Source organism: Crocodylus siamensis, chromosome 5 (genome assembly GCF_052110815.1).
Source record: "Crocodylus siamensis isolate JL-2025a chromosome 5, ASM5211081v1, whole genome shotgun sequence".
Classification (NCBI taxonomy): domain Eukaryota; kingdom Metazoa; phylum Chordata; order Crocodylia; family Crocodylidae; genus Crocodylus; species Crocodylus siamensis.
Window position 1 is genome coordinate 4,500,289 of NC_143399.1, and position 62,735 is coordinate 4,563,023.

Consider the following 62,735-nt stretch of genomic DNA (forward strand, 5'->3'; position numbering starts at 1 on the left):
CCCCTAGCCATGAGGTCACTTGATGTTTTGAACTTCAACATTCACAGCTGCAGGCAGGGGCCCCGAAGGAGCCAGGTGCTCTCCGTCCTTCAAGTGGGGGGGGGACTCGCTGGTTTTTCTCCAGGAGACCTGGACAACTCCAGCTGATGAAGCCAGCTGGTGGCTGGAGTAGGGAATTGGGGATTTCTTTAGCCACCTGATGGCCACCTCTTGCAGGGTGGCCACCCTGTTCTCCCTGGGCCTTCAGCCAGTGCTCCTTAAGGATGCTGAGGTGGTGCCAGGCTCCCTGCTGTACATGCAGGTCCAGGTAGAGGGACTGGCACTCAACCTGTCGAACATCTTTGCCCCCATGCAGGACTCAGACCCAGTGGAGTTTTTCCACCAGGCAACTGCTTATCTTGGCACCCTCAGCCCTTGTGAGTGCCTGGTCCTCAGCGAGGACTTCAATGTGACCCTCGAGGAGCAGGGCCACTCGTAGTGAGTGGAGCCAGGCCACCACAGATGTCTTTTGGGAGATCCTGTGGGATCACACCCTGGTGGATGTTTGGCACAGCTGTCACCCTGATAGCCCCTCTGTCTTCACCCTTGTGAGGGTAGAGAAGGAGTGGGTGTGCTACTCCCAGTGGACTGTATTTACATGTTCCTGCTCCACTGTGCCCAGGCCAAGTCCTCCGGCATGAGGCTGGCCCCCTTTAGCAATCACCATCTGGTATTCACCCAGGTCATGCCAGGGTCGGCCTACTGGCACTTCAACAACAGCCTGCTGGAGGAGACAGGTTTCAGAGTGGCTTTCTGGGAGTTCTGGCTGGCCTGGCATGAGCAGCAGCATGCTTGCTCCTTGGCTCAGAGATTGTGGGATATGGGAAAGGTGTATATCCAGTTCTTCTGCCACAGTTATAGCCGGGGGCAGAGCCAACAGAGGGAGGCTGCCAGGGAGCCGCTTCAGTGGGAAGCGCTGGAGCTGAAGAGACACCTGGCTACTGACCTGCAGAACCTTTCCTTCTGCAGGGAGAGGTGGGAGAAGCCAAGAGGCCTGGAGGATTACTGCGCTTACAGAGAGTTTGTCTGCTTGCGCATCCAGCTCCTGTGGGTGATAGACTGCACCTCCCACTTCTTCTATGCCCTGGAGAAGCAGAGAGGGGCCAAGAAGTATACCACCTGCCTCTTGGCAGGCGATGGCACCCTCCTCACAGGCCTGGGAGAGCTGTGAGACCATGCAAGAGCCCTTTACAGGGGGAAAGGGGCTCTTCTTCTGGGACCTGACCAATGCCACAGCCTGTCACATCCTGTGGGAGGGACTGCCACAGGTGAGCATGGGTGACTGAGACCAGCTGGAGGGTCCTCTCACTCTGGCCAAGTTCTTGGCCACCCTCTGTCTACTGCCCAGCAACAAAGCACTGGGCCCAGATTGGATGACCATGGAGTTCTACCCAGCCTTCTGGGACATAGTCATCCCGGACTTTGCTGCTGTGACCCTCCTGCTAAAGAAGGGAGACCTCCATGACTTGAGGAACTGGAGTCCCATGTCCCTAACATCCATGTACTACACGGTGGCAGTGAAGGCCATCTCACTGTGCCTGCAGTCCATGCTGGCAGACATGGTCCATCCCGTCCACTCATACATGGTGCTGGGGAGATCCGTCTTCAACAACCTGTACCTGGTTCAGGAGCTGGCATGCCAGGAGTGCCTGATATTTCGGCCTCCTGTCTCTGGACTAGAAGAAGGTGTTTGACAGGGTGGATCATGGGTACTTCACAGGCACTCTGGGGGCATTTAGCTTTAGTCCTCATTTTGTGCAGGCCCTTCAGGTGCTGCACACCTCCGCAGAGTGTTTGGTCAATCTGAGCCAGACCCTGACAGAGCCCATCCCATTCAGGCGAGGGGTGCATCAAGGCTGCCTGATGTCGGACCACTGTATGCCCTGACTTCAGGAGACCGTCCTGTGCCTCCTACAGTGGTGGGGTTAGTGCTCTGGGAGATGGCACTGCAGCTGGTCCAGTTGGCGTATGCCAATGATGTGCTCCTCACAGTCCAGAACCCAGGCAACCTTGTGTGGGTGGTGGCCTGCCCAGGTCAACAGGGTCAAGAGCTCTGGCCTAACTATGGGTGCCGGGTGGCAGGTGGGTTCACTCCCACCCCCCCCCCCATGTTCCACAGGATCCATTGGAGTGTGGGCTCGCTGCTCTACCTGGGGGTGTACCTGTCCCCTATGGACCTCCCCCATTGGAGAATTGGACCCAGCTCAAGACATGGACAGGCTTGCAGCAATGCCTGTGGGGGTGGGCACTGGTGTTGAACTAGCTGGTCTTGTCCATGTTCTGGCACTGCTTCAACACCCTGCCTATGCCCCTGGAGGCCCTGGCCAGGCGCTGGAGATTTTCTGGCCAAGACAGCGCTGGGTCTCTGCGAGGGCCATGAGCATCCCCTTGAGGGATGGGGGGCAGGGACTGGTGTGCCTCCACAGCCAGGTCCTGACCTTTCACCTTCAGGCCCTGCAGAGACTTCTGTACAGTGCTGGTAGCCACATGGCATGGAGCCAGTTGGGGTGTGCCTTCCTTCGTCACTGCCAAGGGCTCTGATATGACCAGCAGCTCTTCTAGTTGCATGGGCTGGACATCATACAGGGCTTATGGGAGCTGCCGGTCTTTTGCTAAGACCTCCTTAGGGCCTAGGAGCTGCTCTCCAACTCCAGGTCCCTATTGCAGGTGGCCTGGGGTGATGACCTGCTCTCCAAGCTGCTGCTATGGAACCCCCCAGCTAGCGGTCCTGGCAGCAGCGTTGCCCCAGGCATGCCAGAGGATGGTTCAGGGTGGGGCTTACCTGGATCAGAGACCTCCTGGGCTGAACCAAGCAGAGGTGGCTGAGCCCCACTGCGCTGACCCAGTGCATAGGTTTGGCAATGGAGCGGGCACCCTACTTGCACCTAGTCCAGGAGGTGAAAGCTGCTCTGCCTGTTGACACACTTACTCACCTGAAGCGTGTTCTGCAAGAAGGCGGCCCCCCACCCCTTCTGACTCAGCGGAGCTGCTGGTGGGGCCTGCATCAGACTGGCGGGCCCTGCGACACTCCCTGCTCCACCACTTGAGCCTGCTAGGGGACATGCGCCCAGTCTGCTTTTCTACAGCCCACCGGTGCCAGCTCTATGCACTTGTCCACCATACAGTCCACCACGCCGTCCTCGCGTCCCACCCAGACACCAAGTGGTGGGACATCCTGGGCGATTGCAAGGCCAATGGACCCTGGTGGCATAGTCTGTATTCCACCCTGATCTCCCTTCGCTACCAGGGACCTAGGCTGGCAGCTCCTTCAGAGAGCCATTGTGAAGGGCACGTACCTGGTGCACTTCAGTGTGCCCCCAACTCATGCCCATTTCATGGGCAGAGGGAGACCCTGGCACACCTAGTACTGGAGTGCACCAGGTTGCAGCCCCTGCACCTTCTCCTCCAGAGCCTTCTGCTGCAGTTCTGGCTGTACTTCTCCCTGCACCTTTTTATTTATGCATCTCCCATCCATGGTCCCACCAAGGCCCAGGACCACCTGGTCAACCACCTCCTGGCCCTGGCCAAGCTGGCCATCTTATCATTGATTGGTAGGGTCGGCTGACCAGGAAGGAGGCTCTGGCTAGGAGGGTCCCCAGGGACTGTGGGGCCTTTTTCCTGGGTCTCCTCCATTCCTGCATCTGGAAAGAGTACCATTGGGCAGTAGCTGTCTGGTTGTTTTTGAGAGCCAGTGGGTACTGCCCAGGTTCCTCTGCTTGGTGTCTCCCCAAGGTGCACTTCTTTTGTCCCTGTGACTCCACGAGCATGCCCTGTTTTCTCATTTGTTGTCCCAAGCATTTAGTTGGTGACCTTAGTTCCATTGCTGCCCACAGGCAGCAGCCACAAGTTATGTAGTGGGCTAGGCCCACAGCTGTGGTCACCACATGGACCCAAGGAATCAATTGGCAACTTCAGCTCCATCGCTATCCACCAGTGGCAGCAAAAGTAAAATAGTGGGCTAAGCCCATGCCTGTTGTTATCAAATAGGTCAAGACGACCCTGGCATACATGTTCCTGGAGTGCACCAGGTTGCAGCCCCCATACTTCCTCCTCCAGAATCTCCTGCTGAGATTCTGCCTGCACTTTTCCCCAGACTATTTTTTTTTTTCATTCCACATGCATGGCTCCACCAAGGCCTGGGACCTCCAGGTCAATCTCCTCCTTGCCTTGGCCAAGCTGGCAATTTGCGTCACCAGAAGGGAGGCACTGGCCAGGAGGATCCCCAGGAAATGTGGGGCCATATTCTTGGATATGGTCTGGTCCCGTCTGAGCAGAGTACCACTGGGCAGTAGCCACCAGCTCTCTGGCTGCATTTGTAGGGTGGCTGTCACTGTCTGGGGCGCTCTGCTCGGTGTCCCCCAAGGGTGTGCTTGTTTTAATCCTCTGACCCCACTGTCACTTCCCTTTTGTCATTTGTTGTCCTCAGTAATTAGTTGGGAACATTAGCTCCATTCTCCATTCTTTAGTGGTGACCTTGCATAACTTGGGGGGGCCTAGCTCACATGCAAGCATCTCAAATAGGCTTATGGGACATTTTTTGGACAACAGGTAACCACAATCCAGGAGGGGGAACTTAAGACTAGTGCCTAGCCAAGCATACCATGGGGAGTATGTGGAGGGAAACTTCAGGTGGCTAGAATGTGGGGCACCAGGTTGACCCTGTTGAGGCCCAGAGGTGGCTTTTCAGACACTAGGTCAACCCCACTGCTGTCAAGGAGACCCAGCCACCTGCCAGCTCTCACAAAGTCAGAGGGAAGCTCACTCTGACTCTTGCCCAGAGCAACTCTGTCTACCTGGACACCAGAGCCCCATGCTGGGCTTCCCTGGCCAAGGAAGGGGAGAAGTGCTAGACCCTCCCCACCTGCCGGCTACCCTCCCCAGGGCCCTCCACAAGGCCAAGTCACATGCCGGGAGCCAGGTCAACCTGGGCCATGGCAAAAAGGAAAGGGGAGAACAGCCAGATGCTCCCCACATGAGGGTCACCCTGCCCAGCTCCCCTCTCTCCTGCCAGGTGAGAGGGGGAAGGTGGACACTTTGGGGTGGGAGATTCCAGTCTGGTGCTGGTTTTCTTGCCTGATCTTGCTTTCCCTGCATCTTCCTGCTTCCTTCTTCCCCTTGAGTCCAGGGACATTTCTGAGCTGCCTAGGGGACTGACCTGCGTGCGGCCCCAACCCCTTAGGGAGGGTAGGGTGGGCACTTGGCAATGGGAGACTCCACTCTGGGGCCCATTCTCCCATCCAGCCTGACCATCCTGGTGTTCACTTCTGTGTTCCCAGGCCATGTCTTGAACCCTTTACACTTTGCTACATCAGTCGGAGGAGATCTCTTTTCAGGGATGCCCCTTTGCAGGCTGGCAGTCCCCCTGCTGGTGTTCAGGTAAAGCAGGTACCTCCCCTTTCATTCTCTTCCTCCAATCAATGTGGCAATTCTGGTCAGGTTGGGGAGGACCTTTTGTGGGCCAGTGGTCCCCTGACTGTGTTCAGGCAAAGCAGCTCCCTCCCCTTCCTGTGTCACCCCACCATTCCAGAAAAGGCTTTCCCCTTGCTGGTTGAGGGACTTAGGGGCAGTGGCCTTCCTATTCTCAGAGTTTTGGCTGAACCCCACCAAGCAAGAGCTCTGATCATGCCCAGAGATGCCAGTGAGAGTTGGCAGGCCCAGTGGGGAGCCCCATGAAGTTCCCCTCCCCTCCACCCTCCTTGTCTCATGGATGCCATCTTCTTCAACAGCCACTGTGATGGCGGGTGTTGCTGAGGTCCACCTCATCACCCTGCCAGGTTGCTCAAGGGGGCCTGCCAGAGAAAGCAGGTAGGAAGAGGGTGCTCAGGCTCTGACTTATTGCCTGCCTTCCCTCCCCACTGCCCTTCCCTGTGCATAGTCCCTGGACCAGCCCCGGGGGACTGCTACCCCCAGCGGTCCACCCTGCCACTGCAGTCCCCGTGCCTTCCCTGCCCTGAGAGAGCAAGGATGAAGGGGCAGCAGGAGGAGCCAGCCCTCAGGGAACATTAAGACCCTGATAGACTTTGTCTTCCTCTGCAAGGAGTGGAAGGGAAGGGAAGCCTGATCCATTTCCATCTGTTGCTCAGGCCACTGCCTTCTCATAATGCAGGCTGAAATGGGAGGACAGCTGTGTTACTGAAGAGGGTGTACTCAGTAATGTAGCTGGCTGCAATTCCAATTAGGCAGGGCTGCCTCATTGGGAACCAGGCCCAGCTGATTCTTATAAGAGTTGGACCCTGAACAGCAAATGCAGCAGTTTGCTGCCACTAGCTGAAGACGCACTGCCAACTGAGCTGCTGCTCAGAACACCTTGGAGGTAGAGGAAGAACAATGGGCAAGTGTAGCAGGGTATGAGGGTGCCTGCTACTGGATGGCAGTGAATGGGCTAAGCTGACACTCAGCAGGGCAGCAGGTGAGAGTTACCATGGTAACAGGGTGGGTCAGCTGACCACCAGGGGGCAGGACCTGCCTTTATAAACAGAGAAGGCCAAGGACAGACCCAGTTCCCCTCTGGTAGCTGCAGGAGCAGGAGCTCTGCGGGAGAGCTAAGCAGCACAGGCTGATAGCTACAGCCTGACCACTCAGACTGGCTGCAATGATGCGGGGAAGAGCAAACCCTAAGGGAGGTAGGGTTAAGAGCCAGGGTAGTTTGGAGGGTATGTTATGAGCCAGGAGGCTCCTTGTTGTTTTGTTATAGCCGTTGGGCTCGATGATTTATTTATCCTTAAACCGGAGGACCGGGTGAGGCTGTAGGGGTGAGGAGGCCTCACAGGAGCTCCCCAATAATCCGGGGGTTCCTGGTGCCCATTAGGGGCACAGCGAGCGGTGTCAGGGTAGCACAGCGTTTTGTGCCACAGTGGGCACGACGAGAGAGCGCCGGAGAAGCGCTCGGCGTGTGGGGTTGGGACCCCAGCCCGCAAGGGCGGTTACCCAGTGGGGCACACGACCTGGGGGAAGGGTCAGAGGGCCAGGCACAGCTGCGGGCCACCTAAGCCCTGAGCGTGAGAGGCATGGCGCAGCGTGGGAAGCATGGCATAAGCCCCGAGAGGGCGAGAGAGCGCGAGAGGCGTGGTATAGGCCCGAGAGGGCAAGGAAACACGGGAAGCACGGCACAAGTGCGAAAAGCACGACACAGGCCTCAGAGGGGGCGAGAAGTGTGGGAAGCACGGTACAGGCCCAGAGAGGGCAGGAAGCCCAGAGGGGACAGAGCCCCAGAGCCAGGGGGCAGCGAGGAGCCCCGGAGCCAGGGGGCAGTGAGGGGCCCCGAGAGGGAGAAGAGGTGGCAAAGGACCCTGAAGGCAGACAACAGGCTGTGGCATAATAACATGGCCCAGGGCCGATTACACTAGCACCATCGGCGAGGCTTGGGCTGCGGTGCAGGGGAGGAAAAGGAGTTGCAGACAGTGTCCCCCGTCATCGGGGCGCATACGAGTGGGCAGCCTCCCACTAATTCCAATTATCCAGTGTTTATAAATAAGATCAAGGCATGGCAGGCGAGAGTAGGCGGGCAGTCGGCTCATTACAGGAGGTGGAGCCACGTGTCCGGAGAGGCTCCGAAAGTGGCACCCCTATCACACTGGTGCATTGACCAGGAATCATTTATATGGCAGTAAGCTGTGTAAGACGCTGGGTCACCGGCTTGAAAAAGAGGACCCTTGGGCCCGTGTGGAGAAGGAAAAGAGGACAAATGTTGACCCCGGACCAGAGTCAAGGAAACAAGATTTGGAGAGGCCACACCAAGTGATACAAGGCCCGCAGCATCCAGCAGCAGGACAACCAACCCTGTGAGCCAGTGGGAGGAGAAATCGTCAACCCGGCCCACCAGAGCAGGTAGGAGTGTGCGGCTACGCAGCCCAAGCTGGCTGCAAGGCGACAGATGTACTGACTGCACCGGTGGTGGAAGTAACCATAGAGGGGAAAAGAGTAGCGGCTATGATAGACTCAGGCTCAGCACAGACCATGGTACGGAGTGATGTGCTATCAGTGGGGGGGATGAGGAGAGTGGATCGGGTGGAGGAGCCGTGTTGGTGCGGGAACCCCCCTCGATTTTGATAGAGTGAGGGTCACCCCACGAGTAGGCAATAAGACCCGCCAGCTGGTCGTGCGGGTCATAGACCATCTACCCTACCTCATGGTACTGGGCTGTGACTGGCCCGAGTGGTTAGAAGAAATAGCGGGTATGAGGCACAAGGTGACCGCGGAAGGGCTCATGGGTGAAGCTCAGCAACCCTCCCCTGGAGAGGAAGCAGGACAGAGGGTGGGCCTTGCCCAACTGAGGGAAGATGAACACTTTCAGTTGGAACAAAGCTGAGAGATGGATTTTAAGTGGACACTACAGGAACACCTCGCTCGGAGAAACAATGAGGTATTGAGGCCGGAGCTGATGAGAACAACCCCGAGGTTCGAGGTGAGGAATGGCCTCCTATACCGGGTTGAACAAGGGAAGTCAGGAGAAGAAGTGGCCCAGCTGTTGATCCCACGGCGGTATCGACGGGCCTTTTTGAAGGTGGCCCATGAGCTTCCCATGGGCGGGCACCTAGGCCAGGACAAGACACAAGCACGCATTCGAGCAAGGTTTTATTGGCCAGGTGTGATGGAGGAGGTTGCGAGATACTGCGCTTCGTGTCCTGTCTGCCAAAAAACAAGCCCAAGGCAGCCCGCAAGAGCCCCTTTAGTCCCGATGCCTCTGGTAGAGGTGCCCTTTGAGAGAGTGGCAGTGGATATAGTCGGGCCTCTCCCTCGGAGTAGCGCAGGAAACCAGTACATATTGGTCGTGCTGGATTATGTGACACGATACCCGGAAGCTGTGCCAGTGCGGACGGTGTCTGCGCCAAAGATGGCCAATGAGCTCCTGAGAATATTCTCCCTAGTAGGACTCCCTAGAGAACTTCTGACTGATCAGGGAACAAATTTTATGTCACGGGTGTTTGAGGCAGTGAGTAAAGCCTTGGGGATGAAGCATCTGAAGACGGTGGTGTATCACCCCCAGACAGATGGGCTGGTGGAACAGTTTAATCAGACATTGAAACAGATGCTGAGGAAGTTTGTGGGAGAAAGCCCTCAAAATTGGGACAGGATGATACCCCCTCTTCTGTTTGCAGTACGAGAGGCACCCCAGACATCCACCGGGTTTTTGCCTTTTGAATTACTATATGGTCGGCAGCCCAGAGGAATCCTGGATTTGATCAAGGAGAAGTGGGAAAAACAACAGAGTAGTGACCAAAACGTCATTCAATGTGATCCAATTGTGAGAACGCCTTGAAGGGGCTCAAGACATGGTCTTAGGAAACCTCAGGGAAGCCCAACAGCGTCAAGCAAAGCATTAAAACAGAGGCACCCGAAAAAGGGAGTTTGACGTGGGGAACTGCGTGTTGGTCCTACTTCCTGACAGCGAAAGTAAGTTGCTCGCCCAGTGGCAGGGACCCTATGAAATCACACGCCGAGTGGGGCCAGTGGACTATGAGGTTCACCAGATAGATAAGAAAAAAAAAGCAGCAAGTGTACCCATCAACATGTTAAAAAAGTGGGAAGTGTATGTACCTTGCCTCTCACCCGGAGGAATTAGAGTTGGGACCCATGTTAAGGGAGGAAAGCGGGCCAGAGGACATAGAGCTAGCCCCGCGCCTGTCACAAGAACAGAGGAGACAGGCGGCTGAGCTAGTCAAGGAATTCAAAGATATATTCCAGGGAACCCCGGGGGAAGCCCGGGGGGTGGTGCACCGGATAAAAACTCCTCTGGGCCAGGTGATACGTGAGAGTTGGAGACGGATCCCCCAGCGGCTCCAGGGCCAGATAAGAGCCGAACTGGCAACAATGCTGGAACAAGGTATAATATGCGAATCACACAGTGACTGGCGAAGCCCCATTGTAGTGGTGCCTAAGCCTGATGGAAAGATCCGCCTCTGCATCGATTATAGAAAGGTAAATGCAGTGGCCAAGTTTGACGCCTACCCAATGCCCCAAGTGGACGAGCTGGTGGAAAACATTGGGCAGGCATGCTACATTTCCACATTAGATCTGACAAAGTGTTACTGGCAGATCCCAGTGGCGCCCGAGGATCAAGAGAAAATGGCTTTTGCCCCCCCGTGGGGGCTTTTCCCGTTCCGACGCATGCCATTTGGGTTGCATGGAGCTGTGGCTACGTTCCAGCGGCTAATGGACAAGGTATTGTCTCCCCATAGGGGTTATGCTGCAGTGTATATTGATGACATCGTTATATATACGGAGGGCTGGAATGAACATCTTGCCGCGCTAACGGCTGTGGTACAAGACCTAAGGAGAACAGGGCTGACGGCCAGGAAATGCACAATAGGAAGGGAGGAAATGCAATACCTGGGGTTCCTAGTTGGAAGTGGGAAGGTGAGACCGTTGCTCGGAAAAGTGGAGGCTATACAGAGGTATCGGGCACCTCATACCAAGAGACAAGTTAGGGCCTTCTTCGGGCTGGCCAGTTATTATATAGGAAATTTGTACCACATTTTGCAGATGTAGTCGTGCCATTAACAGAAATGATAAAAGAGGGGGCCCCAACTAAAGTAAGGTGGACACCAGAGGCAGAGAAGGCATTCCAAACGGTAAAGGACACACTATGCCAAAAACCACTTCTGTATACACCCGATTTCAACAAACCGTTCATGCTGCAAACTGATGCGTCAGATGTGGCCATGGGTGCAGTATTAGTGCAGAGGGAGGGAGAAGATGAACATCCTATCGCCTATATAAGTAGGAAACTACACCCACCGGAACGGAATTATGCCACACTTGAGAAGGAATGTCTCGCCATTAAATGGACCATCGAAATATTACGGTACTACTTACTGGGACGGAAGTTCACGTTGGTTACCGATCACGCACCCCTGCGCTGGTTGCAAAGTATGAAAACCGATAATGCGAGACTCATGAGGTGGGCCCTCAGCCTCCAACCGTATTATTTTAAAGTGGAACACCGCCCAGGAACACAGAATAGTAATGCCGACTTCCTTTTGAGACAGTACGAGGAAGAAGAAGGACCAGAAGGGACAAGGGGACCCCAGATAAGGGAAAGGAGGGGGGGGGCATACATTTCGAGGCCCTACCCTTGCTGCTGGGAGACTGAGTGACCCCTCCAATTCGGGGATCTCCCAGAAGGGTGCCTGTCAGGACGGCCAACTGGAGGAGAAAAGCCAAGCCGAAGAAGGGCAACTAGGGCGAGGTAGGGGTAGGCAGGGTCTCGACCGGCAGAGGAAGAGATTTTCCAAAGTCTGCTAAAAGTGGGGGGACTGCCTGTGGCAGGGCAAATCCCAAGAAATCCCACAGGTTGCACCTTGGGTAAAAGGTAGGCAGGAGGTGCCTTAAAACCTCCGCCACCATAGGTCGAGGCGACCTAAAAATGAGAACCCAGGCCTGGAAGCTCTGCGACGGAAGGCACTATGGACCAGAATGAAGACTCGACTCAGTGAGTCAGAGTTAGAGCGGGGGGAGGTGTGTAGCAGGGCACGAGGGTGCCTGCTACTGGATGGTAGTGAATGGACTAAGCTGACACTCAGCAGGGCAGCAGATGAGAGTTACCATGGTACAAGGGTGGGTCAGCTGACCACCAGGGGGCAGGGCCTATAAACAGAGAAGGCCAAGGCCAGACCCAGTTCCCTTCTGGCAGCTGCAGGAGCAGGAGCTCTGCAGGAGAGCTTAGCAGCACAGGCTGATGGCTGCAGCCTGACCACTCAGACCGGTTGCAATGATGCGGGGAAGAGCAAACCCTAAGGGAGGTAGGGTTAAGAGCCAGGGTAGTTTGGAGGGTATGTTATGAGCCAGGAGGCTCCTTGTTGTTTTGTTATAGCCGTTGGGCTTGATGATTTAGTTATCCTTAGACCGGAGGACCGGGTGAGGCTGTAGGGGTGTGAGGAGGCCTCACAGGAGCTCCCCAATAATCTGGGGGTTCCTGGTGCCCACTAGGGGCACAGCGAGCGGTGTCAGGGTGGCACAGCATTTTGTGCCACAGTAGGCATGGCGAGAGAGCGCCGGAGAAGCGCTCGGCGTGTGGGGTTGGGACCCCAGCCCGCAAGGGCGGTTGCCCAGTGGGGCACACGACCCCGGGGAAGGGTCAGAGGGCCAGGCACAGCTGCGGGCCACCTAAGCCCTGAGCGTGAGAGGCATGGCGCAGCGTGGGAAGCATGGCATAAGCCCTGAGAGGGCGAGGGAGCGCAAGAGGCGTGGTATAGGCCCGAGAGGGCAAGGAAACGCGGGAAGCACGGCACAAGTGCGAAAAGCATGACACAGGCCTCAGAGGGGGCGAGAAGTGTGGGAAGCACGGTACAGGCCCAGAGAGGGCAGGAAGCCCAGAGGGGACAGAGCCCCAGAGCCAGGGGGCAGCGAGGAGCCCCGGAGCCAGGGGGCAGTGAGGGGCCCCGAGAGGGAGAAGAGGTGGCAAAGGGCCCCGAAGGCAGACAACAGGCTGTGGCATAATAACATGGCCCAGGGCCGATTACACTAGCACCATCGGCGAGGCTTGGGCTGCGGTGCAGGGGAGGAAAAGGAGGTGCAGACAGTGTCCCCCGTCATCGGGGCGCATACGAGTGGGCAGCCTCCCGCTAATTCCAATTATCTATTGTTTATAAATAAGATCAAGGCATGGCAGGCGAGAGTAGGCGGGCAGTCAGCCCATTACAGGGGCACGGAGCCACGTGTCCGGAGAGGCTCCGAAAGTGGCACCCCTATCACAGCATGGCAGGAGGTTCCTGGTCCTGGTTATGACAAAACTATACCCTGCTGAGGAAGGATGGTCTGGTGGGGCTGCCCATGGTGGGGTAGTCCCTGCAACTGCCAGGCCAGTTGCCTCTCCAGTGAAAGGTGAGTATGGGGTGCCTTCTAACCCCAGCCCCACATCCCTGGTGGGTAGTAACACCAAGCAGGGGGAGCCCAGGTTCACTGTGAGTGCCAAGGCAGGGCCCAGGTCAGGTGGAGGTAGCCAAGGCAGCGCCCAGACTCACAGTTAAGACCACTGGAGCCAGGAGCAAGGCTCCAGGAGGGTGGGGCTGTGAGCCTTTGGGGACCTATTACTGAAGTTCCTGTGCAAAGAGATAAGGGACTATAGCCCAGGGAGAACAGGCAATGGGGGTTGGAGCCCTGGTCCTGGTACTGAAGACTTGGAGCCCGGTGATAGGGCCTGGCACCCAGAGTTGAGAGGGGGTTGGAGCCCTGGGATTGGATGGAGCTTGGAGCCCTGAATTGGTAGGGGCTTCAACCCCCTCTCAACTCTGGGTGCCAGCCCTGAGGGAGAGCCAGGCTGGGTGCCCAAGTGAGTGAGTGGTTCGGTGATAGATCATATAAGTAGGCCAAGTGTCAGGCCTTGGAATGTCTGCAAAGCACTGGGACTATAAGCTCCAGAGAGGAGTGAGTGCCATGGGAGACTCTGGGGCTTGGGTTCCAGTGCGAGGCACTGGAGGATCATCAGTGAGACATGGGACACAATAAGGGGTGGTCAGAGCCATGTACATAGGCCCTTGTCACCAGGGCAAGTCCTCCCATTTGATTAACATCGTATAATCATTAACATCAAGGTGTGGCAGGAAAAGAAGGTGGGCAGTTAGCCCTAAGACAAGTTGGTGGGTTAACTATCGGATTGGCCCCAGGGCACCCACCTGTTACAAGCTAGCAAGAGGCAGAGGGGTGTGGAAGGCTAAATACCAGCCTGTCAGAAGATGAAAAAGACCTGGAGCAGTTTCAGAGAGCACTATGCAGACTGGAGGACCCTCAGAGACCTGTACCCAAACCAGACAGTGGTGGGCCAGCATCAAAGAGAGGACAAAAAATCTTCTTTCAGCAGGTTGGCAAGTGACGAGCCTTCTTCCAAAAGCGGCAGCATGAGCACCTGACCCATAAGTTGCAGGCCCTGCACAGGCAAGCAGCAGCAGGCTAGGATGTGAGGGATGAAGTGAAGGCCCAGATGGGTGCCTGGTACCAGGAGGAGGCCTGGAGAAAGATCTGCCAGGCCATGGCCCCCTGGGTGGAGGAGAGGGAGGAAGAGTGGTTTGCTTGCTTTGGGAAGTTAAAGAAGAGAAAAGAAGCTCATGCCATGTCTGAGAGACAGAGCAGGAGCCGAGCACCGGTTGAAAAAGGGCATGCTGGAAATAGTGGAAAGACAGCCAGAGGCAGTTTTTTTTTTTTTAATAGGTGCTAAAGGCCTGGAGCTTCTGCTTGGGGCCACTAGTTTCAACCCTGGCCAATATCCATCTCTGAGCACTGCTGACAGGCCAGCTGCAAGCCTGCAACATTCCTACAGGGATAGATTATTAACACCAGGGAGATTTGAAACTATGTTAAGTACCATTCATTAACCACAAACCAACAAGCCAGCTGAGTGAAATGCACCTCTGCCTTGTACCCACCAAGTTTTTCCTGATCATTCATTATCTCAAAGGCCTTGAGTCTGGTGTGATGTTTCACGTGGTTTCCACATGCTACAATTTCATAAATGTGAAGGTATTAAGTGCTGCAGTGTCACCAGCTTCTACAACAGGACTGTCCCATTTTATACCAGCTGAGGATCCTCATATCCGCAGAGCTATACAAAGGCTTTTTGGAAGGAACAAAGGAGTGTTGTTTAAGCCAATGAACAGCTTTGGTAGTAAATAAGAGGGACCTAAAAGTGCAAATATGCAAAGCTAACTAAAAGTTTAAAGGAGGTTTCTTCTATTTCTCAGCATTAAAAGACACTAGAAGCAGCCCTGGCATAAAGCCTATGTCATTTTGAGATGCATCTTAATTATCCAATGGAAAGGATTCAATGTGCAGTGAACATCTGCATAGCAGGACTCTGAATTCAGTGAAGGTGAGAAAATGATTCCCACTCAGTCCTGTGCCCCATGGAAGTGCCCATGCCTCATAGCATTTTACTATTACCAGTAAAGCTAAGAAGAAAATGAGAAACTGTTCAAGACCGCATAGCTCCCTGCACCCTAGGCCAAAGCAGCCCTCGTACAAATAGGATGCCGATGCCGAAATGGGCCTTTTCCAATTGCTAAATCTCTTGTGTGCACATGCCTCACTGAGGATATGATGCAAGGGGGAAAAAGGGCAGCAGATTTCTAATAAAATGTATTAAAATTACTGTATGGGACAAATATACCTTAATAACCCATTAGTGCACTGTGGGTACGCAGAATTTCTCTCTTGCCCCACAATCTTACCACGGTTGCATGCGTTTGGCAGGGTATTGCACTCAGAGGCATCCCTGTAAAACTTCTTTGGACTTTAATACGAATATTCTACCCTTGGATTAAGGTTTCACAATATATCATGCTGACTAACTGAAAAGCAACAACGGGCAAGCCAACTTGGTGAAATGCTACCATGCTCAGCAATGGTTAGGTCTGTTTTCTGGATTCATTGGAATCTCCAACGTTTGGCATTTGGCATGAGTTTTTACATAGCCTCCATAGTCTCCGGTTCATTAGAAGATATAAACCAGTATAAGCCTCCACCCACTACTATACCATGGCTGTGCCATTTTTTACCAGCTAAGGAACGTATTTTATCACTACCCCCACACAAGCCCAGCTTAATGAGCATTTGTAAGCACCAGGAAACCCAAGTCTTACTTGGGCTCAAGGACAATGTTAGCACAAGAATAAATGGGTGAGCACTGGCTATGAGTGCATTGATGGTGGAGATGAAAGGAAGGTTTTCCTCACCATCAGAAAAGTGACATTTTGGAAGTCTCTCCCAATCAGAGCAGTGAGAGCAAAAAAATCATTTTAAAGATGGGGCTTGACAAGCCAGCGTTAGGAATCAGATCGCACGAGTGCTTGCAGGAACAGAGGTCTGGACGCAGGGACACAGGATCTCCCCCAGTCCAGTGTCCTTACCATGAATGGTACAACAAGAAGAGAAGGCAGAACACCATCCAAGTTTTAACAGCTCCCTGCACTGGGGCTGAATTTGGCTCAACTAGGTGTCAGACTGCACTGTGCCTTGTAGGTTTGCAGAATTTCTGCTGAGCAAATCCGTCCCTGCTGAGGTGATGCAGAAGGAAAGAGAAGCAACAGATTTCTAATGAAATGCACTTGGGAGCCTTTTACTCCGGTGAGCCATTATTAGCACTTTGAGTGATCATGTCTTGCTTGGATAGGGGTGAACATAAGTTTGCTTTCACTGTATTGGATACAACATATTGAGTTCGGTATTGTCCACTTCCTTTGTAAGAAATGAGTCATTTTATCCTTGGCAGAACCCAAGGGAAAAATTAGCCTATTCTCTTACATATAGCACACCCCAGAATAAAATGTACACCTTGCTTTTGTAAGGGAAAATTAAGAGGGGAAAAAATGTCATCCCACCCCACAACGAGAGCCTCTGCCAGGGGAGTAAAGTGAAAGTATCCACAGCCAGCAGCTGGGGAGCCCTGCATGCAGCAAATAAAGCTTCCCTGGCTGAAGAGGCTTTATAGGCAGAAACTGGTCTTACCATATTTCCCCAATTATAATGTGCACCCAAATTTCCAGCTGTTGAATTGGGGGGGGTGGGGGGGAACAGGTTGCATATGAAAAAAATGCGGTATTATAACATGGGTAAAAAATGATGGGGGAGTAAGTGAGCAGAACAACATCTTCTGGCCTCAAAATCTATGAACTGAATAAAACACATATTTCACTGTTTGCTACCAAAGAGGAGAGTGGGTGTTTCCTTCTTTCTGTTGCTCAAGGACCTTCTTAGTGAAGTTTCAAGCTAAATTGTTAAATAGCGCTAACCAGGTACACTTGCAAGTGAGCAATTCAGCAAGAATTTAGGTCAAGAAAGAATAGAAAAAATCCCATAGTGGACCTGCTTTTTGTACTCCACTGCTTAGTGTCTACTATGCTATATAGAATATAACACTATACACCATTCACTATACATTACTACACAAGGCAAAAAAATATTTTTAAAAGGTGTTCCTTGTAAGTGTTGCTCTGGATTAATAGTCATAAAGGTTATTCTTGTTCCCTATATAAACTTGACTTTTTCCAAATTTCATAGATTTCATAGACATTAGGCCTGGAAGGGACCTCGGGAGATCATTGAGTCCAGCCCCTCACCTAAAGGGCAGGAAGTCAGCTGGGGTCCCAGCAAGATAAGCATACAATTTACACTTGAAGGTGTTCAGAGTAGGTGCTTGAACCACCTCCGCTGGCAGGCTGTTCCAGACCTCAGGGGCTCGGACAGGAAAGAAATTCTTCCTTATGTCCAGCCTGAAACGGTCTTGCAGGAGTTTGTGACCGTTCGACCTCGTCATCCCTCAGGGCGCTCTGGTGAACAGACGTTCCCCCAGATCCTGGTGGTCACCCCTGATAAACTTATAGGTGGCCATCAGATCACCCCTGAGCCTGCGCTTTTCCAGGCTAAAGAGCCCCATGGCTCTCAGCCTGTCATCGTAAGATCTGTTTTCCTGACCTCTGATCATGCGCGTGGCTCTCCTCTGGACTCTCTCAAGCTTCTCCACATCCTTTTTGAATTGTGGAGCCCAAAACTGGACGCAGTACTCCAGCTGCGGCCTCACCAAGGCCGAGTATGAGGGGAGAATGACGTCCCGGGATTTGCTCGAGAAGCATCTATGGATGCACGCCAGCATTTTGGTCGCTTTACTAGCCGCAGCATCACATTGCAGGCTCATGTTCATCTTGTGGTCAATGATGACCCCCAAGTCTCTTTCTTCTGTAGTGCTAACCAACATAGCACTGCCGAGCCTATAAGAGTGCTGCAGGTTTTTCCTCCCAAGGTGGAGAACCTTGCATTTTTTGGTGTTAAACACCATCAGGTTCTTGTCCGCCCATTTGCTGAGCTTGTCCAGGTCAGCCTGGATCACCTGCCTGTCCTCTGGTGTGGATCCTTTGCCCCAAAGTTTGGTGTCATCAGCGAACTTGGCCAGTCTGCTCCTGACTCCAATGTCCACATCATTAATGAAGATGTTGAACAGTATGGGTCCCAGGACAGAGCCTTGGGGGGCCCCACTGGTCATAGGGCACCACGATGAGTGACTGCCATCTATTCCTACCCTCTGGATCTGACCACGGAGCCAATTTCCCAGCCAGTGGATCATGGTGGAGCCAAGGCCACAATTGGCCAGTTTTGCCAAGAGGTGATCATGGGATACCAGATCAAAGGCTTTTTTGAAATCAAGATATATGACATCAATCTCTTCTCCCTTGTCCAGGTGATAGGTCACCTCATCATAGAAGTAAACGAGATTGGTCAAGCAAGACCTACCCACAACAAACCCATGCTGGCTGTCCCTTAGGATGTTGGCCTCAGCCAGTCCATTAAGGATGGCCTCTTTAATAAACTTTTCTAAGATCTTCCCCGGGAAAGAAGTCAGGCTGATGGACCCATAGTTAGCCGGATCCACTTTCCTCCCTTTCTTGAAGATCGGCACCACATTGGCCTTCTTCCAGTCTTTGGGCACTTCACCAGAGCACCAGGAGTTTTCAAAGATCCCTGTCAGGGGCTGGGCTATGATGCTCACCAGCTCCTTGAGTGCCCTGGGGTGCAGGTTGCCAGGGCCGGCTGCCTTGAAGCTTCTCAAAGATGTTCCTCCATGAGGTCAGCATTAATGGAGGGCAGGGGATCTCTCTCACCCAGACCTCCCTGTCCTGTAGCAGGCATGGGCATCCCATGGGACTGATGAAAGGCCAACGCAAAGTACCCATTTAATAGGTTGTCTTTTTCCTGGGCGTCAGTTGTCAGTTGCCCCATCTGCTTCAGCAGGGGTCCAATGTTGCCCTTGCTTTTCCTCCAGCTCCCCACATATCTGAAAAAGGACTTTTTATTCTTGTAGCAGGGCACTAAGGTGCCTGCTACTGACAATAGTAGTATGAGCTCAGCTGCCAGTCACCAGGGCAGCACAGGTGCGGGTTGCCGGGGCAACCAGTCTGGTCAGCTGACCGGAAGGGGGCAGGGCCTGGCCTTTGTAAACAGCCAGGCTGAGGCCGGAAGGTCAGTTCCCCTTTGGCAGCCAAAGAACTTGGAGCTCTACTGGAGCAAGCAGGGCAGGCATGGTAGAGAAAGCTGATGGCCTGAGCAGTGTCGACATAAGGATACTGGGTGGAGGAAACCCTAGCAGGGACACATATAAAGGATAGCCAGGTTGGCTTGGGATTTATGTTATAGCCAAGGGGCTTTGTGTGTTCGGTTTTGTTGTTGTAACACCGGAGGACCAGGTGAGGCTGTAGGGGTTGGAGGAGGCCTCATAGGAGCTCCCCAGTAGTGAGGGGGGGGGTTCCTGGTGCTGGAGAGGGCACTGCATTTTGGGGTGTCCTGACCCCAGTCCCAGTGTGGGCAGCATTGGGAGGAGCCCAGTGTGGGCGCAGGCAAGAAGCTCCAGTGGGGGCGTAGGACCCAGGAAGAGGGTCTGGGGGCCAGGTAAGGCCGAGGCCGCCTGAGCCCCAATTGTGGGAAGCCCCAGTGGGGCGTAAGACCCGGGAAAGGGGGTCCAAGCATGAGGCAAGGCCCCAGTGCGGGCTGCGGGAGCCGCGAGGTGAGACAGGCCCCGGTGCGGCAAGAGCCGTGAGGGAAGTAAGGGGGCGCCCGTGAGGGCGCAGGCAGGCAACGGAGGTGAGCCCAGGGAGCCATGAGAGCACGGGTGACTGTAGGGCCCACACATAACCCTGAGGCTGAAGTGTACCAGGACAATTAGGCAGAGCATTAGCCTAGATACATCAGGGCACCCTGCCAAAGAGGAAAGAAGGTAGCCTCCCTTTAACAATATTTTACCAGCAAGACGTGGCGGGCAAGATAATGAGGGTGCATCTGAGACCGATTTGGCACAGTAGCAGGGCACCAGGGGAGTTCACGGCCGCTCCTAGGTCGTGTCCTGCCACAATTGTCCTTGATGCTCAAAGCTAGTTGGAGTTCAGTTGCAGCCTTGGCTTTCCTGGTTTGCTCCCTGTAGGGCCGGACCAGTGCAGAATAATCCTCCTTGGAGGTGTATCCCATCCTCCATCCTTTGTAGGCCTTTCTTTTCAGCCTCAGGAGGTCTGCTAGGTCCCTGGAGAGCCAGGGGGGCTGCTGTGCCCTCTTGCTGCCTTTCCTCCGACATGGAATAGACTTAGCTTGTGCATTGAGGATCGCTCGCTTGAGGAGCAACCGCTCTTCTTGAACTCCCCTCTCCCTGGGGTCCTGGTCCTTTAGGGCCTGACTGACAAGCTTCCTGAGCTTGTCGAAATCTGCTTTCCTAAAGTCAAGGACTTCGGTGTTGCTGACTGACTTGCCAGCTTTACGGCGGATGGTGAAGGTGATCAGCTCGTGGTCACTGTCACCCAGCTTCCCGTCAATCACTAGGTCTCCGATTAGGACATCCCCAGTAGTCAGTACCGGTCGAGCAGCGCTTTGCCTCTTGTTGGCCCATAGACTTCTTGAGTCATGTAGAGGTCATCCTCACATGAGAGGAAGCTTTGCAACCACTCTGATTTTGCTGAGTGATCCTCCCACAAGATGTCTAGGTAATTGAAGTCACCCATGACAACCATGGTTCTGGAGCATGCAGCCTCAGCCAGTTCCCAGGCAAACCCCTGGTCAAGCTCAGGACTTTGGGTGGGAGGTCTGTAGTAGACTCCCACGATTATGTCTCCTGTGCCATGTTCCCCATGGATTTTAACCCAGAGGGTTTCCAGTTGTCCATCCTGGGTGCCAATATCAGCTTGCAGGCACATGTAGCTTTCCTTAACATAGAGAGCTACACCCCCACCCCTTTTTATCTACTCGATGCCTCTTGTACAGGGTATAGCCATCTATACCCGAGGTCCAGTCATAGGTGGAGTCCCACCAGGTCCCTGTTATCCCTATGACGTCATAATTATTTGCATTGAGCAGGAGGACAAGCTCCTCCTGCTTATTCCCCAAGCTCCTGGCATTTGTGTACAGGCAAGCAAGTGTCCCCTTGGGGGCTCTTGCCTTGCCCACAGAGTGTACCAGGGCTGGGGCAGGGGTGGGCTCCCTTAAGTGCCTTGGACCACTGGCTTTGCAAGGGTTGCTCAGTGGGCCATGAGTGGCGGTAGTTCCCCCATCCCCCAATGGGCTTAATTTAAAGCCCGGTGGAGCAGGTCAGCCAGCCTGGCTGAGAAGAGCCTCCTCCCCAAGGGAGAGAGGTGGAGGCCATCTCTTCTCAGCAGCTCTCTGCCTCTCTCGCCAAAGAGTGGACTGTGGTCATGGAAGCCAAAGCCATCCTGATGACACCAGTGCCACAGTCTTTGTTTGACTACGTGGATCCTCCTCAGCCCATAGCCTGAGACTGGGAGGACTGATGAGAATACCACCTGTGCCCCAAGACCTTTTAGCCCTACTCTCAAATCCCTGTAGCACCTCATGACCCGGCTGGGAGCACTCCAAGCCATGTCATTGTGCTCACGTGAATAAGGAGCATGGGGTAGTGGTCTGTTGGGTGGAAGAGCTTAGGGATCTTCTCCACAATGTCCTGGATGTGGGCCCCCGGGAAGCAGCAGACTTCCTGGGCTAAGGGGTCGGAGTGGCAGATTGTCCCCTCAGTCCCCCCCAGGATGGAGTCTCCCACAACAAACACCTTACGTTTTGTCTTGGAGAGAGCAGGGGCGGTAGGTGAAGTTGAGCCTGCATTGCCTGTGGGAGCTGGCAACTCATCAGGCTCTGCTGAAGCAGCAAGAGGTGTGTACCTGTTGCTAAGCTCTGGTGGGGCAGGGGCCTTGGTGCAGCGGGCCTTAGGGCCCTCGGCCACTTTGATCCATGCCCCTGGCTGGACAGAGTGGGAGGTCTACCCTCCGGCTCCCGGGGGAGAAGGGCCTGGCACGTAGTCTCTGAACTGTGGCCTAGAACTCCTCCAGCTGGCATGCCAGAGACCCCAAAAGGGAGCAGACCCCACACAGGGAAGTGGCCATCCTCCCAGCCGCCAGAGCCTGAAAAAGGGACAGGCAGCCCCTGCAGCTGGGAGCCAGGGCCGCCGTCTGTATGGAGCCCAGAACCATGGGCTCAGTTTGAATGGCCATCTCTGAGGTGCCAGAGCCGGGGGGAAGGGGGGCACAGAGCCCGAGGGGACCCTTGGGGTGTGACGCATGCTCATCCATGTCATGCCCCTGGTAGGCCGGCTACGGCTGGGACTGTCTACCCCAAGGGGTTCGCAGGCAGGGTCTCAGGCCTTCCCGCGCATCCTCCTGCACGAATTCCACGCTAAGTCATGCGCCAGCAGGCGAGCGTGCCTGTTTGCGCAGCCTGGTCACGTGGCTCCCTAGGGGGCTGGGTGAAGTAGGGGGCTGAATGAGACTTGACCCAGCCCGGTTCCACTCAGCAGCCTCCTCCCACTCAGTGAGGGGTTAACCCCCTCCCACCATGGGCCCCACTTGCGGGGGTCAGTGGGGGGCTCCACAGCTTCTGGGGAGTCTCTGGGGGGCTTTGGGGGAGCGGGAGCAAGGCGGGCTTTCACCCGCACATCTCTTGCTGCTCCAGAGCCTAACTGATTAGCTATGTCTATCACCAAACCACCAGAAGTACTCATGGTAACCTTGCAGCCTTTACCTCTGTTTTTGTTCCACACATTTTACTCAAGGTCACTAAAAATGATTTCGTACCTTGTGATATTTTCTCCCCTCTTCTAGCAAAACTGTAGTCAAGCAGATACAAATACCTCCTTTCAATAAGCAGCTTAAGGCCTTCTATAGCCTACACGTTTCACATGGTAGATCAATAAGCCTCGAGTCCGAAATGGTGCATACGATGGGATGGAGCGTGGATAGGACGGGAGCAAAGGTCTCCCACGTTCAGTTCTTTATCTCTAACACTACCCACCCCAGCCACAGAAAAAGCCTCAACAACATAAGGTTACTAAATAACCAGTGTTTATAAAAGCCTTCCTAATCCTCTATACATAGAAGATTTCTTATTGTGCTATTCTGAATAAAGCTGGAGAAGAGACGTGGTTATAAGGAAGCTGGGTATTTCAGCAAGAAGAGTCAAGCTTTTCTATTGCTGGGCTGAGTGTGCTTCCTGCTATGTAAATCCCCTCTGGATTGCCCTGCATACAACAGTCCATTCCCCCTGGATGAAAGGGAAGGGCCAACATCTTACCATTGACTAGGCCTTCTCTTTAGGGACAGACAACAGCAGCGTGAAAGGCAGCAAGAGGACACCTTTTGCTGACCCTGAAACAGCAGGACCATGGCATACATGCTGGAGGACATAGTGAGACCTTCCCTTTCTACCCTATCCCTATGTGCAGGGCTTTGCCTCATCTTGGTGCTGCTAAAAGTGCTTCAGCTGTGTTGGAAGAAAAAAGAGCTCATCAAAGCTTTTGAGAGCTTCCCAGGCCCTCCCAGACACTGGCTATATGGCCACAACCACGAGGTAAGGAGAAGCTGGGGATCAAGCTGTATACATCCCGAGGGTCAGCTCTGATGAGCCGGTTGTGAGAGGGGAAGGAACAAGGCACAGGGAATCTGCTGGAAAGGACTTTCCTTTCATCTGAACTTGCAGTTGTGCAGTTACCATCAGATTTAGGCATATTGTTTAGCGCAGAAAAAGAAGAGGTTGTCCTTGTTTTTGGCTCCTTTAAAAAATGTTGAGAGTCCTACCAGTTTAAGGAGGGCTGCTAAAAGCTAAACACAAGCTTAAATGCTTTCCACGGTCAGGGCCTTGGTGGTGGAACAAGTCATGTGGAAAGCCTTTTTCCCTTTGTTAAAAGTGCATGACTTTCACGTCCACTCCTTGCACTCAGCTGGGTTGGGATGGGTGAGGGTGAAAGGAGACTTGGAACAAGACCCAAGTCAGAGTAGCCTGGGGCTTACATGGACTCATAGGAAGTGAAGGTTGGAAGAGACCTCAGGAGGTCACATCTAGTTCAAGCCCCTGCCCCAAGCAGGACCAGCCCCAACTACATCATCCCAGCCAAGGCTTTGCTAGCCAAGTCTTCAAAACCTTCAAGGATGGACAGTCTACCACCTCTCTGGGTAACCTATTCCAAGATTACTAGAAATGGGCAATCCATTCTAGCTGTCCCGTTTCAGGACAACTAGAACACAGCACTGCCCTGGATATATATTCATTCTGACCAGGAGCCAGGAGAGCCTGGATAAAGGCTGGAAATGTGTTTTGTTTGCTACCAGGAGGAAATCGTGCAGGGAGAATACTTGCAGCTTTATGCCCTCTTTGAACTGCTGGTATGACACAGCTTCCAGCCAATTTGGAGCCAGCATAGTGTCTCATCACTCACTGGGTGTGCAGATTCCTTCCATGCAAGTCCATTCCACTTTCTCTCCATCTTCTGTGAAGGGGGCTAGAAGGACTTGTGGGGATTTTCCATGTTGTGGTGAATTTCACCCCCATCTCTCTTATATATGTCCCTTGTGCTCCAAGCTCTTCCTTTCTCTTTCAACCTTGATTTCAGATCCCTCAAGGTGAAGAATTAAGCAAGTTGTTGGTTTGGTCTGAAAAATACTCCCATGCCTTCACCAGATGGTTTATGGGGTTCATACCTACCTTGATAATCAGCGATCCCGATTATGCCAAAATTGTGTTTGGCCGAGGAGGTAAGAACATTGCATCTTGTTTCAGGCAAAAAAAAAAATATCTATCAGCAGATTCTTCCTCAGTACAAGTGTCTAATGATACTTCCACTGAGAGTAATCAGGACTCTTCTCCCTGCTTGGATCTTCAATTAATTTCTGTTGTTCCCTCCATTATGCCCCTTCCCAAACCCTGAGCTCTCCAAATCTCTTTTGGGGTTTCACCCCTACATAGTATATAAATGTTTCCCAGGGAAGTTATTGAGATAAGCCCTAGTGAGCATTTCAAACCTTCTCTCCTTCTCCTTTTCCTAGTTTTGGAAGCTACAGTGAGAATAATGAAGCCCATTCTACAGCTATAATGAACAAGTCCCCATTATGTTAAATATTATACAAAGACCTTGTCAGTGATAGTCTTTGACCTCAATGAATGTGTCTTCTGGTATATTTACAAATTCCTCCTTTTAGGGAGCATCTACACATGTGCTTTACTGTAGAGTAGGCTAATTTGCTCCACAGTAAAGCATCACCATCGACACGTGCCCTACCATTAGGCTGAAGTAGACTAACTTTGCCGTCAGATAATTCCATCAGGCACAGGTACTAGCTGATGGCAGAGTAAATTAGTTCAAGTAAACACACATGTAGATGGTGATGCCTGGATTAGTTTACTTCGGTGAAAGTTGCACTGGAGTATACCAAGTCACAGTATTTGCATGTATAGATGCACTCTTAGGGTGGGAAAGCATAGGAAAGGGGAGATTTTTGCCATACGCTCCAAATATGCTCTGAACCCTGGCTACCCAAAACTTGAGTAAGTACACGATCCCAGAAAAACAGAACTACCCTGCTGGTTTTCTGTTAAAAAAAATAGCTGGGACCTGGTACATTAATGCCTTTAGAGATCTGGCTCAAGGTCTTCATCTGGCAATGACATCTCTACTGTGTTGTTTCACTGTGTTCATATATTTTCACCTTTAACACTGTGCTTTGCTTCTTGTGTTGAAAATTGCAGATCCAAAGTCTGATCTAGCCTACAAGTTCATTGTTCCCTGGATTGGTACGTAGACTCATGCTTTACCCCACCATGAAGCCAGCAAATATATGATGGACCAGGACCACTCTATGACTTTAACCATAAACCCCAAGCATCAGCTTTCAACCTAATTTGTTTTGTTTGCGTCATTGGCTCACGGCATGTTTTATGTTCTTGTCCTGTAGTTTCATGTATTTGATTCCTATTTATTTAAAAAGCCAGTGAAGATAGCGTTTCCCAATGGAAAGCTCTGGAAGACTACATATTAAACATAGGAATTAATACAGGCCAGTCCTCCTTAATCCAAAATCCTACTCCAACAGCAGATTATAGATGAGATTTCACAACCAATTCAGGATAAACGTTGGGCAAGGTAAATGTTTACCACTCTTATATAAATCAGCCTCACTGTTTTCCAGCTCCCCACTTGGTGACACCATTATACCCTACCTGGAGTTTAATGGAGCTGACTGGCAGCACTATTTGGGTTTCAAGATTATTGCCTTAAGTGATGCATGTTGAAAAAAAAAAGATCAGCTTAACTCAGAGCCTAGATTGACAAAGTGCTCCATGAAAGTGCACTATTGACATATTTATACAAAGTCTGGACATCTGAAAACCAAAAACAGGCGAGACGGGGAAAAAATTAAATTAAATATTTAAGGGTTTCTACATTCTTTTAAATACATTAGCATTAAAAGAGACCCAATTCCATTACCAATTTCTCTTCCTACAAAACCCTGAATTTTGGCCAGTCACTAGAGACAAAGGACATAATGATACAGATGCTATGAAAATTAATAAGATTAACTCATATTTTGGGTGAAGTATATGACCATCTCTTTATTATTTCTTTTCCTCCAGGAAAAGGATTATTGGTTTTACATGGGCCAAAGTGGTTCAGGCATCGGAGGCTGCTGACTCCAGCATTTCATTATGAGATATTGAAACCTTACGTGTCATTGATTTCAGATTCTGCCAAAGTGATGCTGGTAGGAATGGTCACAATTGTTGTATGCATTTCAGCTATAGAGGTAGGACAGTGACTGGATCTGGAACAGAAGGGAAGGAACTGGAGTGAGACTTTACATGGACCTTCTTTCCCAGAAATTTACTACAGCCATGTTAGTAAAAGGCCAAGATCCCCATATGGTGTAAAAATCACCAAAGCTCCTTTGAAGTTGGCTGAGCTACAACAATTTATTTCAGCCAAGGGTAGACCCAATGTATTGTCTTTCATCTGGTAAAATAGATAGGAATAAAATCAGAATATAATATTTTTCATCCCAGTAGTGGTGAACTGTAACAGAGCAGCTTTAGTGCTCCGTCACTAAGGGCTAGACCAGGAAGATGGCAGGTGCCTGACTAGGGCAGCCATTTAGTGATCAGCTCCCTGGGGCAGAGGGAGAAGTTTGAAATCCACCAGCAGAGAAGAAACATCTCCCTGCTGAGCTCTGGCTCCAGGAACACCCTGGAGGTAAGGATGAGGCTTTGGGGAAGGAGGGGGCCTCAGTGGGAGGGAAAGGCACGTGAGTCCCTGGGGTTGTAAGACCCCAAGCCCCAGAAGGGGGCAGGAAGATCCCCAAGGGAGGGGCCTGTGGCTAAAGTCAGCTTAGTGTTAGGTAAGGACCATCACCTACAGATACGCTACAACAAGCGCCCAAAGGGTTGCAAGGTGGGAATCACCCAGAGTGTTATGGAAGCAAATGGCTTGAAGGCCACTCAGGAGGAACAGGGAAGGTTGGTATGAATGAGGCCCTGTGAGAGGGGGGGCAGAATGAATGTGAGAGGCCCAGCATAAGGCAGTTTGACTTGGCTTCTGGCCAGAGCACTTATAACTATGGATGCAATCTGTGAAGCATTGGCTATGGTTTAAGGGAGGTTCAGAGCCGTGGATAGCACCCCCTAGCATCAGGCAATAGAATGGGCAGCCCACCACATTATATCACCCACCAGTTATTATACCATCAAAGTCACGGCAGGCGAGACTGGAGCAGTCTGCCCTACCTAAACAGGTGGGCCAACCTAAGTCCTGGCCCCAGAAGTGACACCCGTCACATGAAACATGGAAAAAGAAATCTGTGGAATATATTGCCCCCAAGGTAAGAAAGCAAACTATATTGAAGATAGAGGGAGTCAAAGCCAAACACAAGCAGGGAGACTGAGAAACAAGAGTAGAGAAGGGAAGATGAAGAGAAAACAAGTTAAACGCTTAAAGAACATATGTATTGTACTAACTTTTTCTAGATCAATTTTTGGTGACAGTACTTCTATCTCAAATATTTTCTTAAACCAAAAGCCATCAAATTCATACTTCACATGTCTGATCATGATGAAGATAAAGTCTGTGGGCAATTTATCCTTCACTGAATAGAGTGGGTATGTTCTAACCAAACAGTCCTCTCTTGCCATTTAATTAGTAAAAACCTTAACTTGCAATAATTGGTTTCTAACATTGGCAAGAGAAAAAGAAATCAAGTAATTTATTCATTACCAAAGGACTGAGGAAAGAGTAAACATGTTCTTCAGCACAACTGGAACGCAAGAAAATGTGACATGCTATAAGGATCTGATATCCCTTTACATTGACAGGTGTATGGCTGATTATGGTTAATTATGAAATTCGCTAGGATGACTCAAACAGGTAGAACGCATATTAAAATTTCCAGCAGTGTCTTCTGGGTTTTAGGTACACCTATAGCAGTAAAGGCTATAGAAAATCTGAATGGCATTAAGCAAGAATTAGTGCATATGGGTTTCCCCTCTTTCCTTCTTAGTCACCCAATTTGGACATGTTTCCTTAAGTTAATGGGTTGGATTAATTTCCTTTTAGAAATTACCACATTTTATCAGGAAAAAACCTCAAAAATAGAGGGGTGGGCCCGAGTCAGTCTCCAGATATGGTTCCAACTTTCCCTTATTTTAGGGAAATTTACTTTTGGGTTTTGGTTCAGGCCCAAAACTATGAAGTCTGCCTTCAAGCATGGATCTGACCTAAGACCAAGCACCATCTCCAGTTGTAAATGAATAGTTTTATAACCCGATTTGACAAGGAAATACTGATCCCTGTCAGCATTTTACTTTTTAGATCAGATGCTTTCCTTGCATGCCAGCATATAAATTATTGATGTGAACTTGGGAGGGTGCAGATCAGAGAGGCAGGAAAAGCCCATTGAATGGGTTGTCTTTACTCAGGAAAGACTTTTCTGGAATTGTCTTTCCAGAAGGACTCCTCATCTCTGCCTCTCTTCCTCTAGGATAAATGGGAAAAGCTGATCACACAGAATAAGTCAGTGGAGCTTTTTGAACACGTCAGTTTGATGGCTCTGGACAGCATCATGAAATGCGCCTTCAGTTGTCATAGCAACTGCCAGATCAACACGTTAGTATGGGGTCCTTTCAAAACCTGATGAAAATGTTCCCATTTCCCATTACCATATTATCCTCGCTGATATATTATCCAATTCTGACTTGTTCTGCAGTGACTTGGACTATTACATCAAAGCTGTGTATGACCTGACCTACCTGGTGTTCCATAGAATGAGGTTTTTCCTGCCTAGAAGTGACTTCCTTTACCAAATCAATCCCCAGGGACGCCGCTTCCACAAGGCTTGTAAGCTAGCACATCTCCATACAGGTATTTACTGTTGTCCTCCTTTCCATCTTCTCTTGAATGCAGGATGTCTCACCTGGTGCAATTCATCCTGGTGGAAGGGAAAGATAATTAAGTTGGAGCCTGGGGCTGGGGTCAATTCAAGGGGGTCCTAGTATGATCCCCTCCTCCCAGGAGTCTTTGCCACAGACAATAGAAACACTAGCGGCTGCCATTTAATTGAGGAGAGCCAGGGCAGGCAAGACTCCTCTCCCCAGACCCTTGCTCTCCATTGCTCAGCATAATTTCCACCCTCTCTGGGTGCTTAAAGATCGTGCTGTGCCCCTGAGATTAACTGCTGTCCCACAGTGATCTTGTCTGTTGCAGTCTATGAATGGAAGCTTCTCCTCCTCCTCCTTCAATGAAAAATAGTTTTCTAGGTCAGATAAAATACTAGGATTCAGATCTAGGCCAAATGCAACCCTGGTGGAACACCATTCCAGTTCAGCAGAGTCACATCAAGGACAGAGCTGACCCTGGCATCTTTTTGTACTCTCTCTTATGCAGACAATGTAATAAGAGAGAGAAAGAAGATGCTCCAAGATGAGAGAGAGCTTGAAAAGATCAGGAAGAGGAGACACATGGATTTTCTCGACATTCTTCTCTGTGCCAAGGTGAGGATTCAAAAATATGTACATAAGCAGCCAAGAAATATTCTTGTGTCTTACTCCATGTCAGCATCAACCATCTGCCTATTCTTGACAATAACTTCCTTATCCCTTACTACTTTCTTCCTCACATTGTTGGCCAATAGGTGGGTTGGAAGGGAAAGGAAGCGAAGCCGGAGGGGTGCATGCGACTTGCAGCATTCAGCAGATAAATTGCTTTGGGGAAAAATGAATTTCTTCATCCCCACGAGTCTATTGTCATGAAACACATTAAGGGAACAGAGGCAGAGGCATCGAAGCACCAAAGGAAGAATGAGACTTTTTGGCATATCCCATGGAAAAATGGGGAGAGATTACGTTGACTGGTGTATCCAATATAAGGGGTGTACATCAGGATCTGGGGGAACACCTGTTCACCAGAGCACCCCAGGGGATGACATGTCCAGTCTAAAATGGTCTTGCAGGAGTTTGTGACTGTTGGACCTTAAGGAAAAAAACTTCTTTACTATCTGAGCCCCCAAGGCCTGAAATAGACTCCCCGCCCAGAGGTGTGCAAACACCTACTCTGGACTCTTTTAAGAAAGATTTGGGCACTTATCTTGCTGGGATCCTTTGACCCTAGCTAACTTCCTGCCCCTGAGGCAGGGGGCTGGACTCAATCTTCCAAGGTCCCTTCCAACCCCAATGTCTATGAAATCTATTAAATCAATTTAGCTCCTTTTATTTCTTGGTGATTGCACCCTTCCATTGGGAGATGCCTCATTTTGTTTCTTCTTTTACCTTGTCATCTAACATGGAAGTAATCCTTGCTCAAAGTATACAGCTATTCTTGGCGTAGAAAAAAAAGCATGGCAAGAACTCTTGTAGTGAGAAGAAGTTGGCATGTTAAAGTTAAAGTTAGTGTTCTTTGCAAGCTTTGCACCTGACATCTTAATGGATCCAAGTTGGATCCAAGTAGGATCAAAGCTCAACACCGATACTTGAGGGGGGTTGCCTGACTTAATTCCTGATGGACCTGACCTGACCTAAGGTAGATCAGGTTTTACTCCTTTACTGTCATTGCTGCTTGAACATGGATGAAATAGGAAATCAGGCCTGTCAACTTCACTAATGAATTTTTCACTCCAGAAAAGACCATGCAAATTTTCAGTGTTTTGGTATGACTCATCTCCCTTCTTTCTCAGGATGAAAATGGAGTTGGATTATCTGATGAGGACCTACGTGCCGAGGTGGACACGTTCATGTTTGAGGGTCATGACACCACGGCCAGTGGGATCTCCTGGATGTTATACTGCATGGCTCTGTACCCAGAGCACCAGCAGAGATGCAGGGAAGAGATCCAGGAGATCCTGGGAGGCCGGGACACAGTTCAGTGGTAAGATCCAGCTCATTGTTCTACTAATGAGCAACATAAGGTAAATTTTGTCTAAGAAGGAAAAATCATGACTATTTCATAGCTTCTTCATTTAGGGAATACAACACCCATGACTGACAAGGAGATTGAGAGTCGGATCCAAACAAATTTTGGGTTAAAGGCTCTTCATCTCAGAGACATTACATTTTTCTCTCTCTCATTAAAATGCAGCTGCTTCTTTGGGATAGAAAGCTTAAACCTCTTGAAGTCACTGAAGGTATCATCAGGATACAGGGCAGCATTTGGCCTATCGATTATTTGGCCTATTTGATTATTTGGCCTGTTATTTGGCAGGCATTTGGCCTATTTGATATATAAATGGGGGAAAGAAAAGAATCCAAAACAGTCTCTTGAAAAATGTAATCCCGAATAGCCAGAGCTGGCATTTTTAAACGTTCATTCAAGCACTTTAAAACGCATCCTGGTGAAGCATTTGGTTATTTTTTATTCACATTGTGGTAGAGCCTAAAAACCCTAGTCATAGACCAGGGGTCATTGTGTTGTGTTGTAGAAACACAAAACAAGCATGGCTTAAGTGCCAGAGAGCTTGCAGTTAGGAGAGTAAATGCAACGAGAGATGAAGAGTTTGTCTACACTGCCACATAAAAGGCCTCTCCTAGACCTGACCACTAGGCTAAGTCTATCAACATTAAAAACCTTTATGCTGAAGGCAAACTTCCTCTTAGCCTGTCTGTCCTATGCAGCATATTCAGAATTCCCCAGAGATAAAACCTGAGAACACAGGAAGTCTACCACCACCTGAATTCCTGCTCTTGGATATCCTGCTTCCTGTCTTGACCGCCAGTCATGAGAATAAAGCAGAAAAGTAACTCATGTGAGGATGAATTCCTAGCAAAACTTGCGTTTGGGACTCTGTCACAGGAACATAATATAGATTGGGAGTAGGGTATGTGTCTAGAGATAAGGTTGAGCCTAAATAGCACTATAACTCTAAGCAATGTCCAGTTCTGGCAGGATGTCTGTACCAGAAGTGGTTACAAACCCCATAATTAATAATTCAGCATTAAGCTTTGGTTCCAAGATCACTTTCTTCATCTTTAAATGATAAAAATGTAGTATGACTGGCTGAGGCCAGATGCTTCTGGCTGGTATTTTTGTCATGGAAGGTGCTGCCCCATTTGCAGTTTCTACCTGTGGTTGCTTTCAGGGAGGACCTTGGTAAGATGACTTACACCACTATGTGCATCAAGGAGATCCTGCGCTTGTACCCGCCAGTCTCTGGGGTGTCCCGACAGCTCAGCAAACCCATCACATTTAACGATGGCCGGAGCTTACCAGAAGGTTTGTCTGCTCATTTTGCACTCGGGGGCATAACTATCTTGCACCACCATCCTGAACACCCCCATGGAAATGATCCTTTGCCCTTGAACACATCTTGTTCCAAAGAGATGGCATAGGGCTCTTATGCAATTGAAGGGGAAGAGCTCATCAAGCAGCTTGTGGTGCTCAAGGGTTTCATTATGTGTCCATTATCATTTACAATGTGACTCTTGGATGGGGTGAGGGAGAGCACCCTTGATCCACCACCGATAGTTGCCACAGGGTTTCTTGGATTCAGTGCTACCTAACTGGTGGCCTATGGGCTTCATGTGTGGCTCATCCGGGTGTGCCTCCACTGGTACAGCCATGTAAGTCAACGTGGTGCTGGGAGGGTGAGGGAATGTGGCCCATACAGTGTGGCGGAGGGAGAGGGCCAACATGGTGCTGTGGATGTGCACAGCCCCGCAACGTGTGTTCGCCAGGCCCGGGGCCTCAGGCCACTCAGAAGTTGGACATCCCTAGAGTGGACCACAGCTCTTTGTTTCCCTTTGGCTAGTGTCTGATTAACTCTCCCTGGTTGTCTCCTGCCCACTCAACAGTGAGGGAGAGAAGCCAACTTCCTTTCTTCCACCAACTCCACTAGTAAAAGTTTTACCTGGGGCAGATGAGTTTCTTGGCTTTCTTTGCGTTTGCTCCCCCAGGCTCCAAGTGCAGTCCTTCCCAATGCTCAGGTGCTTTTATCCAACCTCTTAACCATTCCTCTATGGAAAGAGAGACTCAGACCTCTGCAAAAATCACCTGTGTAATCATGGATTACACTGTATTGCATTGTCAAGCATGCACTTCGAACAAAGGCCTTGATTCAAAGCCCATGAAGAGGCAACAGGCTTCTTCTTGTGAACTTCAACACAGTTTGGATCAATTTGGTAGGGACCAACCCCCACACAATGATTGGCTGCTAGGTGTGAACATAAAAGCTCCCAATAATCAGATGCAACAAATAAAGACAATGATGTCACAAATTGCCTCCCCCTGTGTTCTAGGGCAGAATACACAAGTGCACAATTGTGCAAATCAAGGAAAATCTGGCTCCAAAATTATAACAATCTTCAGGAAGGTCACAAGCATTGACTCCCCCCCCTCCCCACCCTGCGGCTGCTGTGGTTCCTCATGCTCACACACCAATTAAGTGATGTATTAACATACCCAAATGACTTTGAAGCTGAACACACACACAGCTAATGGGGAGTTTCACCAGTTCTAGCAAGTCTTCCATCAGCACTCCCCTTGGCCATTTCACCAGCGATGCACAACTCAGAACTGAATCCAGTTCAAATTTATTTGTTTAAAAAACTTGCATTTTCTCTTCATCTGCCCCATCCTGCAAGCAAAAAGTATTAAAACACCTCTGTTGCTTCCGGAGCTACCACATGAAGCAGCAATGCAAAGCTTGTAGGCTTTCATGGACTGAAAAAAAAAAAACCAAACAACAAGTAGGGCTGGAAGGGAGGTCATCTAGTCTAAGTCCCTGCTCAAGGCAAGACCATCCCTGACTAAACCAGCCCAGCCAAGTTTTTTTCTAGCCTGCTCTTAAAAACATCCAAGGATAGAGATTCTACAGCCTCTCTCAAAAGTCTCTTCCAATGCTTAACCAGCTTCATAATGAGATTTCTTCCCCTCACCTCTTCAGGAAGTAAAAGCTAGCGAGCTAGAACGATACACCAGTGCCAGGTATAGAGGTTACTAAGCCATTATTACATAGTCCTGTATAATACCAGTTTGCTCTGTGACATCCCAAGCCTCTTTCTTGCAGGATCAGTGATTACAGTGAGCATTTATGCCCTCCATAGGAACCGGAATGTGTGGAAAGATCCTGAGGTACTTTGGCCTTTACTAAAGTAAGGGAAAGCTGATCCAACTGTTTAGACAGAAAAACTGTGTTTCAGGATAGCTGGGAACCAGCTTTGACACCTTCTTCCTTCAAAATACTTCTTACCAAAAATCATTTGGACTTAAATAGGGGTGCGTTTGCATCAGACTCAAAATGGTATCTGTGCAGAACAAGATGCAATGCAACTTTAAAGGATGAGCTGGCCCTAACGATTCTGTATCTTTCACAGTGAAAGATGAGGATGTTTAAAATGGGTTGCACTGGCCATCTCCTCCTGTTTGATTGGCAATGTGGGTGGGATTAATGGGAGAGAGACAGTTCAAATAGCTTTCTAGACCCAACGAAAGGGTACTTTGGAGAAAGGGAGGCAGCACAGGGAAGAGAAAGCTGCAAAAGGAAGCTCTGGGAAACAGCACTTTCCTTCTGCAAGATTTAGCTCACCTTTCTAGTTAGCACATCCCAGCTCTCCTTTTGAGCATGGCTAACCAATCACTCAAAGAAGATCACAGCCACTTCCCATTGTGCTGTCCTAGAAGACTTGCCATGTTGGGGGCCCCTGTACCAGATACCCGTGTAACTCCTGCCAGAATTAGACCCTGTATCTGTCTGTGAACAGGCATCTTCTGCACAAGCTCCATGGGGAAATGCTGTGGCTTGCACCCTTCGTAAATCTAGAAACCTAGTGCATTTCTTGCTGGAGCCAAGCCAAGCCATGCTCTATTTGACAATTGCAAACCTTTGCAGCCTACCCTTAAAAAACCTCTCTCCCTGCAGGTGTTTGATCCCATGAGGTTTTCACCAGAGAACACCTCCCAGCGGCATTCGTATGCTTTCCTGCCCTTTGCAGCTGGAGCCAGGTGAGGAAGAGTTCAGGGACACCCTGAAGGGTTGGGATCCCTTCATTTCCGTTTTGTGCAGGTGGGGGGAACCTCTCCCTTAGCCATCAGGAGTCTCATGGTGCTTTTCACAAGAGGGGAGCTGTTGTCTTAAATGCCAGCTGGACTAGTTGCATTGGTTTCCCTGAAGTTTCCTTCAGAGAGAAGCACCTCATCTTCATAGATTTCATTGACATTAGGGTTGGAAGGGACCTCAGAAGCTCAGAGTCCAGCCCCTGGCCCCAGGGGCAGGAAGTCCACTAGGGTCAAAGGATCCCAGCAAGATAGGCACTATATCTTCTGCACTATATAGGAACAGCTGCCATATTTCTCTCCAAAGGCGGCTGCCCTTCAGTAATGAAAGAAGCGCTTCCTATAAGACAAGCAAATCGTGCCGTGTATAAAGTCCCTCATTGGTAAAGAGGCTTCTCATGACAGGCACTGTGCATGCAGCAGAAGCATGAATCCCTGCACACACTGCTCCCCTGAGGCAGCACAACCTGTTGGCAAAGCATGTCAAACGCCAGGGGATCTTTGGGGAGGATGGTGCTCCCCCAAAAGCAAGAGCTCAGCTCAGGCTCATCAGTGTCACAGGGGCACTAGGGGTCCCCTGCCTGGAGAGAAATTAAGGAGAGCTGCCAATTATCAGGGCAGCTCAGGTGCCGGTTGCTGGGGCAACCAGGCAGGTCATGTGGCCAGAAGGGGGCAGGGCCGGGCCTTTATAAACAGCTCAGGCCAGAGCTTAGTGAGTAGTTCCCTTCTGGGAGCTGCAGGAGCAGGAGCTTTGTGGGAGAGCTGAGCAGGCTGAGTTGAGGGTTGCAGCCTGAACACGCTGACTGGCTGCAATGATGCGGGAGAGTGCAAGCCCTAAGGGAGGTATGGTTGGGAGCCAGGGTGGCTTGAAGTTTATGCTATGAGCCTAGAGGCTCCTTGTTGTTTATGTGGCAGCCGTTTGGCTTGTGGTTGAGTTGTTAGACCGGAGGACTGCGTGAGGCTGTAGGGGTGCGAGGAGGCCTCATGGGAACTCCCCAATAATTTGGGGGTTCCTGGTGCCCAGTGTGGGTGCAGTAAGCGGCACAGTGATTGGTGCTGGAGCTGGCGCTATGGGTGAACACCAGGGAGAGGTGCGATGTGGGGTGTTGTGACCCCAGCCCTGTAAGGAGGCAGTATTCTGCCCAGTGGGGTATATGACCCAGAAGAAGGGTCAGGGGCCAGGCATAGCTACGGGCCACCTGAGCCCCAAGCGCAGGAAGCGCATGAGCTAGGCCCGAGAAGGTGGGTCTGGGGGCCAGGTAAGGCTAAGGCTGCCTGAGCCCCAACCATGAGAAGCCCCGAGAGTGGGCAAGGAGCGCAGGCAACGCGGCATAGGCCCCTGAGGGGGGCGAAAGGCCCCAGAGGGGGCAAGGAGCGTGGAGAGCGCAAGACAGGCCCCGGTTGGGAGTTGCCTGGGCGAGGCAAGCCCAGGGACCCTGATAGAGGGGCACAGGCTGCGTGACTAGCCCAGAGGCATCGGTAAAGGGGCACAGGTTATGTGGCAAGCCCAAAGGGTGCCGGTAAAGGGGCGTGGGTCACAGGACCAGCCCAGAGGTGCAGGTAAAGGGGCATCAGGTACATGACCGGCCCAGAGGGGTGCAAGTTGCACGAGCAGCCCAGGGGCGCCGGTGAAGGGGCGCCAGGCGCGTAATAAGTCTAGGAACGTCTGAGAGGGGCGTCAGGGCGTGACAAGCCCAGGGGTGCCAGGTGTATAGCAAGCCCAAGGGTGCCAGAGAGGGGCACCAGGGCGTGACAAGCCCAGGGGTGCCAGAGAGGGCGCTAGAGGGTGAGGGACCTAATAACGTCCAGGGACAGCTGTGAGGCTTGGGGCGTGCTGAAGGGGAGGTAGAAGGCATGCATTGCCCATAAGGCAGGGGTGCATTGGGGCACCCCACTTGGAGCAGAGGAATAGCATCAGCAGTGTCCAGGGTGATAAGAGGCAGCCTCCCATATTGAACTTCATAACATCAAAGACGTGGTGGGTGAGTTGAGGATGCTGGATCACCGAATTGACACAGTAGGGGGTACTAGTAAGATCACGGCCACTCATAGGCCCCACTCCGTGACAATCAGCTTTCTCCTTCCTCTCCCCAGGAACTGCATCGGGCAGCAGTTTGCCATGAACGAGATGAAAGTGGCTCTCGCCCTGACCCTGCTGCGCTTTGAACTCTCCCCTGACCCGGCCAAGCCCCCCAAGCCGATGCCACAGCTCGTCCTCAAGTCCCAGAATGGGATACACCTGCTCTTAAGGAAACTTCCTTGATATCATGGAAAGCAGGGAGCATCACAGGGGCTTCTGCAACATCCACTCGTTACCAAGGGAGTGCAAGCAATCTGCTTGCTTAGATGCATACCCCTGTTCAACCAGCCCTGGCTATAATTTCTCCTTGACTACTCAGTGCCCGTTTTCTCCGTTGCCTCCCCAGAGATTGGGGGAAGCAGGTCTCGGGGGAAGAGAACACACATTCTGACCATGGCAATTTAAAAAAAAAAAAAAAAAAAAGCCAGACTCACTGCTTCCTGAGTAAGAAACTCCTTGCTCATCAGTGCAAGCAAATGTAGTCTTATACCCCAACTTGCATGCAAGTAAGGGCAGCAATTTCGGGCTCCTGCAGCCCCACACTGCACAAGCAGATCATCTCACACACCTGTTCTCCAACACAAACTGTAGAAGGAAGAATTCCTGTGAACTAACTCTTTCTCCATAGCACTTAAGTGAGCCTTTGATGCCCAACCCCTGCTAACCAATGGGTTAACTCAGGGCTGCCCAACTGGCAGCCTGTAAGCTACATGGGACTTGTGAAGGGTTCATCTGTAGCCCCCCCGGTCCCACCTGGATACTGCTCCCTTTGCTTCTAAAAAGTCGCCGCTACTAGGATGGCCAGACTCTCCATCCCTCCTCCAGATGTTGCTTTCTGTTTTCCACCATCCTCTGTTGTTAGCTTGGGTTCGTCTGGGTTAAAGCTCGAGTAGGCAGCCTTGTCCACTCTGGGGTTTTAGCCATCAGTCTCTGCACCAGTACAAACCTCTCATGCTGCCGTGACGGACTGCTGTAGTGAAGATGCATTTGTATTTAACCCAGCAGTTCTCAGGCAGGGTGTTAAAAGATCCTTTGAAAAGGTGTTGTGAGGTGCCATGTAATATAAGCACACTGTTAGGTGTGCAAACACCTACACCACCCACAAGATAAGCCCACAAGTTTCAAATACAAATCCAGACCACCAAAACCATTCAGATCTATTGTGGGCCGAGTTCTATGCTCTATTGTTTTTCAATAATCAAAAATACTGAAAGCAAAGGGATGGTGTTAACTGGGTCTAACAGGGGGGGCCTTGAGCCTATAGAGGTTGAGCCACTGATCTAACCCACCATGTATTTAAGCATGGTAGCACATGGGTTCAGTTGCACTGGTATCTTATTTCCCAGACAAAATGTTTAACCGAGGTATGAATTCCACCCCAAAAACCCACTCCCACCCCTGATCAGGGATAAACACTGAAGCATCCCATTCAAGGAGAGGCCTCCTTTTCAGTTAGGTGAAATCTTTACCACTGTGGGCAGCTCTGGTATTTTTCTTCATCATCTTAAAGCAAAAGTGGGGGGAGGGGGAAGTGTCTCGGGGTCTCAGATCTGAATCTAAACATTAAAAATAATTAGATCCAGCCATCAGTCATGTATATGTTGATACTATATAGCACAGGCAAGAGCCATGCATATGCTTTCTTCATGAATGAAGGCCATAGGAACACCCAAATATGAAGTCTATTCATGGTCCAAAAATGCAGCATCACCAAAGACAAAGACCAGCATCATTAAAGCGATACAACTTGTGTGCATTTGTAGACACCAGACAGCCAAATTCTGCCTGGATCTAGAGTTTTGTGTGGTTTCATTCAAATGTAGGGCATACACTGGGATATCATTAACTCATTTATAATAGAATAAGTGCCACTCCCAATAAATGCATAGTTCGTCTAAATGCAGAAGGTAGTGCCAGGCTGTCTATTGCTTACTTTACGACAAACATGGGGTTCAGTGTAGTTTCACTTAAAAGCAATTGGATCAGTGCATAAGTTGCTTAACTGTATCACAGGAGGCCAGATACTATTTTTGCATATTGTTCACAATAACGTAAGCAAGGAAGTGCTCCTATAGCATGCGATGTGTCCCAGATTCATATGCAGCCATGGAAATATGCTTAGTTACTCTCCCTTCGGCAAATCTTCCGCAAAGTATGTTCCTGTCCTCTGCAGCAGTTTTGCAGATGCTTACAAGCCAGCCAGTGGGGGTCCAGACATGCCTGAACTTGGAGAAAAAGTTCAGATCTGTTTACATTTCTGGATTCAAACCCTCTCTCCAGGCAGAGATGTCACAAGTTGAATATAGAATAAAACACAGCCAGCACTTAGAAAATAACAGCTTGTACAAGAAAACAGTCAAGTGTTTTTTATGGATCAAAGAGTACCGAGAGCTGCTAATAAAATTCATTACATTAGTTAGTATAAAAAAAGGCTACTGTGGAATCACTTCAACCAATAAACCGACTACAGCTATTTCTGGGTAAAGGGCAATTGATGGTTAAACAGCCCACAGCAACAGCAGCACTGTACAACAGTCTGCATCAGTGGTGAAGGAATGCCTCCTGATGCCCTGCAGACAATTTTCTCTAGACAAATGAGACTGGCCAAACTGGAAGTACATGGAAAGCTACTCAGGGTAAAATTCCCAAAGCCCTGAGAAAAATGCCTGGAGAGACTGAATTTGGAGAAATAGGTTGGGATAGGCAGGCAGATCAACCAAGCGTCCAGCAGTGGCAGCTGCATCTCTATTTAGGCAGTGCTGAGGGAGACACTTGACTTCATGGCTCATCATAAATCTACCAGATGCTTTCTAAACTCTTCACTCCACAGGTGTTAATGATCCTCTCACCTTTTTAATGGTCTTGATATTTCAAGAATCAAGCTACCCTTTTGTCTGTAATGGTGCCGTCTCTCAGCTGTCCCTGGTAAGGTAGCTCCTGTCACAGCCCTGCAGATAGTTAAAAACTCGTATTCCAATGAAGGTCTATTTGTTTTGGCTTTAAATTGAATAATGCCGCCCTAGACTCTTGGCATAGATATGTGCCATATTATATGGGATGATGCGCCCATCTGTACCCCTCTTCTCAAACTCCTAGAGCTGCCAGTGATTGTGGGGGGGGATCTTCTACTTTCTCAGTTTCAGGCTGGACATAAGGAAGAATTTCTTTACTGTCCGAGCCCCCAAGGTCTGGAACAGCCTGCCAGCAGAGGTGGTTCAAGCGCCTACATTGAACACCTTCAAGAGCAAATTGGATGCTTATCTTGCTGGGATCCTATGACCCCAGCTGACTTCCTGCCCCTGGGGCGGGGGCTGGACTCGATCTCCCAAGGTCCCTTCCAGCCCTGATGTCTATGAAATCTATGAAATATCACTGATGCAGACTGAGGGGATAAAAAGCACTCAATCCTCCACAACAATATTGTAATCTGAGGTTTCAACAGAGTTTCTGCAAAAGAAAGGATTTGGGTCATGCCTGACCAACCCAATTGCCTTTGATGGTGAGATGACTGGCTCTGCGGATCAGGGGAGACTAGTGTACCTTGATTTTAGCAAGGCTTTTGATACCATCTCCCACAACATTCTCCCATGCAAGCTTAGGAAGTGCAAGTTGGATGAATGGACTGTAAACTGGATAGAAAACTGGCTGGAGCATCAGAGTCAGAGTAGTAATCAATGGCTCGATGCCTAGCTGGCATCTGGGATCAAGTGCAGTACCCACTGGGGAGTGGAGTCAGTCCTGGGGCTGGTTTTGTTCAATGTCTTCACTAACGACCTGGAAGATGGGATGAAGTTCACCCTCAGCAAGTCTGCAGATGACACCAAGCTGGAGGGAGTAGTGGATACACTGGAGGGGAGGGCTAGGATTCAGCGACCAATTTGAGGACTGGGCCAACAAGGACAAGTGCAAAGTCCTGCACTTAAGCAGGAACAACCCCATGTACCGGGACAGGCTGGGGCTGACTGTCTGGGCAGCAGCTCTCCAGAAAAGGACCTGGGGGTGACAGGAGACAAGAAGCTGGATATGAGCCAGCAGTGTGCCTGTATTCCCAGGAAGGCAAATGGCATCCTGGGATGCATTGGTAGGTCAAGGAAGTGAGTATTTCTCTCTATTCTGCACCGGTGAGGCCACATCTGGATCCTAGGTCCAGGAAAAACTTTCATTAAGAGGGTGGGGAAGCACTGGAACAGGCTACCCAGAGCAGTGGTGGAGTCTCCATCCTTGGAGGTATTTAAGACCCGGGTAGACCAAGCCTTGGCTGGGGTGATGTAGTTGGGGCCAGTCCTGCTTGGAGCAGGGGGTTGGACTGGATGTGACCGCCTGAGCTCCCTTCACACCCTCATCGACTAGGACTATGGATGTGCGCGCCAAGCTGAATCGGGGCACCAGGTGGCAGCAGAGTGATTCCCAAAATATTATTGAACAGACTCAACTGAAAAGCTTTGGCCTGCAGGGGAGGCAGGTACAGCTAAATCCATTTGAATTTTGCCTTGCATGACTTCTGGCCATGTCAGAGCCCTCCCTTGTGTTTGCCCAAGTCAGTTATAGACTTGAGAGATCCAGATTTCAGTGGTTCAAACCCTCCTGCCAAGGCAAAGTTTTAATCTCAAGCATTTCACCAGGGGTCAGTTTTGAAACAACTCTCTCTCTCTCTCTCTTTGCAAAGTTTTATTTAAGAAATCCCACGGAACAAAGGGGAAGAATTGATACCGAGTGGGTGACGTGATGGGCCGGGGGCTAAGGTTGTACATGGCTCAGAGAAGAAGCAGATTGATTTGGAAGGACGAATCAATTCAATTTTGCCGTCCAAATCGGGGAAATGAAGCACGAGGTTCACCTGTGCATGGCACCAGAGCTATGCAGTGCTTTTGTGTAGTTGTTCTTTGTCTTGCAGCAATGCCCAGGCATGGGACCAGGCCCCCCTCCTGCTAGATGCTGATTTAGGAATGATTCCTACTCGAGCGCCATCAGCTGCAGTCTCTCCCCCACCCCCAGCTCTGGTGCTCAGTTCTGTTATTTGGGGACAGCAGGATGAATGCGGTCCCCTGGCAGATCTCAGTTAGAAAACAATCTGCCCTTGCAGCAGGGGCACCTGGTTTCAGAGGGGCACCAGTTAAAAGGATCAAGTTCACTGGCTGCAGAGTGGACTAGGTCACCCAGGCCCTTCATCATTTGGGCTTTGGATGCTCCGGGTTTCACAACATACAGCATCTCTACCTGCTCCTCTTCAGCCTGGCTCCTTGTTGCCGCTTCCCATGTCCGTGTGTCCTGGATTCCCTGGCTATGGACTCCAGATGTGGATATTGCTTGCTGACTATGACCAATTCATACTTTCTGACCCCCTCTTGCAGTCTCAGCCCTTGCCCTGGATCCTCCTCCGAGTACTTGTTTATCCCTGTACTCCTCCAGGAGGGCACCATCTCTCCACCAGGACTCCTGAAGGTCAGAAGCAGCCCTGATCTTGATGGGGTGTGTTGTCTCTTATGGAAGCCCTCAACCATATTTCACATAGACCATCAAAAAGCTGCTGGTGCTTAACTCTCAGTGTGGGCTGAGTAATTCATAGGGAGGTGAAAGGCGCTGTATCCCTTTATCGGTCCTTCTTGATGGATTACAAAAATGGCTTACAAACGTGGCCCATTTCAACACCATTCCTGCTTCCATGCGAATACGAGTGTGCCAGGTAACCAGTTCCTAGCAGCACTATTGCAAGTCTCGTACCACTGCCCAATGCTCCAGCTCCCAGGGTCAGGCGATTAACAAAACCTTCTCTACAAAACACTCTGTCTCATTTTAAGTAAAGTTTCTAGCTGCTTTGTTTGTGGATCAAATAAACGGTATGTTCAAGCTGTAAAGGCTCAGAAAATAGAAGAGGAATAACTGAACCCCCCCCAACTTATTTTATTTAAAAAAAAAAAATCTCCTAAATTCTTCAGCAGTCTGCTGATTTTTTAACACTGATTTAGCAATATTGCACATCCTCATGTGTCCATTGAAATCCACAGCAAAGCTCCCATCTATTGGATGCTGTAGCAATGATCTCATTGTGCCCTTGCAAAAATGGATCCACGAAGCTCTCAGAGCATCCCAAGAAGATACAGGTTTTGAAAGTATTGGATTGTATTTGCCATCCACCCAGGGAAAAACAGACACAGGGGAGTCAGCTATAGGACTTGGGTGTGCAGCTAGTGCTGCGGTGGAAGAGATGGGACAAAGCCCAGCAGGCTGTGTTTCTGGTCCTTTGCCCTGTCGCTAATAGTTTGCCCTTATGTTGCAGCTTAGTTTTTAAAACACTTCCAGGACATTCGTAGTCACTGAATGAATGCATGCTCTTGTAACACCCCTGCAGGATGAGCGGGGTTAAGTATTCTTTGTATACTCTTGCGGGTAAACTGAGGCAGGCAGAGGATCAATAAGCCATTTTTACTTCAAGTCACAGCCCTTTCAGAACAAGTAGATCTACTTAGAGCATGCTGGCTTCTTTGAAGATGTCTGGTCTCCTGGGACCTAATTGGCACATACAATTCCTTATTTTTCTCCACTCAAAGAAATTCAGGATAGATTTGGTTCCTCCTCATAAGGGTTCAAGTTCAAATTTCAAGGCCATCAGGGCAAATCTAGAATCGTTGCCTTGAAGTCAACAGGTTTAGTTTGGTTTCAGACACTAAACGCTTCTCTCCCTGTACGTAGCTCCAGCGTTGCCAAGCCTATAAGCCAAGGGAAAAGGGAAAACATTCCAAGCATTTATTGCTTTTGGTTTGAGATCACAGGAAGGAAAAGCAATATCTTCAGTCAATGCAAGGCTCCCTCTCAGTGGCTAATAGCAAGCTCCTTTTCCTTCCTTCCCATTGTGCTGCTTTGCCATTCATTGACCTTCTTACACATACATGCTTCTGATTGGTTGGGTGTTTCCAACAGGCTTGCTCTTCAACTTGGCCACTGCCTTCATGGGACATCCAAGGTGTCCATTCATGGTCTATGCACTATTCCACTGCCTTCTCTCTTGCACCCAAGGCTCCATCATCCAATCAAGGAACAAGAACACCACCATACGATACTGGTGGCTAATTATCTATCTGGAATAGCCTTGACTTAAGCCAAACTGAGCAGCTGGAGAGCAACAACTCATGGGGTGCAAATGTTTTGCCCAGGTTGTTTGGTGAAGGGTGACAAAATGGCCAATGAATGAAGTCTGGCCCAGTGTGATGGATAGAAGGATAGGCCTGAGTCACAAATGCTAGATGCAGAAAACCACTGGATGAAGTGCCATGGCCTGTGACATATCGAAATTCAGACTAGATGGTCCCTTAAATCTATGGGTATGGATCTGAATTTCTTCAATAGGCATCTTGGTTCATCTCAAATTCTTACCAAAAGGTACGCAATCCAGGTCAAGGATCAGTTTCTTTAATGTTGATACTGAACAATGAGGTTAAGATCCCACTTCTCTCTGTTACCCTGGTCGCTACCTCCAATCTGCTTCCTCGAAGCCCCTTAGGTCTATGCTGGGAGCTGGCTCAGTTCAAGAGGGAAAAGCACCAGCTACTAGTAATCTGTCACCCATATTACTAACTGCATGCCCTGGGTCTCTTTTCCCAGTTGCCTATCCCAAGTACTGGCCAAGCCTTTCTGGAACCCAGAGCAAAGCCAGCTGCGCTGTGATCGTTTACAAGGTGTATTCACGAAGCGCCCAGATTGAGAGACCTCAGGAGAAGGCAAAAGACATCCCCGCTAAACAAGGGGAGGAATTAATGATATATCAATTAGAGACACTAGCTGAAGATCCTTTTGAATTAGAGAGGGAAGTTAAATGCAAATCTGTACTTAAGGGATAGGTCTTTTGACTCCAACTAGTGGTTAGTAGAGCGAGTTTCTTGCTGTCCAAACTGGTTATACAAGTGCCAGCTCTTGCTCAGAGATTACCTAGGACAGTGGTTTTCAACCTGTGGTCCACAGACCCCTGGGGGTCCACAGACTATGTCTAAGGAGTCAACAAAACATAACAATGATCAGTTAAAAGTACATGAATACCCACACTTACAATTCAAAAGAGGCCCAGCACCTACATTCAAAATTTTTGGGAGGTCCACTAATGAAAAAAAAAAAAAAAAATGTTGACAGCCATAAGCTTAGGGAGTCCAGCTGGAGAAGTATCGCCCAAAGGAAATGAAGAAGTTTATGGGCCCAAATCTCAGCTGAAGATCTGGCTCCTTTTGAAAAGACTCATATTTGCAATGGAGAAACTCACCACCAGACTCACCTGTAACCATGTGAGTTACTCAGTGAAAATCTCTTCCAGCTCTCATTTATTTGGGGAGGTTTTCCTCTTGCCTGGATATCAGTTTCCTGCATTTGTTGCATCTGATGGAGTGGGAGTCAGCCCATGAAAGCTTGTGCTATCTATATAAATCGAGAGAGAGAAAGAGGGCCTTGCCTACCTATGTCCTTAGATCAACATGGCTACAACTAAAAACCCAGCATATATTTCTATTTTTTTATAGATAATATATGGTATGTGTGTATGTGCACACATGCATGCACACACACACACACACACACACACACACACTTTGATTAGTCTATAAGGTGCAAATCAATCCTCATTTCATAATCTAGCCGGTTCTTTTAAAAGTTTAAGATCATGAGCTGCTTGTATTTACAAATTAAGATTAGAACAGAGAATCATTCCCCCCAAGTACTTCCTTAAATGGGAAGGGCAGGGCAAGGTGGCACCTTGGAGACTAACTGGGAAAAGATGCAATGAAAGCATTGTCATCAGTGTACTATAGCAGGAAACTGGGTGGATTCTAGTCCTGAGGCACTATATAAAATTGTGCATACTTCCCTGCATCTCTAAATGGTCTGTAAAATGGCCAGTACTGATCTACTTCACAGTAGCATGATGAAGCTAGCAGTAGTAAAAGTGCTATGAGATTGTGAGATGCCAAAGGCTGGGTTTCAGAGTCCTCTCAAATCTGTGTGACATAGAGCTCACGTTGCCCATGCTTCCTTTCATCACGCCAACCCAGAGTTTTCAGCCAAAAGGATCATGCAGAAAAAAAAGAGGAGAAATGCAAAGCTGATCAGAAAGCTTTTTTCTTTTTGGCAGAAAAAACCTCTATTTCTGACCAAATTGGGGAATTTTCCTAGCCAGCTCCGGTAACAAATACATAATCATGTTACTGCTGATGAGGCCTGACTTGAGTATGGTTTCAAACACCAATTGGAGGCTGCAGGAAAAGGCCCTGAAGAGAAAAAAACCTTTCCTGGATTTGAAGGTCATCTCCCTGTATCCAGACCAGTCAGTCACTCTGGGGGAACACCAACACATTAATAAGAATTGAACATATGGTGCGGTCAAAGGCTCAATACAGGGATAAGGGTGAATTTTTGTGGCTGGTATTACACACACTCAGAATAGACAGTAGCATAGCTGTATAATGAGCGCCCCCCCTGTGGCCAAGCGGGGTAGGAGGAGCTCTCCCCTCCCCCCCCCCGCCCCGTGGCCAAGCAGGGCATGACTTCCCCCCACTTCACCAAGTGGGGCATGAGCCCCCCCATGTCCTCTCACCCTCCCATCAGTCTCCTACACCTTCCCAATAGTGGCTCCAACAGCCTGGAGGGGCTAAGCAGCAGCAGCATGAGGTTCATGAGCAGCAGCAAGGTGGGGAGGAATATCACATCCAGTTTTTGCTGCAGAAGAGAAAGCCTGGTGTTTAAATGGCCATATGAGATGCAAAAAAAAGGAGGTGACATCACCCCACTGCTGCTTTTGCAGCAAACACCACTGTTTCCCAGCATAATTAGCTGGCCAGTGATGTCTTAGGGGCTAGATGTTTTAAATTGTACCCAATCTGTGGATGCCATCATACTACAGGGGCATGAAACAACCCTCTTCTCTCAAACCCACATTAAAAGGGCCCATGAAAGCAAAAAAACCCAGCGTGAGAAAAAGTCAGCACGGCCAGATCGAGATCTCCGCTCTCAAGCTTTCATCTCAGATGGCTCCCTTTAAGGCCATGACATTTCTGTACTTTTCTCCCGCCTCTCTTGACAATCACCATGGCTACAAGGGCAGCAAATCAAACAGCATTTTATTACGGGGGGGGGGGAGGTTGTGGCACCATAAATCCAGTTAATGCCACCAACTGGCTCTGCTGGCATTAGCAGGAGGTGGCAGTGAGACAGTTAGGGAAACCAGTTTGTGTGTTTAGTACCAAATATCCCCCCCCCCCCAATCACAAACAATGGAGCTAAAAGGTTAGGTATCAGCCTGATAATCGTGAATGACGTGTCATTATTACATGCCACACGTTTATTATCTCCCACTACAGCAGTGTCACAGGCGGCTGGAGGAGGGCAGATAACCGGGTTCCTTCATGCAGATGGTTTATTATCAGGATGCTCCAGGAGGAGGTTTAAGACAGTTAGTGATGCTGTTTGCCAGTTAAAGATTAGAGACCCCAGAGAATAATTAACAATCCCAAAACCCAGTTTTCTGCAGGATTCTTATGCTTTCTCTCCCCTCCCCCATCCTCTTTAATCTATTCATTCTAGCAGGTGTAATAAAGTGATAAGGAGAGGCTCCGGGGATGTTTGTTTGACTGCTGTGGGTATACAAACCAACAATGGATGGTGGTTTACTGCTGGCTTTTGCTTGCTTGAACTGAGACCAAAAACTTTTCCAGCCACCTCTGACATTCAGCCCTAGCCCGGATCCCACCTGGACACAGAGGGCTCTCGTGGAACCAGCCACGTTTTCCTCTTCTCCCATCAGATCGATTTAGCTTCTTGCCAGCATTGCAAGCAGATGTGGGGCAGCTTTCTTCCATTTCTATTCTCTCCCCCACTTCTTCAGTTTGGATCTTGGGTTTCTCTGGGTGACTTCTGGTTCATTGTTATTGCAAAAATTAAAAAACAAAACTAATGCTTGTTATGTGCATCCCAGCAGCCTCCCGGGATGCAAACCTGATTTCCATAGAGCAGTCAGAGGCGCAGGGCCCCAGAAACCTCTCGGGCAATTTGAACAGCATACGGCAGGATGCTTCCTCCAAAAGCCGTAGTTGAAATCAAAGGCACCGGTCACACTATTGCTCCGTCTCACAAATAAGGAGACGTATGAACAGGCGTTTCTCACATTGATCACTCCTAGGTTTTTGTTGCAATGGCCATTTGAATACAATGAGATTTATATTGCCTCTTGATTACACGGTCTTTGAAAATCCGTGAGCCCTGGGCCCTGGTTGGCCAGCAGTGGAAAATGCATTGAAGACAGAGATCACCTTCAAAACAAGGAAAGTCTTCTCTTTCTCTCTATTAAACCAGCACTACCAGCTGAGGGATTCAACCCCTGATTTTGTGCAACACTTAAGTTCAACTGTCTTTTTTCCCCATGTGCGTACAGCACCTGACACGGCGGTCCGCGGCTGGCAATCCCAGCTTCTACAGCCATACCAATGGTGCTGCCACGATAAAACAAAAGGAAGCCTTTACACCAGTTTAAAACCAGTATAGCACCTGTTGGATTTTACTGGGTTAGTAACTTATACTGCCATTATCACTAGGCCGGCTGTTCATTGGAGTCAGTGGGAGCTTTGCCCCGCACTGCAGTAGGAGCTAGCCCTCCGAAACCCTCCAAGAAAAAAAAGCAGGCATCTTCATTGCCCCAGGCTGGTCAGAAGTAGAGAGACAAGGCTCACACATCACCCCCAGCCCCTCAAGTTTTTCTGCAGTTTCCAAACAGAGGACGCCCACTCAAAGGGCATCAGGAAGGCAACTGGTTTCAAAATGCCACGGAGATCTCCCCGCGTTATCTTTTATGCATGCATGAAATGGTAAGTTAAGACACACGCCTGATAACGAGACGCCCCGCTCTCCCTCAGCCAGACTCTTGCAGATGTGACTGGCAATTTTGTGATAGTCCTTGTGACAGCAAGATGAGCAGAGGCAGTAACTCGAACCGGTCTGCAGTGGAAATTCCCATTTCCCTTGCATCCAGATCCATAGGTGCTCTGTTGCCTGCTTTGCGGTTGTGTGGGAGTCGTGGCTGCGGTTCTGCAGGTAATTCTAGCAAGGCTGCCTAAGCAGCTACCCATCGAAGGGCATTTAAAACTAATTACCCAGCTTCAGGAAGGACCGAGCTGGTTACACAATTAGTGGTAGCACCATTAACTAGTCTGAAGCTCACTTGAGTACATCTGCACTATGCAATCCTAGCAGTCATTGCAATGGAGCCATCTCCTTAATTATTCCAGCCGGAGTCACCAGTTGTTTTAGGTAGATGTCCCACTGGGAAGGTAGAGGAGCCGGACAGTCACCCCTGCTTCTTTATATCTATTGTCACTCTCCACAATGGAAGATGCAACTCCCAGGGACCTGGTTTCCCTTCCTGGAAAGTACACCGTAGCACAAAGGTTTGAGAGTGCCCAGGAGAAGAGGGCCCAGCAGCAGCTAAAGGCAATGCTGGCTCATAGAGAAAGAGCACCAATTCCCATGGCACGGCCCCTGGAAACTTCCTTCCAAATGACACTCTGCAGGAGCCTGAGAAAGGATCTCCCTTGGCCTATGCCAACACGTGGGTGCGAATGTGCCCACTGCAGTTCCTAGGGCTTGCGCTCACGCCGCGATGAAAAGTCAAGGGTAGGAACTTCCAGGGGGATGCGAGAGGTGGGGGGATTAGGCATGACCTTGTTAGAGGATGATGCATGACGACCACGTGTGACAGGCCCTGTACCTCAGGCTAGAGGAGCTTCAAAGAGCTGCTGTACTGTATATCAGCCCATTACACCAAGCTCCAATGCAGCTGCCCAGCCAGACACCAAGCGCACGTCGATTTTTGCTAGCTCCCTATGCTTTGCTTTTAAAATCAGCTGCACTGCACACAGGCAGAACCCCTCCCCCTATTCATTAGGGATAATAATTTACCACCCACCTTTAAAAGCAACACCACGGAGGCAAAACCCATGGAAAATGGGGGTTTGGGGTTCCTCGACCACGGTCTGCACTTCAAGGAGAGAGGACTGTTGGGAAGGGATGGCCTTCACCTCGCCTGGAAAGGGAAGCTCTTCTCGGCCAGATTGGCTGACCGTCTTGACAGGGCTTTAAACCGAGACTGCGGGGGGACGGGCAGTCTACTAACACTTCTAGCCCAGGTCACGTTAGCCATGCTACCAATACCTTGGGCAGCCCAAGGGACCCCGCTCTGGCAACAGCCCAAGGAAATGTCCCGCTTCACACCTCAGGGGAGCATCCAGCTTCTCATGGCAGACTTAACTGCCTGTACACAAGTGCCAGAGCTTGGGAAATAAATGTGAGGAACTGGTCCTTCTCCTATGTGAAAATCTCACATATGAAACTATGAAAATAACTATTACCTGGTCGTGATTACCAAGACCTGGTGGGGCTCCACCTACAACTGGTCGGTGGCAGTAGAGGGTTACACCGTGTATAGGAGAGACCGTGTGGGGAAGAGGGGTGGGGTGTTGCTCTCTACATCAAGGATCAGCTCACCTCCCTGCAGGAGGAGTTTCCAAACCAGGAAGGGCGTCTTGAGACCCTCTGGGTCAAGACACGAGGAGGACATGGGGAGAGTGACATACTTGTAGGAGTCTACTATAGACCTCCCCACCAAGAGGAAGAACTAAAAAAAAAATGGGGAATTCAATGGGGAACTGGTCAAAGCCGCCCACTCCCAATGCATAATCGTCATGGGGGACTTCAACTTCCCTGACATCTCATGGGATGACCAGACAGCCAAATCTGACAGGGCTCACAGCTTTCTCACATGCACTGATGACCTCTACCTAACCCAAGAGGTCTATGAGCTGGCTAGGGGAGAGGCATTGCTTGATCTGGTCCTGGCCAAAAGGGAGGACCTGGTGAGTGATGTGTGGATCGAGGGAAAGCTTGGTGACAGCGACCATGAATTGGGCACCTTAGTTCACCAAAGAGCAGGCAAACCCCTCAGTAAAACGGAAGTCCTTAACTTCGGGAAGGCTGACTTTTGCAAAATGAGAGAACTGGTCAGTCAAGGCAGGTAATTTCTCACAAGAAATGCAGTCAATGGGCAGGGAAGTCCCCATGGCTGAATAAGGAACTGTTGAACCTCATTATGATCAAAAGAGTAACCTACACCAGCTGGAAAACAGGAAGCATCAGCAAGAGGATTACTCTGCACTTGCCCACACCTGTAGAGAGCGGTCAAGAAAAGCCAAGGCACAAATCGAACTCAGGCTAGCTACGGGAATCAAGGACAACAAAAAGTCCTTCTTCAGATATGTGGGAAGTAGCAAAAAGAACAAGGACACTATTGGGCCCTTGTGAGATTCAACAGGGCAACTGACATCAGACACCCAAGAAAGGGCCAATCGCCTAAATGAATTTTTTGCATTGGTTTCTCACCCTCCCTCCCAGGAGGATCACACTATCAGGAATGGCACAGCCATTCCGGGAGTGGGTGATGGGCCCAAAAATCGATAGGGAACACCTCGAGAAACTGGACGTTCACAAATCCCCGGGCCCAGACAGGATGCACCCAAGAGTCTGGAAGGAGCTGGCAGACATCACTGCATCCCCCTTGGCAGAGATATCTGAAAATTCGTGGTGCTCAGGCGAGGTCCTGGATGACTGGAAAAGAGCCAAAGTGGTCCCTATCTACAAGAAAGGGAGGAGGGATGACCTGGGGAACTATAGACCGATCAGTCTGATGTTCATCCCTGGAAAAATCCTGGAGAAAATTGTCAAGGGATCCATCAACAGCAAACTGACAGAAGGCAAGCATCTGAATGCCAGCCAACACGGCTTTGTGACCAGCAGGTCTTGCCTGGCCAACCTCGTCTCCTTCTACGACCAGGTAACGTGTGCCCTGGACAAGGGAGACAATGCGGACGTCATTTATCTGGACTTCAAGAAGGCCTTTGACTTAGTTCCTCATGATATCCTCATGGTTAAGCTGGGGAACTGTGGCCCTGATCATCATATGGTCCAATGGCTAGGCAACTGCTACGGGGTCAGACCCAAAGAGTACTAGCTGATGGGAGCAAATCAACGTGGCGCAGGGTGACAAGTGGAGTCCCTCATCAGGGCTCATTACTTGGGCCAGTACTCTTTAACATCTTCATCAATGATCTGGATTCAGGAGTCAAATGTGACCGGGCCAAGTTTATAAGTGATACCAAATTATGGGAGACGGCCATCACACTGCAGGAGAGGCTGGGAATACAGGACAACTTGGACACACTCTCAAGGTGAGCCAATGAAAACCTCACGGCCTTCAATGAAGAGAAGTGTAAGGTGCTGCACCTCGGTAGGAAGAACCCCCAACATACTTACAAGCGTGGCAGCGCTACGCTTACTAGCACCACGACCGAAAGGGACTTGTTCATCTTGTGGTCAATCAAGACCCCCATGAGCCACCAATGTGATGCTGCGGCGGGCAAAGTGAACCAAACTCTGGCGTGCATCCACCGATGCATCTCAAGCAAAGCCAGGGAAGTCATCCTCCCACTTTACTCGGCCCTGGTGGGGCCGCAGCTGGAGTCCTGCCTCCAGTTTTGGGCCCCCCACTTCAGGAAGGATGGGGAGAAGCTTGAGAGAGTCCAGAGGAGAGCCACGCGCATGATCCAAGCCTGGAGGGCAGGCTGTACGAGGAGAGGCCGAGGGACTTGGGACTCTTCAGTCTGGAGAAGAGAAGGCTCAGGGGGGACTTGGTGGCAGCTTACGAAGTATATAAGGTGGGGTGCATCAGGACTTGGGAGAGCATCTGTTCACCAGAGCTCCCCACGGGATAACAAGGTCTAATGGCCATCAAGTCCAGGAAGGCCAATTTAGACTGGATACAAGGAAAAAGTCCTTTGCGGTGCGAGTGTTCAGGGTCCAGAACAAACTCCCCGCAGAGGTGGTGCAGGCACCTACTCTGGACTCCTTCAAAAAACAGCAGGGTTTATTTCTTGCTGGGGTCACTTGATCCCAGCTGACTTCCCACCTATGCCGGGGAGGCTGGACCCGATGATCTCATGAGGCCCCTTCCAGCCCCTAATGTCTATGAAAATCACAACCACTGGCCTTGGGCAGGCAGGTGACATCCTACAACTGCTGGCACTGCTCATTTAGGCAACCATAACCATCTTTGCTGTTACAGCGTTGCCTACCCCATTCCACTGCTCACCCCCGTGCGTGTCCATCCAGGTCACATCACACACAAACTTGCAAGCTCATTAGGTCTTTATCCCAACAAAGCCCAGCACAGTGGGGCTCTAAGCCTTGGTTTGGTTCCTAGATAAGAAGAATGTAATATTATTTATTGTCCTTAAGAACTATTACATTATTAAATCGGTGTTATCAGCTGTTGTTGAGCACATACATTTAATCACACACTACCTTAGCAGACATTTTTTTCTGCACAGTACAAAAGCTCAGGGAATCGAATACCCACTTGCCCAGCAGTACAGCAGTCAGAGGGATCCAGTAGGCTACCTCATGCATTTTCCACCATTGATTAGCCAATGCAGAATGGCAACCTACAGTCAAGGGGCAGCACCCTACAGCCCACACATGGCCCACAAAGAGCTTCGATCCAGCACGTGGGATCAGCGACCCATCCATTTTGCAGAGCTCTCCTCTGCAGTGGATCCAGCTGCTCTTCCCTTGCTGCAGAGGGGCCGGGAATTTGCAGCGAGGGAAACGCCAACGCAGCCTTGCAGAGCGAGTGCAGGCAGCTGGGCACTGGGGAGACCAGGGTGGCAGAGACTTCCAGCCCCCACCCAGCCAGGTCACAAGCTCCGGCCCTGCGCCAGCAAAAGGCTGCCAACATCGGTATATGGTATTCTCGTCCTCATAGAGTGACCTTCCTATAGCAGAGGGGAAGGTGGAGGTTTGCACACGAGGCAATTACAATCCTCCATGCAGCAAAAGGGAAGAGAAGTGCTGGCTACCTGCTTCATATCACATATCTCTAGTTCTGGGCGTTGCATTTGGAGAAGGAGGAAGAGAAAATAGCAACCGGAGGCAAGCAGCAAAGATGGCAAAGGGGTTGCAAGGCAGCTCCATAAAGACAGAACGGAGGAACTAGGTTTAGTTTGAAGAAAAGAAAACTAAAAGCAGGAATAGGATTGCAGTCTTCTGTTTGAAAGCTGCCAGAGGAAGGATGGAGGAACGTGGATCTCCGTGCCAGAGGGCAGCAAGGAGTTTAACCTACAGCCACGCAGATTTAGATTAAAAAGTCTCAGGACAAACTTCAGAACCGTAGAGCAGCGGGATAACGGAGCCAGCTGTCCAGGGAAGTTGTAGAAGACGCTTCACTGCAGGTTTTCAAGAAGAGGCTGGACAAACATCTCTTTGGGGTGATTTAAGAACAGAGAAGCTTCATCTATGTAGGGATTGGGACTAGATGGGCCTCAAGGTACTTCATCACAGGGTTGAAAGGGATTCCCCTGCTTATATACAAGTTAACTCAAAAAAGCATATTTAATACCTTCTTGAGTGATGGGGAATCAGGGCATCATGATCATTTGGCTCGCAATAATGAATAAAAATGGCAAAGGGGGTTAGGACCAGGGGATGGGATGCCAAGTCCCCACGGGTTCTTGTCATTTCCAAGCCAAGTCTAGCTTCTCTTCAGCTGGGTTTTGCCAGCTGTAAAAAGAGCACAATAGGCTCCTACCCAGCTCCCAGTTACTTCAGGCTTGTCAAGTACATTGAAATCTGGAGGATGACTAAAAACCACGCAGAACATTAGTGCTATAGGGGTGCCAAACTTGGTAGGTGTGTAAGATGTCCATTGTTGGCAGCAATTGGCATCATCTAGACACCAGTTTGATTCTCTACCCAGTTCTCAGCTTCATCATTCAGTGCAGCTGTACTGGTCCAGTTAAATACATAGGCTCAGGAGGGCAGAAATGCAGCTAGCAAAGGCTCTGGAAGTCAAGGAGTAGACATTTCCCTTGCAGCTTTTAAACTGCTCTTCTCCCCCGGCAGGTCCATCCTTTAAAAGCAAATCTTAACATTTTAAAGGGACTGTTTGGGAAACCATTCCTTCACCACTTCTCTCATCAGACCTGGCCAGGTGAGGACACCCATCTCTACCACCTACTACAAATCCTGCATGCACTAGTCATGGTGAAATTGTGTTGGACCCAGATTTGATTGTGAACAAGCGAGCAGTTCCAGTTCTTTCACTCCTTACAATATTTGTACCTTCCCTGGTGTCCTGTCACCACATCTTGGTAGCGGGACTGCACTGTGCCTATTTGGAATAAAACACAATGCTGAAACAGGGTCCTGAAAACAAAATAGCTATGACTCCGTTCTCCCCTGTGATTAACATCTCCATGTACATCTCTGATTATATGAATACGTCTCTGATTTAATTAGTTGATAAAGGGTTCAAGTCTATCTACCCTGCCTTTTGCCTGACCAGACTAAAATAGTTAAAGTTGCTTCTCTTGGTTCTTCCCTGCCATGATGAAGAAGTCACATGGGGTTATGGGTGTCGGGGTGTTTTTCACCTTCCTTGGAAACACTGCGTGTTGGCTGCAGCCAAAGCTGGAGATTTTGGCTAGGGTCTGCCAATGCTCCTGCTGGGACTTAAACCCAGAGGCGTGCATGCATAAGTAGCACTTGCAAGTGAGATTTCCCTGCTAAAAGGAGGAAGGAGAACTACAGAAGCTATAAGGTCTCCCTGTTCTGCTTAGGGTCAGCCCAAATCAACACATTTGGGATTAGGAAGGAATTTTACCCTATGGTCAAAAATCAGCAGGGTCTGTGGGGATTTTTGCCTTCTTTTGCAGTGGAGGCTTGGACCTCTTCCTTGGATTTCTTGAGTGCATTTCAAGAAACAACTTCTTTTCTTTGCAAGGACAGGACACAGACAGTGCCCTCATCCCCCTGCTTTACCTGCACCAAGTTAGGGTGTCTTTGATGCTTCGGGTATTGTGCCTGGTAGTTGTGCGAGCTGGCTGTTCACAACGTTTTTAAGAACAGGTTGTCTAGTTTAAGGCATGAATGATCCAGCCTTGAGCCGGGGTAGGTGCAGGGTTGGATTAGATGACCTCCTGAGGCCCCTTCCAGCTCTAGGAGGCTATGATTTCATGCATTTAACTCAGCATCTGACCAGGGAATAAGCCAATGAGATGGAGGTTTAAAGATGATGTTCACAGACACTGCAGCAATGGATCCCATGGGCGCCATCACAAGTGCTTGCATCGTAAATAACTTGTGTATAAAAGGATAAAGGAACTATTCCACCTAGTTCAGTGAACTTCTCCAGCCTCTAGTTATTAGTCCTATCTGAATATCCGTCTTTGACCCCGGCCAGGAGCACAAGGGCTGATATTCTGTTACAATACAGAAGTGCTGGCATGGGTAGGAACCTGCGAGCCAGAGCTCCCTGGTAAAAGAGGGAGGACCAGCTACCTCCTAGAAGCCTGACAGGCCACACAGACACCCTTAGGCTGCTAACGCATGGAGGACCACGTACCCCAGGTGGAGCATTGCCACTAGCACGTCCAGATTTGATGCATTGTGCAATTCCCCTGGAGTCGATTCCCACTGGGCTGTTGAGCCAGCACAAAACATGGTGCATGATCCGTTAGCGTTGCTTCCAAAAGCAACTGCAGGGGCCCGTGCTAACAACTCTACGCAGGAAATGTGGGATAGGGGTGGAGCATGGGCTCTAAATCCGCAGCATTAAAAAGGAGCCCCAAGAACAACTCATCTAACACTTCGACCAGCTGTACCTGGGCCCTGGATACCCCACCCCTTAACTGGCTGCTCTGCTGTGCACATGGTCACCTCTGTAATTGGTGCAGAGAAATAGAAAATAGGCAAACTAGCATCAGGGGGAGGAGCTGGTATGGGGTAACCACCTCAGTGGTCTCTGGGTAGGTTGTAGGTGGCACCTGTGCAGGACAGAAGGGAGATGCCTTTGTATCATGGCCTTACTTTGCATCATGGCCTTACATTTAGTCACCGTCCAAGAAATCAGAGCCTCAAGACCTCAGCCCTGACAGGATTGCTCTAGATCAGCGGTTCTCAACTTTTTTTGTGCCAGGACCCATTTGTAAGCATCGATGGCCAGTCCCAACCCAGTGCCCCTCACTCCTGACCCACTGTCCCCTGCCCCCAGCCTCCCAGCATGTGGGGCAAGGGGCATCTTTGGGGTATGGGGGCAAAGGAAAAACCTGTTTCCCATGTTTTTCTTCTTTAAAAGGAGAATCCATTTTTAAAGCTTTGTTTACAACCCTTTCGTGTAGTCTTGCGACCCACTTTCGGGTCATGACCCACAGGTTGAGAACCACTACTTGGTATAGCAGACAAAAAAAATCAGGGATCCCAAAAACTCTCCAGTCGTGTTCTCCTGAACGTGTTCTGCACCTCCCGAAATGCCTTGGGGAGGATCCAGGGTCATGGTTTGGCCTGCAGGGAGTGCTCCGCTCCCTACAGTAGCCATCATGCATGGCACAACTGCTCCCAAGCTTGTACGTTCATGATAAAATGGCCAACCTTAGCCTACACCACGGAGAGAAACCAGGCCTCACCTCAGCTGAACTAGATCACACAGGACCTGCTGACTGATCATCTCATTGCAGGCAAGGGGACCTACACCAAGAAGGCTTATCATCCTAAAAAAAAAAGTGTCAATGAGCACTAGCTGCCTGCATTTATTTATGTTACAGGAGCTCCTCAGCTAGGAACAGAGGCCTACATTGTGCTGGGAGCTGTAAAGTCACAGGTACGGATAGAAGCAGGTCTCAGTCTTCACAGCCAAGAGTCTGTAACAACCTCATTAGGCTAAGAGGAAACTGAGGCACAGAGCAGTGAAGTGACTTGACTGAGATCACACAGCAGATCGGTAGCAGAGCTAGAGCCACAACCCAGCTCTCCTGGTTCCCCGCTCAGTGTCCAACCTGCTAAACCACTCCACCTCGAAAGCAAACAACTAGAGAACGAACTATAGGGTAGATCAGGACTGCCCAAGTGGCATCCCATGGGCCACCTGCAGCTTGCGAGGGGTTAAATTACTGCCTGCAAGGCTCCTTGGTGCATCTCCAGGACCAGCCCACTGGGACAAAGAAGCTGGCCGCCCTGCTGCAGATTATTCAAAGCATTGTAGACACCCCAGCTACCAGCAACGTGAGCCAGTAAAGACTCACTAAAGGTACAGAGAAAGATGAGACCCCCCCCCACTCCCACTCATTTTGGTTTCCTGGGCTCTGCAGGGGAATTGTGCCCTGTGATTTCTCTCATATAACAGCTACACAAGCAATGTGAACCAACTCATGCCAGGCCAAGCTGTCACTTGCCTTTTGTTGGCACTGGACTTTTGCTCCTAATGACACCCGCTTCTGTTTCATTCGGTGTCCAAGGAGCATAATGGTTAATGGAACAATTGCAGATCTGCAGACACACAAAGACCGGGCCTTGGATCAGACCGGGTGGGCAAAGACAAACAACGGCTGGTGTAATTCATTACAGGATGACGTTTAAAGTTGCTTTGCAACCCCCAATGGTCTTTCATCCTCACTAAGACCTCCCCTCCTCCCCCACCACGTGGGCTGAAATGCTTACGCAGGGGAAGTGTTAAATGTCTAATCCTAGTTAAATGCTGCTGAGTGAGCAATTACTAGCAAACTCTCAGGATCTATGGCTTTGAAATCCATGCACAATGCTGAGGCTGCAGGACAGCTGGGAGCTCTTGAGAACAACAACAAAAACCCCAACCACGGGGACAGGAGACTTGACACTGCATGGGAAGTCTGTTCCCATCTCTGCCACAGACTCCCTATGTGGCCCCAGGCAAGTCACTTAACAGGTGCATTTCACATGAGCTTTTCTGCCCAGTGAGAATGCTTATCTGCCTGGCCGCAGTGCTGGGAAGCTTCATCAGCGTTTATGAATGTGAAATGGGAAATACCAGGCTACAGCTGCCCGTCAGACCCAGCATCTCCTCTGATGGGGCCGAAATCCAGCTGTCAGAGGAAATGCAAAAAAACAAACCACCTGCAAAATACAGGGGAAACGAGGGGAAAAAAAGCTGCCCCCGAGCACTGAAGGTGACTTATACCCTGAAGCTGGAGAGTTGAACCTGTCCAAGGCTCTTGGCTATTACTTAACATTTTTACTCCTTCTTGTGTTTCTTGCTTTAAGATTCACAGGGAAAAGGTGCTCCCCTAAGTGCAATACGGTTACAAGCAGAGCTAGTGCTTTGACGCTGGCTATGCCAAGGGGTCAGACTGGATTCGGGTCTCTGGGTTTCTGGTGGCCAGCTGCTCATTTCCAGACTCCAAGAGGAGCTGGTTCCAGTTGCAATGTTAGGAGTATGTTGGAGGAAGAAAACAGGAATTGATTTCGGGTTTACTATTTGTCCACAGCAGGGATCAATGCACTAAAAACTGCACTCATTTGGCATCATTCTCCCCGCTTCACCTAGCCTTCTGGTGCTGGAATAGCCTTACTGCTTTCCAGTGCTGGGCTATGAACAGTCTATGATCTCTATAGTCTTAGTCTACTCATTAACTGGCATTTCTACAACTCCAGTTCCCCAAAGGCACTTTCCATTTAACAGGAGTGTGTCTAGGTTTGTAGCAGTGTAACTGAGAATAGGATCTGTCTCTTAGCAACTCATTTAGTCGGTATCCTCATAAGGTCATTATTATCCCCATTTTACAGATGGGCAAACTGAGGCATAGAAAAGTTAAGCAATTGGTTCAAAGTCAAACAGGTCAGTGCCAGGGCTGAACCCAGCAATCCTACCCTCTTGCCCCTTGCTCTAGCCGTAGGATGTTGTAAACCTAGGAAGCCAGATGATTTGGTTGCTTTTCTAAGGCTTCAGATTAATCAGTCCTGCTCTTCATTAAACCAATATTTTAAATCATCCTAGAACTGACTAATAGAAACAGATGCTAATGTGTGACTTGCTTTTGTCCTTAGAAAGTTCTGCCTTAGCCCTGGCAGAGATGGAGCCAAGCCTTCAGACATCCTTTAAGCCATAAAGCTATTTGGATCAGGATATTAATTTTACAGTTCTGGCCTGCCTCTTGCCTTTAGTGGAAAAGGAGATTCAGACTTCTACATCCTCCCTACCTCAATTCCTTGCAAATAATGCATGTGCATTTTCCTTCATGGTTTCCTTTTTCACCCAGAATAAGTGACCTAAAGTGAGTTATGCAGACCAGCGTACCCAAAGGCACCAGGGACTTCAAAAGAGGTATGGGCTCTCCATATGTGCAGCTCCTAGCATAGTCAGCACCCACCCACAGCCAAGAGCTTGGAGAATGGCAGAGTGGCTCACAAAAGGCAAAAATGATTAGCCTGGGGAAGAAGCCAAAGCAAGCAGGTGAGCACTTTCACCTCTTCAACTAGAAGAAAAGTTATCAGGATTTTTAAGGCTAGGAAGAAATGGCTGTTAATAGAAGAGGACTAGATACGGACAAGCAAAAGACCCTGAAGTTGTTCTTAGTGCAAAATTAGTGCAGTTGAAAAAAATAAAACAAAAACAAAAAGCCAACTCAAAGGATTCCTTGAAACTAGAGCTCAATAATCAGCCAAGCTCCACTAGGTCAAGTCTGTAACCACTAAAAAACCCCAGCTTTCTCCTTGCATTTCTCTGTGGAGTGGTGATCTCTCTATATATTTTCATACTTTTCTATCATCCCTATTTGTTTCATACTGCTACAGTGCAATGTGGTGCTGCCCTGTATCTGGGATCCCTACAAATTACTATTACTCTAACAACACACCCCTCCAAACCAAGCCCTCTTCTCCCAGCCCCACACCAAACCAGAGCCTTCCCAAAAGCCCTCCCTTAAAGCTCTTCCTTAATGACCAAGTTGCTTTCAGCTGAGCAGAACCACAGCCTCCACCCTCCAAAACCACCTAGATGGGGCTCTAAATCAGCACCTGATTAAGAGCAAGGCTTGGTTGAGCTGTTCTGCGGGAGCAGAGCCTATTAACCCTCCCTGTGCTGCTGGAGGGGGGAAGGAGTCTCAGCAGCATTTGGTGGCTTTCCATGGGAATGAGGCAGACAAGGTTTTCTGGGGGGGCAGGTAGATGTGATCTCTTTTATCACTTGAAAAATTGTTCTTTGCAAGCATTTGGGCACCAAGATAGGAATGAGGCACCTGGATAGCCTTAGAGTTGCTGGCTGTTGGCACAAAAGAGTCAGGTGTTTAAAGGTAGCCGAGGGAGGGACTTGCTCTGTGTTGGGAGGCGAAAGGCTGTGCTCTGTAAATGCTTCTCTTCCTGAGAAAGGTGATGCAGGGGCATTGGTGTATGTGAGGTGAAACACGCTGTGCTGTGCTGTGCTGTCCTGAGCACATTGTGCAATCGCAGTTGGATGCCGTTGTTTTCCCCAAATACCTAACTGAAGAATAGCCTTGACTTTTAGCAAAGCTGCAGAGTCAGCATCTCTTAAGGACGAATTAGAGACCTGGTTAATAAACAGCTCAGTTGGGAGGATCCCTCCAGCCCTCAAGGAAAGTCTCTGGAATCTTTCCTTTTCCCTTGGAGGGAGTGGGTTCAGCCCTGCCCCTATTTGCACTGAGCAACAGGACAAAAGTTTGCTGCAGGCTGGTGGGAGAGGTATTTTGCTGGCACCCTTCTTGATGCTGCTGGCATATGGAGCCCCCCCCCCATATTGCTAACCATCCTTGTTGCCATCCTCTGCACCTTCTTCAGTTCTTCTACATCCTTTCTGAAGTGTGCAGGGCCAGAACGGGGAACTCTATTCACCGTGGATTTATAAAGGGGCATAACAATCCTTTCTGTCTATAAATCAGGGAGATGGGCCATGATGAGCTATAACCCTATTTTCCTTCCCTCATCCCACCTGAGACCTTTCCTCCCTGCCAGATCTCTTCCAATATCAGCCTCAGAGTCCCTTGAGGTATAAAAAAATGTGTACCTGCTTATTATAATTAGTAGTAGTAGTCACTTTTGTTCATCGCTGTGCAAACCTCATGGTATTCTGGCCAGACCTACTCTGATAAAACCAATGACTGTTAAAAATGGAGTGATACTTTGCTCTTTTGATGCCAAAAACCCAATGATCCTTTACTTAGCTGCATGTTTCTTGGTAATATTTTACTTCTGGAGAGTGGGGTGGTCATGGGATCTTACAACACACCTGGATTTTGCTCTTGCTTTGAGCTGAGCTTACTACCAGACCTTGCACTGCAGCTGAAGTCCTACAGGATGGTGTGTAATATGGGGGCTCTTCTTACCAATCGTAGCACAGAGGAATCTAGACATGGAAAGAGGCCAAGTTTTATTGAGCAGGGTGCTAGAGAAACACAGGCACAGCCCTTGCCTGCCCCTCCAAAATGCCTCCTGTCTAAAGGGGCAAAACAAGCAGTGGGGAAA

At 49.8% G+C, this 62,735-nt stretch overlaps 1 protein-coding gene across 2 annotated transcripts; it reads left to right on the forward strand.

The window, feature by feature from the left end:
* Positions 1-22,898: 22,898 nt before the first annotated feature.
* On the forward strand, positions 22,899-39,287 carry LOC149863410 (cytochrome P450 4B1-like). Of its 2 annotated transcripts, none has more exons than XM_090048635.1 (12): positions 22,899-23,352; positions 24,392-24,533; positions 25,525-25,569; positions 26,410-26,537; positions 28,803-28,927; positions 29,028-29,182; positions 29,705-29,811; positions 30,990-31,180; positions 32,388-32,521; positions 34,314-34,378; positions 35,166-35,248; positions 37,394-39,287. In XM_090048635.1, exons 1-12 carry the CDS (start codon positions 23,167-23,169, stop codon positions 37,560-37,562), a joined length of 1,530 nt encoding a protein of 509 aa, XP_089904761.1. In that variant the 5' UTR covers positions 22,899-23,166; the 3' UTR covers positions 37,563-39,287. The 2 variants fall into 2 exon arrangements, with proteins under 2 accessions (XP_089904761.1, XP_089904762.1); XM_090048636.1 differs by lacking the exon at positions 22,899-23,352 and adding an exon at positions 23,875-23,954.
* Positions 39,288-62,735: the final 23,448 nt, after the last annotated feature.

What these genes read in the sequence shown, in the direction of transcription:
- LOC149863410 (XM_090048635.1), top strand. Translation starts at nt 23,167, where the DNA reads ATGGCATACATGCTGGAGGACATAGTGAGACCTTCCCTTTCTACCCTA. An exon ending in AGCAACTGCCAGATCAACAC is followed by an intron (nt 28,928 to 29,027) that starts GTTAGTATGGGG and finishes CTTGTTCTGCAG; the next exon opens with TGACTTGGACTATTACATCA. An exon ending in TGGCCGGAGCTTACCAGAAG is followed by an intron (nt 32,522 to 34,313) that starts GTTTGTCTGCTC and finishes TCTTTCTTGCAG; the next exon opens with GATCAGTGATTACAGTGAGC.